At 40.6% G+C, this 72089-nt stretch overlaps 1 protein-coding gene across 4 annotated transcripts; it reads right to left on the reverse strand.

Moving 5' to 3' along the window:
* Positions 1-7415: 7415 nt before the first annotated feature.
* On the reverse strand, positions 7416-50102 carry LOC122926663 (myocardin-like). Of its 4 annotated transcripts, XM_044278110.1 has the most exons (15): positions 49534-50102; positions 25164-25453; positions 24289-24346; positions 20881-20946; positions 19022-19080; positions 17708-17783; positions 16364-16513; positions 13754-13905; positions 13386-13511; positions 12759-13012; positions 12512-12677; positions 10921-11580; positions 9944-10081; positions 9802-9859; positions 7416-8660 (listed from the first exon to the last, which is right to left on the reverse strand). In XM_044278110.1, exons 4-15 carry the CDS (start codon positions 20930-20932, stop codon positions 8191-8193), a joined length of 2361 nt encoding a protein of 786 aa, XP_044134045.1. In that variant the 5' UTR covers positions 20933-20946; positions 24289-24346; positions 25164-25453; positions 49534-50102; the 3' UTR covers positions 7416-8190. The 4 variants fall into 4 exon arrangements, with proteins under 4 accessions (XP_044134045.1, XP_044134043.1, XP_044134046.1 ...); XM_044278108.1 differs by lacking the exon at positions 25164-25453; XM_044278111.1 differs by lacking the exon at positions 24289-24346.
* Positions 50103-72089: the final 21987 nt, after the last annotated feature.

A 72089-nucleotide genomic window follows, 5' to 3' on the forward strand; every position in this document is an offset into this window, starting at 1 on the left:
CTAATACAAGCCAAAAATGCCTTAGAACATATATAAATGCACCGCACAAGGGAAAATAAGACAGAAATATTTCCTTGTAATAAACCATGTTAATGGCTGTATCACACAGCACTTGCACCCCAATAACAAGAAAGGTTTGCTGGATTTACAGAGCTATATAATGGCAACTTGGATCCGCAGGGGGGAATAGGATTGTTCCTATTACCCAGGCTGTAACCTACCCTACTGAACCCTGTTCTGCTTCAATACTGTGGAATGATTCCTCCCTATCCTTTCCCTGAACTTCTATACAGCAAAATAAAAGTTTTAAAGTCTCTCCCTAGCACCTGCTGACATCTCTCCCTGCACTAAGTACATTGGAAAATGTCTGAATCCAAGATAGCTGAGGCTAATTATAGGACTGCAACATCACAGAGCTGTCTGCTGATTGGCTGCATGCATGGCATTGTGTGTGATCCCTCGTTCCCAGAGTTCCTTGCTCCATGTTCTAACATGTGCAGCAGCCATTTTAGGAAAAAATTCGATTTCTTACCATGAAGCGAGAGGAAATTCGGATTCGGTGCAAATCAATTTTTTCATGAAATTCAGATCGAATTCCACTTCGTCCACTTCGATTCGCTCATCTCTAACCATGATCTATGGTAAAGGGGAATAAGGGGAAGTCTTCCTCCATACCTCCATGCGACTCAGAGAAGTGGCTACTGAGGAGGTGGAATAGGGGAGAAAAAATGTCCTGTACAGGGCTGCATTGTGAGCAGGTGTGTACATGAATGTGTGCTAGGTACATTATGTAATTAAAGGGGTTCTTCATTATATATCATTTTTTATTTAACCTTATTCTTGAAGTGTGTGTGATATTCACCATGTACACTATCTATATGTGTCATATATGCATCATGCGCCCATATGTGATCTTTGTGGGTGCAGCATGCATGGGCGTAACTACCATAGCGGCAGACTATGCTACTGCTAAAGGGACCCAGGGCAAGAGGCGGCCCAGTTGGGACCATCTCCTCTTGGGGTGGTGAAAACTTGGTCAGCCCTCTAAAGAAACAACTGTTAGCAAACGCGGCAGTGGGAAAAAATGGCCCAAGTGTCATTGAAAGGGGTTTAGGCTCGAAACCCTTCTGTCCTGTGTGGGGGGCCTGGTTTGATCCTTGCTATGGGGCCCTTACTTCTCTATGTACGTCACTGATGTATCCTATATGCGAGGAGGGTTATGTGCAGAATGTTTGTGGCTTGTGTGTATCATGAATGTATATATTATATGTATTATCTAGCTTTGTGTAGCTTTGCTGCTATTTGTGTGGGGCACACTTCTTGCATAACTGCCCTTTGCTGTCAGTGTCAGCCTCTTCTTGGACTAAGTGATTCTCTTTTTCTGTTCTTAAAGAGTACTGTACAAAAATGAAAAGAACCCCCCTGAAATATGAATACATTGCTAATTAAAGAGGTAGGCATCCTTGTGGTAAAGCAGCCCTTTACTGAATATATTGAGAAGAAAAAAAAAAATCATACAAATAATTGATATGATTTGCAAATCTTTAACCAATAGGAAATTAATTTGTCAGTTTTTCAACTTGGTAATTTTATTCTCAAAGTTTGCTACTTACTTTGGCCATGTTCGGAAATGGATGAAGATCTACAAATCAGTTTACGAGCTCACAAACTGTAGAATTAAGACATGTTTACATCACAATTATTGCCTCCATGTTCGTTGAGACATATGTGTTAAATTGATGCCTCCTACAGATGCCATATAGTGGCAACCGGCAAGTCCCATTGCAAAAAGATGTATAATTTGAACATACAATGCATTCAGAAAGTATTCAGACCCTTTCACTTTTTTCACATTTATGTTGCTGTCTTGTGCTAAAATAATAATAAAAAATTTTTTTTTTACCATTATTCTGCACTCAATACCCCATAATGAGTAAGTGTAAACAGTAAAATATTGCATTGACAAAAATTTTAAACCCTTTACTCAGTACTTAGTTGAAGCACCTCTGGCAGCGATAACAGCCTCCAGTCTTCTTGGGTATGATACTGCAAGGATTTTCTGCCAGTTTTCTCTGCAGATCCACTCTGAAGCTCTGTCAGGTTGAATGGGGACCATCGGTAGACAGTCATTTTAATGTCTCTCCAGAGATGTTCGATTGGGTTCAAGTCAGGGCTCTTATATCCACAGAGTTGTCCCTAAACCACTCCTGTGATATCTTGGCTGTGTGCTTAGGGTCATTATCTTTCTTTAAGAATATCTTGTACTTTGCTCTATTCAGCTTTTTCTAAACCCTGACCAGTCTCCCTGTCCTAGCCACTAAAAAACACCCCCACAGCGTGATGCTGCCACCAGCATGCTTCACTGTAGTAATGGTATTTGATATCTGGTTTGCTCCATCTATTTCATTTAGAATTGAGGCTAAAAAGTTCAATCTTGGTTTCATCAGGCACAAGAATCTTGTTTCTCACAGTCTGAGATTCTTTTAGGTGTTTTATTACAAACTCCAGATTATCTTTCATGTGTCTTTTTTACTGAGGAGAGGCTTCATTCTGACTACTGTGCCATAAAGCCCAGGTTGATGGAGTGGTACAGATATGGTTGACCTTTTGGAAGTTTCTTCCATTTGCATACAGAATCTTTGGAGCTAAGCCATAGTGACCATTGGGTTCTTCTTCTCCACTGATTATTGAGTTTAGTGGAAAGGCCAGTTCTAGGAATAGTCCTGGTTGTTCAAAGCTTCTTCCATTTAAGAATAATGGAGGCCATTGTGCTTTTGAAAACTTTTATTCCAGCAAATGTTTTACCCTTCTCCAGATCTGTGCTTGCACACAATGATGTGACTGAGTTTTGCACCAGTTCTTTCCTCCTCATGGCTTGGTTTATTACACTAAAATATAGACAGGGGTGTGTCTTTCCAAATCAAGTCCAATCAACTGAATCTATGACAGGTGAACGCCAATCAAAATGTAGAAATTTGATCAGGTTTCAAAGTTGATCAATAGAAATGAGAAGCCCTCAGAGCTAAATTTCAAGTGTCACAGCAAAGGGTCTAAATACTTATTTAAAAGCAAAGTCTTCCTTTTTTTTCTTTTTAATAAATTAGCAAAATGTCTAAAATTCTCTTTTCACTTTCTCATTATGTGGTATTGAGGGTAGATTGATGGGGAAAAACTAACAATATGTGAAAAAAGTGAAAGGGTCTGAAAACGTATTAATTAATTATATATATATTTGAACTTTTAGCAGGATAGGGTTTTCCCCTATGCTATTTCAAAGTTGTTTTCTTTTGCAGCACTGACATGTAGTCAGTATACTCTTTTGGCTTCTCTTTGTCTAATGTAACCCTATGGATATGTTTAGAGTTCATATAAAGGGCTTCCGTGACATACTCACTTCAGTTTTATTTTTAGCATATCTGGTAGAATGTCCTAGATTTTAGGTCATAGATCTAGATATACTTCTCTTTGTCCTTTGCATGGTGTATCTGCTATACGGCACCTAACATTGATTGGGTTATGGCTCTGTTCACACCTATGAAGAGGAGGAGTATGAGGGTGGTCTGTGGATGTCAAAGCTGGCTGTTGAATTGGACAAATAGCTGTTAGGATACTGGAGACAGCAGGCAACAACATACTTTGTTGGTCTTTAGTGGTATATGCAGGATGAAATAACAGTTGGCTACTTTGATTTCCTACCTAGAATTTTTAATGGTTTTCTCAGTTCAGTTTCTCAGTATTGAGATAATAAAAGCTCCAATAAAGGCATGATTACCAAGCTCGTCACATCTCCTGCCTAATGCAGTCAGTAGTTTTGCAGGGTCAAAACTGCTGACAAACTCCCTTTAAAATGTAGTCAAAGCTGGCATTTGAAATCACCAATAGCCTAGAGGTCTGAGAGAGGACAAAACGACTTTCTAAAGCTCAACTCACACATTCCTTTTATAAGATGGTTAGATAGGAGCCCCATGTGGTTAAATGGCCTTAGTTTATAAGTGTTGAATATTAACTGATAGTTTTAATAGAAATTAACTTGACACTATCATTTAGTAACAAATAAATATGCATTTAATCTTTAGCCTTTTTTCCAATACGTTAGGTTTATGTGATCTTACAGCGGGTATATGCACCAATATTCATTCATTCTCTTAAAGAGAGACACATTTCAACCATACATTTATTCATAGTTTTACAAGAATATGACAAAATTCAGACATAAATTCACAGCACTTTATTGCTTAACATTTAGTTACATCGTGCCCTAAGCATAAATTACTAATGATTAGTGGAGCAACAGCGTCCAACAGTGGTTCCCTCTGTTTTTGGTATAAAAGATAAATTATGACAATTGGCCAGTGTATTTTAGAATACAATAATAAAGATGTTTGAGGTATTTATGGGTCTTTAAAAAATCAAGCAAAATAAGAGAGAAATGGCACTTTCCTTGTCATTAGACTTTAGTGGTTATTGTAGTTTATATTTATTTTACTCCATTATACTATGAATTGTATTTTGTTACATTTCTTAAATGCAAATACAGCCCAATTGGGTATGTTTAAGAGGATCCATCAAGATTTACTGCATGATGTATGTATTATAACTATAATGGCTCCAGTAGACATGAAGCTATGGTGCTAGCAAAGCCCCCCACATTTCTGTTTGGCAACCTAAATATTTTATGAGATCCTATATCTAAATATTGTAGTTTTGTTTTGCTTTTAATCTTGAGATGTCTTAAAAGGGTTCTCTGGGATTTTGATATTGATGGCCTATCCTCATAATACACATGTATGTAATGTCTAATTTAAACATGTTTATTGCATGTTAAAGCTTACAATTGACTATATTCACTAGTCACTAAATGTTTTGCTATTCTGAAAGAAACAATGCCTCAAAGTTAATATCAAACTTTGGTTACCATTAGATTTTTTTAAATCTACATAGTTCCAAAATGTGTCCTAATTTTTCAATCTATCATAATAACAGTCAAAGCTGCAATTAATGAACTCTCTTTTACTGCTTATACACTAAAACCCAATAATAAGGCAATATGCAGTAAGCCCCATAAGCTGCCAACTGTCAGGATTTTATCATTTAACACTTGGTCTATGCAGGGGATTTGGTGCTATTGCACCACATGGAGCTTTAATTGTAAAAAAATATATAATAAGAAATCTATCAACATATAAAATTACATGTGGACATTCACTTTAAGTGGGAACCCACATTTCTTCAGCTATAAAGCTTTGTGTGATTTTGTTGATTTGTTCCCTTTTTTGGATCAGTTTTTTTTTGGAAAACATTATTTAACTTTTCTACTGTACTGTCTTATCGGCAACTCATGTCACTCATCTAGTATCAGTGCTTCCTTTATTGGCAGTTGTAGCTATTTATTTTACCAAATAGAAAATAAATATTTTTTGAATAATTATAGCAAAATTCTTCTCACCCATATCTGCTTTCCTGGTCTATAATATCTGTATTATTTGCATATGTATATTTAAAGGGGTTATCCAAGTTATGCAAAAAAATAATAATATTAAGCACTGTAAATCTGATGGTCAGGAATAAATACATAAGCTAAGCAAGTTTTAGGCAAACAACTAATATATATATATATATATATATATATATATATATATATATTTATGAATTCCCCTAGTTCTGTTCTGGCCCCTCTGTTTACATGCAGCTGCAGAGCTGGGGGGTAGGGGAGAATGTAACAACAATCTCATAAATATTTGTGGGTGTCAACAAAGACTGCCTTTTCCTCCCCTCTGCTATGCAAAGGGAGTGAATAAAATTGCTGCACTGTCTGCAGTCTGACTGCTGGGATATCCAGAAGCATGTTGTTTTGTGTGGGACTATAAGTCCCAACTGCACAGTACAAGAACATTGCCGATACACACAGGATCTCCCTACCTGTTCTTGTGCAATTTCCTCACACCCAGCAGAAGACTACAGAGGAGAGAAATCCTCCAGTCTTTGTTATATCTGTGTTTGCAGGGTGAGGAGTGAGGGAGGATCCTGTGCACAGAATTTATCTCTTCAGTGTCTGGAGAAGAGGAAACTATGAGGCTGCTCAGTACCCGAGGCAGAGCCTCCAACTGTGAGTCTGTGCTGCTGATGGTAGAAGGGGTAAACTTTTCTGAAGAATCCAGTTGGAGGGGAGACACAGGACAGACATCTCTGCCATCAGAACGGGCAGTGCAGAGGGATGCAGCTTGTTGCTCCAATCAGCACAACCTACACAGTGACGTTCCAGAACGTCATCAGAGCAGGGAGAGAAGCTAACATCGCAGGTCATATGATGCTCAGCTAACTAGTAGACTGCACTATGGATGAAGTAAGTGAATTGAAAATCCCTTTCATTTGCTTAGTTAGAAACATACAAAGAACAAAAAAAATAACTTGGGCAACCCCTTTAATAAAGTGTAAAGATCCTTAAAATACAATTATAGAAAAAATAAGGCTTAATCATTAAATAGCACAACATGCCTATGTGCTTGATTTTCCTACAAGGTTATTTTAAAGCAGCTCCCCATCTTGTATTGCGCCATCAATATCTGTACAGCACACAATGGGAAAGATATATATATATACATTTTATAGCTGGGGAGGTCGTAACTGTCTTAAAAATCTCTAAAGAAGGCTGTTCTTAGACAGATGAAAGCTCTAGGCCAGGTCTGCTCTATTGGATATGTGCTTTGCTTTTGTAAGACAAACTACTGATAAAAAAAAGGTTCAACTGAATTCACTTGCAAGCCTGACAATTTCTTTTAAAAGAAAAAATTCTGAAATTGTACATGTCGTTGGGACTCTCACGAAATTTTAGCAGCTGTCTGATAAAAAAAAAACATGCACACTCCTGTGACAATTTTTATATCTTCATACTTCATGTGCCCTAAATAGTGGAATTTAAGATACCAGACTTGTGCCAATATGTTCTTGTCACTTAGATGTGCATTATTGTTGTTGTTTGTTTCTTGAGACCTTTAATAAAATTCAGTAAAGCTATATTATATAGTTTTCTGAATTATAGAAGTTCTTTCTTCAACAAAGACTATCTGTGTTATCAAAAAATGATTCAAGTACCTTAAGAGATACATTTGCCACCTTTGACAGCAAAAGTATTTTCTAGAAACATGTCTCTCCTTTAAGGAGTCACCTCACTTCATCATTTTGCTAAAATGTTTGCAAGTTTCCATATCTAATCTTGAAACAGTTTTTCTCAATATACCATAACTAGTGATGAGCGGCATAGGCAATATTCAAATTTGCAATATTTTGCTAATTTTTGGCCGAATAAATTGGCCATAAATTAGCAAATTCGAGAATTCGTTATCGCCAGTCATTGTTTACTTGATTGCGAAAATCGTCAATGTAATATATTCACAATAAATTTGCGATTAGAATATTTAACACTATTCAAGAATACGAATTTATAGCACTATATTCTAAATATTCTCGAAGTGGCAATATTTGCGATTTAGAATTTGCGATTCGAATATCCGCGCTCAACACTAACCATAACATGCTGATATTACCATACAAACTAATACTGATGTAACCTGAGTCAAATATTTACCCATGAGAAACTGTTCCTTATAAATTTGACTTCGAAATTAAATCATCTACCATCAGTTCATTTACTATGTGACATCTACAGAATTCCACCATTCTCATCCAGATACTGAATCAATAGTGAACCGTACTATGAAATATGTATGATCTACAAGAGTATGATTTAAAAACATTTTAGAAAGTAGATCATTACATCATTTTGAGTCTATCGGGTACCCCTGGTTCCATTTAAGTTCAGCGATATGTATATAATTTTTTTCAAAAATAAATTGAAATTTTTAAAACATTTAATTATTTATTTCCTGCATAAATGAAAATGTGTAAAATAGACAGCCATGTTTTATAGATAAATGTATCAGCAACAATGAATCCTTTTGATTGCTAAACATTTCTGTTCAGCATTAGTGCAGCCAAGATAGTGTCTACAGGAAGCAGCTGTGACCAATGTCATCACATTCTCATCTATCATACGTCCTGAGATTTGACCACACATTCCACTCTCTTATACGGCTAGCAAAAGCTGCTGGCAAAAGAAAGATTATCTTTCTTTTATGAGTTGTATTTGGGGGATAATTTTGTTGGTATCCAATGTCCTTTTTAATTGTAATATTACCACTGCTCCACCATTAAATCAATCATTCTGTTAATACTTAAGTCTGGTGAGTCGAAAATGTCAGTAGAGAAAATGCTAGAACCGACTGGGCTATTAGGGCCAAAATTGGAAGTAGATCCTGATGTTAGTGCTTCTAGCCAGTCTGCTGGATCAAAGGTAGCACTAGATGAAGAGGAAGATGATGGAGACATGATGCTTTCCTGATGATCTGGTGAACATGGCAATTCCAAGTGATCTGGAGAAAAGACAGCTGAAAGACAATCCTGACCATAAAAGAAATCGTAATTTCCAGACCCAGGAAATTCTAGCATTCCAGAACTGGGCATAATTGAAGGTGGTTGAGCATCACTGCAACACTGCATCTGTTTCGCGAAATTACTGTTTTGGGCTGCAGGTGACATGTTTTGATGATTGATATCAGAATGAATGTTTTCCATTGAGATGTTATCAACATGCATTAATTCATCTGCAAAATTACAAAAAATGATTTGATTAAGACATTTTAATATCCATACAAGGATACATATTTAAAAAAGTTAACTTCTTTTTTTTGGTACAACTCAGCCTAGAAAGCTTTACCCCTTATATACATATATGTCATATTCATTTGATGTATCTTTATAAGGGCATATTTATATGTGGAGGATTCATTGCAGAAATGTTTGTGGCAAAAATCCATTCCACACATCTGAGAGGGGTTATTTCAGAAGCAGGTAGATGGGATTTTTACAAATATAATATTGCAAGTTAGGATCAATAGAATGCTGGAGATGGGTTGTTGATCCATGGATTTATGCTGATCATCATATTTTACCTTCCTCAGGATTAACATTAATTTTTAGTTACACTAAATTGTAATTACGTAATAGATGCATTATATCACACTGAAGTTTTTGCAAAAGAAATCGGTATCTGAACATGGTCTTGCTGTCATCTCTTTTTCAGGCCATGCTAAAATATATTATCTCTTTGAATGCAAATATTAATCAACTAATGTTGTACTTGAAAAGATATATATATATATATATATATATATATATATATATATAATAGTATTTTTGGCATTCTATTTTTTTTTTTGTACGTCTCTGGATTATATGCAGTTTATTTTATGGCATCTTATACACAGTTAGATTATCTTTTTATTTTTTATTTTTTCTTAAATTTTTATCTTATTTCCATCATCACTACAAAATAGAAAAATAATTTCGACATTAAGGATTCTATTTTTACTTCTAGTGTATTTAAGCAGTGTTCTATAATGTTTCATTGTATAATTGGATGGCAATTTACCAACTGTATAAGCCATTTTTTTGGATTACTGGAGGAAACCTGAGTATCTGGTGAAATTCCACATAAACATCTTCCAAAATTCGACCCCAAATATAACAAAAAAATCTGAAGTTAGATTAAGAATTTTATGTGAAGCAAGGTTAAGAAAGAGGGACTTTTGTAGACAATAAGAGCACTTTTGATTCAGGTACAATTTATTTCCACCTAAATAGGTAGAATTGAATGTTAAGAAATGTCCTCATCAGTAATGCCAAGGAGTATGCTAAATATTTTATGGATTAATTTATTTTCTATATTTAATTATAAATACCAACCTGTATGTAATAGTGGCTCATCTTCTAATATGTCTTCAATTGACTGCGAAATGGCCATCTATAGAGAAACAAAAATGACATTTAATACACACCAATGGAATATTTCCTATAGTCTTACATAAATGCACAGTGATCAATATACCTGTGCTTTCTGTATGGCCTCCTGAAGTTCTTCCTCAAAGGATCGAGGCTTCTGTACAGGACTTTCTGGACTTGCTGTGATCTGCATGGGAAGCTCAAAGTCCTGGCCAAGTACCTCACATGTGGAAGGCTGCAAAACCTGAAGCAATTACATCTTAATAGCTTCAACTTTTCCATAAAGACACAGAAAATGCCAATAACTAGTTGCATTGCTGGTGCTTAAAATGACTTATATCTGGCATAAAATACGCAACCTGTGATATCCTATGTGTTGTGTGCACAAACTAGAAGAACTAAAATAATTTTCAGTTGCAGCATTACAAGACTGGGGTCATACTATTATGATTTCTGTTTGTCTTTTATGTTTGTACATATGTTATTAATGGACTTTAGATTTTTTTTTATTTATGTTTATAGGGTTATACCTTTTTCTTATACAATCATGAACATTGTTTAATATTTGTAGGATTTATACTTTCTCAGCCTGAACCCTGACTTGATCAGTGATGGCTTTTACTCCACCACTGTTTGTATGAACATGTACTGTACTTGTTCTTTCATTTCCTGCCTCAGTGAGAGGTGGATCCTTTATTTTATCCCTCACCTTCACTGCAGTTGAGATTAGCAGATTCCAGCAGTACTTCAGAATATAAAGCAGCTGGCAGTCATACTTCCTAAAGTACTTACTGGCATTGTACCTACTGGCACAACCGATCAAGGCGATCCTCTTTCCTGTTGTGTATTACAGGTGGGGACTAATGTGATATCAACATACTGACCTAGTAGAGCACTGTTCTTTTTATTCTTCTGAGCATTAAAAGTTGACAGTGTTTACCCAAAATACAACATTACAATGTATTGAGAAAATGATGTTGACAATATGCTCTTTTTTAATAATTTTGTTTGTGCACACTATTTAATATGCTTGTATAGAGCCATGTAAATGAATTCCTATTTGACCACTAACAATTTACCTACCATATAGCTTTCACTGACTTCTGAACTCATAAGTTGCTCCTGTGCAGATAGTGCTAATTCAGGCCCGTCACTGTTGAGACTATATAGATATTGCGTGTCTTTGGTTTGTGCTTTAGCGCAAGAAAGTGTCACAGTTTCATCTACTTCTGTTTTAATAGATATCCTGGCATTAAACTTTTCATTCTTTCTTCTGTTTTTTAATCGTTTGTGCATTTCTAATTCTACTCGAAGGTCTTCTGCTTGCTTTTGTTCTTGGAGTAATTTCCATGTCAGGTTTTCAATTACTTTTTGTTTCTCGAGAAGAACCTGCTCATCATCAATTCCCTGCATTGCCATGTCATTGTCTTGATTGGGTGTCTGGGTATCCGAACTCTCTGTAACACTGCAGGTCGTTTCAGATGTCTCATGAAGACTCCCAGCATAAGATGGTGATGGGGAGTTCTGAAATGTGCAAAGTGCAACAGGGGTAGTCTCACGTGATGACTGATTTTGTAGTGAAGGCAGTTCAATGACTGGAGTTAACAAGCCTGCACTCTGAATGGGGGCTGGAATGGTCTTTGTACGGGGGATTTGGTACGGCCTAAGGCGCTCCAATAAAGCTGGCTTCGTTCCCGACACAGGTAGCCCTCTTTTGCGTAGATGTTGTCGTAATTCTGAAACCTTGCAAAATGATATGAACATGTTTAAAGCCATTGATCAGTAGTAAGTTTATGTAGTAATTAGGTGATAAGTACAGATAAATTAAATGCAGTTTATATTTTTAGGGCCTCTTTACATAGACTGATAGAGCATTCATGACCATTGCCCACTCAGTTTAGCTTCATTTAAGAGGCACATTGATCGCTAGTGCTGAATGATCATTTATTCAGATACAGTTTCATTGTACAAGGTGATCTGCTGCTGACAATGTTTTTTGTGCGGCATAAATGGCCAGGTTAGCAAACGTGCATTTGAGGTGCCAAAAATGAACCCAGACGAATTAGCCAATTTCGAGAGTACTGGACATTCCACCAAACCAGAGCTTTGGGTCTATATATACTTGTCTTCTGGATAGTATAACATATTGGGGACAAATATTTTAGCTTTAAAGGAAAAGTAGAACGCGCATCAAAAATAGTCCATCACTTTCTCCATGAATCTCTTTGGTCCAAATTTTGACTCATATTACAATTAATAATGAGAAATATACAAATTGATCTTCTACATGTGTCCAAGGAGCTGACCAATGCTTCCCTTCTGCCTCACTATCCTGTGTCTGACTGCAAGATAAGTGGCTGGAGCAGGAGCCTCCCTTCTCTGTCTAATCATATTGAACAAAGTAATGTTAAGACCCATCCCTTGACTAAGCCTTGCCCCCACAATCTCCAGCAGAATATGAAACTTTCGAGCAAGAGATTAACCCTTGTGTATGCTGCAGAATTTCCAAAAGACTGCTTGTTTTTAGAACATGCAGAATATAGTGCAGACTGCCAATGGGGGCAATATTATATCATAATTACTTTTATCATGTATTTTCTAACACATTCTAATTTTACATAGAAATGTATATAAGATATTGAAGTAAACTAGAAAATTATGTTTTCACACTTACTGTGAGATCATCCAAGTTTGCTGGCAACATTTCTGGTTTCAAAGGAGAGTTTGTTGGTGAATTGGGTACAGACGTCATAACTGTACCAGATGCAGGTGAGAGATTTATGGTGGGTGTTCCAGCTTGCGTAGTTCCTGTAAAGCTAATCACTTGATCTGCTGAGATACTAAAGATTGATAAAAAAAATTACCTTGTAAATACACATTCTGGTGCATTTAGAAATGTCCATATCTAGGTTATGAAATACCTTGTTGTCAGAGGGTGAACTGTTTGAACACAAAAAGTTTGGTTTTGTTGCTGGTTGAGGATCTGCAGCTGGAGGAAAATCTGTTGCTGTTGCAGCAAACGAGAATAGGCAGCATCCATTGCAACCGGAGACCTGTCTGCTTTCTGGTCTGGTGGAATGTACTGATGATATTTGAGTTTCTTCACTTTGGGTTTAGAATCTTTGGGTTTTTTTTGCCGTTGGCTTTTTCCCATGTCAGATGGTTTTGCTGGAACCTTAATGAACCAAAATTAAAAAAGAATAAGTGGATAACAACTGTTGAAATCTCATCCATATGTGTACTGTAATCATCTGCAGATATTCTATGTGCAAATCCGCACACAAAATCTGGAACAATTCACCTTAATTTACAAAAGTCACTTTAATTTACAAAACTTTAATAAAGCTCCGGGCTCTAGATTTATGCCAAATACTGCAATATCTTCTCTATATTATAAAAACAAAATATATCACATCCTACTTTGAGAGGCATTTTTTTTTATAACATACTGTATCGGTATAAGAAAATACTGTATATAATAGCCTTCATCCAGATAAGTTTGGTGTTTAAAAAATAAAATAAAATACTGTATCTGTATGAGAAAATACCTTAGGAATTCCAGATGAAGCCTGTGCTGAATGATGGATGACTGGCCTATTGGTTGCCAATGGGTCAGCCTCTACAATAGCCCCTGCAACTGGCTGGTTCACCTCAATTATTTGAGGAAGATCCAACTAGAAGAAAGTTACAGAGATGATATTAGTTATTATTACTATGGTTTCAGAGGAGAGCTTATCAATGAATTACATACAAAGTAATATAGTTTCAGCTGTATGATTTTCTGTTTCAGTTTATTGCATTCCAAGTTCCCAAAATGATTAAATATAGCCTTTCAACATTAGTACATAGTTTTACAGTAGAGATTTTTTACTAGGATTCAATGTGCATTTTTTTCTGTTTCAAAGTACAGTCATACCTGAAACGCATTGCTTGTGGGTGTTGGGGACAGATTAACTGAAAGACCAGGAGAAGGAGCAAAGCGAGGAGAAGAAGAGGTGGATGAAGAAGAGCTGGTGATGTCATCATCAAAGGAAAAAGTATCAGAAGATGAAGAGATCTGGACCTGGTCTTTAAAGAAAAAATATGTATTGCCTAGGTGAAATTTGGTTGAGGCCCCTTTAATTTTTTCTTGTAAATGCACATTGTACTTTTTTGGACAGATAAAACTATACAATCACACTGTCAGTTCAGTTCCTTTGCTACTAAGATGACCATATACATTGGATAAATATTACCCAATCCCAGTGATCTGGGTTGGGATTCAACTTGTTCAATCATTAGTTCCCCCAGTTAAGTATCATCAGAAGGGTTTAACTATAGCTTTTCACTTTCTTCCTATTGAAATAAACATGCACTCTGAGTGCTTTTGTTGATAAGGGAGTCCTTAGAACATAGCTGTCAGAGTAATGAGCATTTTACTGGCAGCTCTTTGCTTTTCTCATCTGATGTGTATTGTGAAGCTTAAGATACCCATAGATATTATATAGTTGTTGCACTCATTTGGCCAATAGCTATTCCAGTTGCTTCACCAATACACATGTACTCTTGGCTCAAAAGGGAATAAGCCACTGACAGACACCTCTGATATTGACATATGCCTCTAAGAACAAAATGATTAGGAATGTTGAAATTCAAGATATTTGACCATACTTTTTCCTGACATCTATCATCAAAGGAAAGTAAGGACATACCGATACATATTACATGGTCAACCATTCCTGCCAAAAAAGGTATTCCGTTTGCTCTCCGTCCTAATAGAAGTCTATGGGAAACAAAATGGATCTGTCTGGTTCCCGTTATGCAAGACGGAAAACAAAGTCCTGTCGACAGGACTTTGTTTTCCGTCTTGCATAACGGGACCCAGACGGATCCATTATGTTTTCCCATAGACTTCTATTAGGACGGAGCAAAACGGAATGTCTCTTAAAGGCTTCCGTTTTGCATTCCATCCTATGGATTCCGTTATGTTCCGTTATAACCCTGTTATAACGGAAAGCCATAACGGACACCATAACGCTAGTGTGAACCCACCCTAATATGTACTTTTATGGCCACCTTACGTCTCTTTCTGGGCTCCTTATAAAGATGGTTTGATTGACAATACAATTCTTTGTCACTTTTGCATATACTAACGGATACATGAATTCAACAAGCAATTAGGGAAGTAAACAATCTATGTAAGTTTTAACATTCACACTTATTTAGCACTTATTTGGCATGCCTGAACAGTGTTAAAACTTGTGTTTTCTACTTTAGTGTCCTTTCCATTTCTTAGTTCTACCATTTTTAGGTTTGAAGGGGTTGTTCATGATTACAAAAACATGGCTGCTTCCTTCTAAAACCAGCACCACCCCTGTTCACAGGTTATATGCAGAATTGCTGCTCTGTCCCAAGTTGCAATATGAGACACAACTCATGGACAGAGGTGGTATTGTTTTTCTAATCATGGACAACCTTCTTAAATTACTGTGGTAATGTGAAAAAGAGAAGAAACTTAGCCAAAGCATCGAATATGTTGTTCCTGGAACTATAGATATTTCGTTTTTGTTAGGTCGGCTGTTTTATTAAGCTAATTCAACTTATTTAGCTAAGGTTGTTTAGAGGTCAACTATGGAATTATGACACAATGCAAAGTAGGGAAAGTTAAAACCCAATTTCAAGAAAAAAACTAAATATGACTTAACATATAGATAAGTATGAAGAACCTAATGGTAAAAGTAGCATATGATTGTACTATTTTGTAAATGAATGATATCTAGAATTTGTGATATCCAGTTGTTATTTTCGCGATTGCGCAAATCAGCACTAATGATGCGCATATTTTTTGTGCAATGCATGCAACTTCACATTTTATCAGGTCTGACTACATACTACTGTTTGGTGCACTAAGTATTGTTGTGACATCACAGCACTATGTCTGTAGCATCTATGTATGGATAACAGAGAAACAGTAATTCCTATCACACTACCTAACACCCTGCACTGGAATCTACACTCAGCTACACTATATCGCTATCTAACCTACACTGAGTATCTTCCAATAACTATCTGTATTATATATATGAGCTAACTAACTAATATAATTGGATAAGGAATAGGATCCAAATGAAAGCAAAGAGTGCAGCAATGTCACTGCTCTCTCTCTCTCAGAACTGCAAAAAAACAGCATAAAATAGCTGCTGGGGAGCAACTTTCCTATTGGTTGCTAGGGATGTTGCTAAGTTCTGACAAATATATTTTAGCCTTCTCATTGGCCTACAAGAAGGAAGGTTACTGATGAAAAAAATCGAGAATATTCTCGATTACGAATATATAGCACTATATTCTACATCTTTGCGAATTCTCTAAGTGCCGATATTCGCAATAAAAAGTTACAATTCGAATATTCACGATCAACACTACTCCAGAATCAAGGCATGTTACTCAACTGATTATTCCTTTGAAACTTGAGCTGGTGGGAGGAGCATTCACATGGTCAAACACCTAGATATTATCCCATGTAGAAAGCCATATGAGTGTTCCTCACCTTTTACTCCATTTTTCATCCCATTTGCCAGTGGCAGAATGTTTTTCTTTACAAGTTCTAAAGGCCCAGGTCGATGTAAAATTTTTTCATTCAAATCTTCAGCCAAGCGAACTTTTTTCTCTTTAAGCTCATCAGATTCAATTGCACCATCTAGAACATAGTATATAGCATACATTAATTGTGGCTTTTTTTGATAGATCCATCAATTGATAAAATAATACAAAAACCCAATGTTCACCATATTTATTATGCAGAAATAAAATCTTAGGAGAAGCCTCAATCAATTAGAGATTAGTTGAAATACAGCATGCACGGTTAGGCAATCTGTAAACTGGATATTTGCCTGCACACAGCATGTTAAATGGTATTGCTGTCCTTAGTCACAGAGTTGTAGTAAGATATTCTATCAATAAACCATGATGCCCTTTTTGGGTACCATCATGATGGCCTCATCTTATGACTATAATGAACTAAAATTAGATTACACTGATATCAAAATGTGTCCTTATTTCAGAAAAAGGATATGGAAAACTTATAGGGAATTGGTCATCACTGCCACCACTGTGTAATATACAATGGTAATATTTTTCCAAAAATGCCACTGTCAACTGCAGAATAAGGGAATTCCCCCGGAAATGAGATAATTGCAGAGGGTCAATTGAAACAATTCCCCAAAATAAAGAATAGGGGAGTTATGCAGTCCCACATTGCTCCTTCTGGCTTGATCAATGTCCCAAGGCCTTTACATGTTTACAAGTTAGTTCTGCATATGCTCAGTGAAGCATGGTTTACTAGCCTTGGCTTCATCTGCATCCTGTGCACAGGGCTAGCTTGTAATATTGAATCTTGACTTGTGGGACATCAGTCAAGCCAGAAGTAGCATGGGATTCCACGAACTCTCATGACCCCTGGACTGCCTTATTGCTCTACATAGGTAGAATGCTATTTTCTAATGTAATTTCTCTCTTTATGCTGTGACATTTCATATGTAGAAACCTATTACAATCGTGCATGATGTTAAGGGAGCAATTTACGGGCTGAAATTGTGAACACAGGTACCACTTAAAATAATCAAGGTTTATGAAAAAAGCATAGGTGCTTCTACATACATAATACAAGCTGTATCAGCTTTCCAGGCATCCTTTAGAGGAAGAGTGATGTTAACTGACAAAATATGTATTTTCTGAAATTCTCACTTGTTTAGGGCATCACATATGGATCGTAAAACCTATGTAGAAATGTTTTAGCAACACAGCCCTGCTCTACCGTGCACGTTCCACTTCAGAGCTTGGTAAAACTGACATCACACACCCACCTCCCAAGTGTGACAAAAATAAATCCAACCTTCAGAAAAAGGCATCTTCATGGCAGCCACTTTGTGGAGTTTGTTCTGAGTCTTGCACTTCATGAAATCCTCTGGCTGTAAAGCAATACATGGTATAACTCTCTGAAATAATGAGTTTTTAACTTTAGATTTTTGCCCGATCCAACCAGTGTCCCAATATTTTCCAATATCGGGCACTGGGGCTAAAGGAGCATACACTGAATCATGGGAATTAATTGCTACATGAACAATGGACTCTACTACTGCAAGTCCTATCATTCCTATGAAGGTTTGTTCTTGTAGATTCAGACTAGGGTTCTTCTGGCCTACCAGAGGAATTTTATATGAGGTAATAGCCTCTCTCTATACAAAACCAGCATTAATTCCATCATAAGATAAATGAACAATTCTCACATACACATTCAAACTCTCCTGACTCCCTTTTGGCTCCCCCACATAAACATATATGTTTGGGTTAGTCTAAAAAGTGTGTGTATTCAGTGGAGAGATGGGAAAAAGCTGCTACCAGACACTTCTGGCAATGACATGTGGCAAATAAGAATTAGTGTATAAATCATCTAATTTGTGCTACTGTTTACTGTAATAACACTAAGGCACAAGTACAGGGGTGTACTATGGAATTCAGGTGTGTACCACTTAGACTAGGTTCACACATGCAGTTTTTGAGCCAAAGACAGTAGTGGATCCAAATTAAAGGAGCTGCACACCATTTGCAATGATGTAAGGAAAGCCGGTCACCACCGCTGCCATTGATTGGTTACAGTGATGTCAAACCGAATGTTCACATTGGGGGAGCCCAATGGAGCATCATAGGCCTGGAGGAGAAGGAGTGGGGAGCCAGCTCAGGGAATCTATTATTTTACTAATCCGGCTTATTGGGGGGCAGGGGGTTGTGGGTTCCAAATGAATGGTTTATAAACACACTCTCTTTAGTATCCACTCATATGCAGCTTCTCAAAAAAATACCCCTGTATGTGTGGAATCCAGACTTAGAAGGACGAAGTTTCTTGTGTTTTTTCTTGAAACCCTTTGCACATATAGCATATATTTCTTCTGTCTGCATTTGCAGGCATGCAGTGAATTTTTACTATGGATTTTGTCCTTTGCAATTCAATTCAAATGAAAAAATCCACAAAAAAAATCCACATGTATGTACTGTAGCATACTACAGTATAAAACACTATAAAACCAACTGATCTGACATAGAATTATGATACATATGAAATTATATGCAAGAAACAAACTGGAATTATATTAAACAGTTGCCCATATTCATGGAACAGACCACAAATAAATAAAAAATGGACACTTACTTTGTTATGTCCTAAAGTTGCATTTTGCTCTGAGCAATTTGTATGTGCTTTATTGACAGCTAGAAAGATAATTAAATGTGTTAGTCATTTCATTAGACATATTGCATATATTGCAAAAACAGTAGCTGATCAATGTGATTTTATTGATGAAAAAAAGGACATTTTCTCCTCACTAGAGAGGTCTGATTTTATTTATTGGTTGGCAGATTTGATTCAAGTACTAATTAATTTAACCCGATTCAAAAGTGCTCAGATTGCCCTGAATGATACATTAGATTCTTACACTGGTGGCCTGTGTCTGTCATTGTCCAACTATCTCGGGTGGGCGCAAGTGTTTCTCCACTCACTCTGTGTGTATTTGGGCTAGTGCTTAGTGAACTTCTCTGTGATATTGCTAGAGTTAATCTTTCCCTCCTGTCCTCTCTGTCCAGCTACCGACTACAGGCTGGTACCACTAGTGTTCAGGAAATCACACATCCGTTTTTGTCTGGCCAACTCTCTGCATATTTTCTGTATTAGGGCTGGATCTCCATTGGTCCTCATTATAGTTAATGCGGTTGGATGGCAATCATGAAGTTTCTGGCAATGCCGATCCAGCGAGACCCAGCAGGCTGTTCCCTGCCAGAACAGCCTGCCAGATCTCACGAACGCTAGTGTGAAACTAGCCGATACCGATCAGTTTATTCCACCTATTTGACTGAGCTTTAGGTATTCTAGTGTTTACTAGTCCTAGTGAATGTGTGCTTATTCTATCTGCCCATGTACAAACTCTGCCTGTTGACTGACTCTGATGCTCTGTTGCCCGCTCTGACCTTGGACTTGTTTTATGGATGCATGAGCTTTGTCTGCCCTAATCCTGGCCTGTTTTCTGACTATGAGAATTGCCTGCTCCTTTGGTACTTTGCACTGGTGGCTCTATCCCCCATGGGTTAGCTGCTAACTACACCAGGTCTATTCCTGAAGGTAGCGGCACACATTTTTACACACACATTATTGACAGAATATGCAGTCACTTGTTCTAAACAAGAGTCTAAAATGTATGCCCGACACATTCAACATATGTGCTCAGAATGGTAGTTTCAAGGACCTGCCAAATTCCTGCCCTTCTTTTGACTCACAGGTTGTCTGTCAGCCTCTGAGCCAATCAGGGCAAGCCCCACACCCTCTGAGAGTGATCCTCCATCTTCATCATCCCTGCCCTGTTTCCCGTTAATTTTCACAGTAAAACGGCACAGGTGCCATTTTGCGTGATTTATCTGAAGCAAATTGTCAAAACTTCAGATTTGTTTGTCAGCAGAATTTTTGTGAAATCCATAACAAATCTGATTCATTCAGAAATGATTCTCTCATCTCTACTGTGGAGTTCAGATATAAGAGCTACACATCCAACAATTTGAGCAGCTGCCTGATGAACTCTTTGTAAAAAGGAAAGATAGTCTGAAGATACAATGAAAGTGATGGCATTTTTTAATAAAGACCAATTGAAAGAATGATTTTTAGCTCCCAAATGAGTAGAATACAATGATTAAAAAAATTGCCTCCAAAAGGTGTTTATAGCCTTTAACGTTACATTAGTCCCATTAAATAGCGGGATTTAAAATGCCTGCAAAATAAGTTCTGGATATAGTCTGTACTGGCATGTATCAGTATTCATGTAATTTAGGGAACTTTCACACTCGCATTAAGCTTGTCCAGCAGGCTGTTCCAGCAGAGGAACAGCCTGCCATATCCCTATTAACATTTGCACACGTGTGCTGCCAGAGGTCCGCCAGAAGCCTGTCGGACAAGCTTATCGCGAGAGTCAAAGTAGCCTTAGTGGTTTTTTTCTATAAGAACTAATTAGGTCACAAGAAACTTACATGCCATTAGGTTCCTTTCAGACATTTGTTCTTGAGAGCGACGATGTTGCATCCGCAATTGAAGAACTGAAAATAAATATTAATGAACAAGATTAGCAAATAACATAGAAACAGTTAATGAAGCATTCCTGTGATTACCATGGACCCTAGTTCAATTTGTTCTTTTTAGTACTTTACCATTTAATAATACTTTTTTGTGTTGATTTGTTACAGTAAACACAAACCTTAGATGCTCTGAGCTCTGACGGGGATGCTATTAGTTGCATTATACATCAACCACACCAAATTACCTCTTAGCAAGTATAAGTGTACGGTCACAAGGTGCTGATGTGCCGTAGTTGTGACGCAGCTGCCTTGTGGTTGAGGACCATGCAGCCGTAAGAGCTGCAACGGGCTCAAATTAACTAATTAGGCTTGCACTGTTTATTGAATCTTCATTGTTAAAGTGTAACTGTTGTATAAAGGGTCTTATTAGCAAAGGTCTGAGCATTGCTAAGGAGAGTCTGTCTTCAGTTGTCAGAATTTTACTGAGCGCTGAAGAGTCTAGATGCCTGTGTGTAGCAAGTCAGATAGACAGGATGGGCAACAATAGGGTGCATGTACAGGTCCTTCTAAAAAAATTTGCATACTGTGATAAAGTTCATTATTTTCTGTAATGTACTGATAAACATTAGACTTTCATATATTTTAGATTCATTACACATCAACTGAAGTAGTTCAAGCCTTTTATTGTTTTAATATTGATGATTTTGGCATACAGCTCATGAAAACCCAAATTTCCTATCTAAAAAAATTAGCATATCATGAAAAGGTTCTCTAAACGAGCTATTAACCTAATCATCTGAATCAACTAATTAACTCTAAACACCTGCAAAAGATTCCTGAGGCTTTTAAAAACTCCCAGCCTGGTTCATTACTTTAAACCGCAATCATGGGTAAGACTGCCGACCTGACTGCTGTCCAGAAGGCCATCATTGACACCCTCAAGCAAGAGGGTAAGACACAGAAATAAATTTCTGAACGAATAGGCTGTTCCCAGAGTGCTGTATCAAGGCACCTCAGTGGGAAGTCTGTGGGAAGGAAAAAGTGTGGCAGAAAACGCTGCACAACGAGAAGAGGTGACCGGACCCTGAGAAAGATTGTGGAGAAGGACCGATTCCAGACCTTCCGGGACCTGCGGAAGCAGTGGACTGAGTCTGGAGTAGAATCATCCAGAGCCACCGTGTACAGGCGTGTGCAGGAAATGGGCTACAGGTGCCGCATTCCCCAGGTCAAGCCACTTTTGAACCAGAAACAGTGGCAGAAGCGCCTGACCTGGGCTACAATGAAGCAGCACTGGACTGTTGCTCAGTGGTCCAAAGTACTTTTTTCGGATGAAAGCAAATTTTGCATGTCATTCGGAAATCAAGGTGCCAGAGTCTGGAGGAAGAGAGGAAAAATGCCAAAATGCCTGAAGTCCAGTGTCAAGTACCCTCAGTCAGTGATGGTCTGGGGTGCCATGTCAGCTGCTGGTGTTGGTCCACTGTGTTTTATCAAGGGCAGGGTCAATGCAGCTAGCTATCAGAAGATTTTGGAGCACTTCATGCTTCCATCTGCTGAAAATCTTCATGGAGATGAAGATTTCATTTTTCAGCACGGCCTGGCACCTGCTCACAGTGCCAAAACCACTGGTAAATGGTTTACTGACCATGGTATTACTGTGCTCAATTAGCCTGCCAACTCTCCTGACCTGAACCCCATAGAGAATCTGTGGGATATTGGGAAGAGAAAGTTGAGAGACGCAAGACCCAACACTCTGGATGAGCTTAAGGCCGCTATCGAAGCATCCTGGGCCTCCATAACACCTCAGCAGTGCCACAGGCTGATTGCCTCCATGCCACGCCGCATTGAAGCAGTCATTTCTGCAAAAGGATTCCCGACCAAGTATTGAGTGCATAACAGAACATAATTATTTGAAGGTTGACTTTTTTTGTATTAAAAACACTTTTCTTTTATTGGTCGGATGAAATATGCTAATTTTTTTAGATAGGAAATTTGGGTTTTCATGAGCTGTATGCCAAAATCATCAATATTAAAACAATAAAAGGCTTGAACTACTTCAGTTGGTGTGTAATGAATCTAAAATATATGAAAGTCTAATGTTTATCAGTACATTACAGAAAATAATGAACTTTATCACAATATGCTAATTTTTTTAGAAGGACCTGTACATAAGTCAGAGACTGGGATATTGACGAGGCAGCTGGAAGCCTCTACACAGGTGTTTTCATTGCTCAGTAAAACGTTGAAAACTGAAGACAGATTCTCTTTAGCAACACTGTTAGAGCTTTGCTTAGAAGACTTTTAATACCATGTCCCTACACTATATTAAACATAAACTGAAATGACAGTTACACCTTAATGGCTGTAGTATCCTCAAAACCATGTGGTCATTATCAATGAAGAGCAGATAAACAATGCTATTAGTGTTGATCGAGCACCAAAGTGCTTGTGTGCTTTGGCCGAGCACATCGGTATGCTCGAGTGCTCTACCGAGCACCTGAGCATAATGGAAGTCAATGGGAGAACCCCAGGCACCCCCTGCTCGGAAGAGAAGAGCGTGTCTTGTTCACAAAAAAAGGTTAGAAATGAATGGAAACCCCATCAAAATGGTTTGGAAACAGCATTAAGAGGATGGCTGGATGTGTCTTGGACTCCTAGTATCTATAACATATAATAGACAACCACCAAAGGCTATGTACCAAAAGCCAGGTATGTGGAAGCCAACAGTCTATCCACGAGACAGATAACAGTCAGCATACCTTACAATGGCAGCCTTGTGCACTATAAGACATTACAAACCAGCTGCTTCACATCTGTTGGATGGCTTTGGTGGACCTGCGCACCTAGATCAATATCATTAGGGTGACAAAAAGTTTTCTGATTGCCCTAACATAATATTCAATAACCTTTCTATACAGTTTTGCCATGTAAACTCATTTGCATAAACATGGGCATATGGGAAAGACATGCAAATGACAAGAATCTGCCTTGTTTTTCAGCTGAAAAAAACATTTGCATGGAAAATTCACGATCTATATTATTCATGAACAGCACCATCTATTGGATTCATAGTCTTGTCATAAGTCTATGAAACCAATAGATGGCGCTGTTCATGAGTCATTAGTCTTGTGACAAGACTATGAAACCAATAGATGGTGCTGTTTGATGCTCGGGTCTCCCATTGACTTTTATCGTATTAAATTGTACTCGAGCACCCGCAGTATTCGGCCGAGCACTGCAATGTGCCGAGCATAGCGATGCTCGAGCCGAACAGCAGTTCGGCCGAGCATGTTCACTCAACACTAAATGCTATCCTAATTAGTTAATTTGAGCCCACTGCACTGTGACTGCTTTGTGTGGCCATACCTTAATAAGCTCAAATTTTACTTCTACTTTTCAGTTCTTTTTTTGATTGCATGTTCCCCTGAAATTTAATAGGTGGCATTGAAAGTTGGTGTGATTAAAACATACAAATCATGACTGAACAAGACTGTAGATTTATGCATTTTTCAGTCCACATAAATCCTCTTTTCTGCAAAGTTTTATCCTATTTTACTAAACAGTGCTATAACCTAAAGTAACTGTTGTTACTTGAAGTTAGAAATGTTTTGGGTGGGATTCTGCAGTGATTACATTAACATAAGTAAATTGGTCATAGTAGGTGACCGTTTATGAACACTCTTGGCCAAACTCATGGAGCTCTGTGTGCACCCAGAGTTAATTTACCTGAATAGGGCCAACATGGAGGAAACCCCAGAACCTGAGCTGGTTAAAACAATTGAACAGCACTGGCACGAGTCACTTAGGAATCAATCTAGAAGTGAGTACAACTATCAACTCTATCAAACAATGACATTATGATAACTGAGCAAAGTTAATTCTTCCCAGGAATAGCCAGCCTGTCGGAAAAAAAAAAATATCCAAATGCAAGACTACAGCATATCTCGGAAGCCAAAAAATGTCATAAGAACTTCTAAATAATTCCAACATAAACTGCTAATTAAGAATATCCATTGAGGGAATGTCAGGACAACCTCTTGCAATGCACAGGGTGAAATCTGTGACAAATACAAATATAACTTGTGTTGATTTTGCTGCAGATTTTCCCTTGAAAAACTGAGTGCACATAAAGTGTACAGTTGTCAGCTATCAGTCATTTCTCTTTCTGGATTCCCATAGAATAAGCATATTCCCTAAGCAATATAAAGATAAGGGGAAGAAAAAAACAAGTTGTACATAACTGTAAATCCATGGATCCGTAGTATAAAGGCAAACTGCACAGGTTTTCTGACCACATTGCCACCAGTGTGTTAAATTTCATGCCAGCATATTTCTTTAGTTCTGGGATGACATAGAAGACCAAGGAGACATACTAAGACTGGGTCATGTTCTATTTCCAGCAGTTTCATGCCCCCTGCAGTTGTCCCTGGCCAACGTTTGTGCTGAGCAGCTGAATGATTTTTCGTGACGGGGACTTCTATTTATTCCAGTAATTTGATCAGACACCCACTCCCTTTTCTCTCACTCCCCTCTAAAACACAGAATGGAAAACAAATAAAGCAGTGTATTACTTCACAATCCTCAAAACTCCACTCCAAATTTATGTTTCTTTCACTTTGTATCTCTATTGAAGAGAATGTTGACCATGACATCTAATTTGTGAAGGAGAAGATAATCAGATTTATAGATAGATAGATATATATTTTTTTATTTATAAATTCAGCATAACTCCTAGTTTTAGCATCTTCTATATTTAGTGTCCAGTGGGCTATCCTACTCAGGTTTTGATAGTCCTTCCCATATGAGTATAATGGTCCTCCCCATATACTATGATTTATTTGTGCAGGAAAAGGAGTGTGAGAGAGATTTTTTAAATATTGTGTAAATGTCCTCTTTTTTAGTTACTTCAGCTTATGCATGTCTCAGTGCAGTGCAGTATAAATGTAGAAAAACAGCCATTGAATTGTATACATTTTTATTGTAAAGTGAGGAGACCATAGTGATGCACTTGTCAGGGTGAAGCTGAGGCCAGCTGCAGTTCTCTGCAAAATTCGGTGGCCAAGAGCACTGCTCTGGAGGGAAAATATAGAAGGGACACAGCACCTAACCAGCCCCCTCATTCTCCGGATGAGTGGAGGGCCCAGTGGTCGGACTCCCACAGATCACGAAGCAATGGCATGAAATACTATCTCTTTATAAGATGGGGACATCCTGTTAAATTGCATTTATTTGTTCTGTGTCCCTGGTGTAGTAGTTAACATGTAACTGCTCGATTGCTCATTCCAGAAGCCTAACACTTGTAAAGGTATTTATTTTATTTTTTTACATGATAAACATTAAATCTGCCCTGGTATGTGAGGGGAATCCTAACTAATCCGGGTGCTGCAGAGAGGAAGAAAAAAAGGACTACTTAAAAAAAGAAAACCTCCAGTGAGGTAATAGAGCAGTGTTTGGTTGCAGCCAAGTCAGGATTTACACAGATCTAATGGCACAGGTGCCAGAGGTTGATTGACAAGCCCAAGTTTCAACTGTCCTTTCATATATGACATCATTAGACAACCAGGGACAGTGAGGTTGTGGAGAAGACCAGAGCAGCAATTGTTGACCGACATGTGCTCAGTGTCAATGACGCACATAAAAAAATTCATGTTCTTTAGAAACAGCCCTTGAATTCATTTTCAATATGTGGAGGTAGAAAATGAGCTGGTTAGTTAGTGTCACATGTCCTGCTGATGTCTGGACACATCTCACTGCCCTAAGGCTTATTGGGACAGCATAGATACAAGAAAACTACAAATGAGGAAAATCTGGAAGAAAACTAAAAAATGCATTCTGTATTTTATTATATGCTACTAAATACTGTAAATCCCTCTCCTCATTTGAACAGTTGTTTTGTAGGTGGGTTGGTACTAGTGTTCTGGTTAAGGGAATACTATAGTAGAGGATGTTTCAGGAAGACATTTTGTACTGCCACAAGTTGTTCCAGTATGTTACAGTATTTTATGATCGGGCCTTATGTGGGATTAACTGGCTTGCAAATGAATACTTTACATCTGCAGCTAATAAATTTATCACTGGATCTCATTTGCTAGACATTTCTCTAGACTGATACCCAATCTACTGAAAATCCATAAGAAAGGTGTCAATTAAACAAACTTCTGTCTCACTTTCTCTCACACCTTGATTCTCCTAAACTGAATCACACAAAATCAGGTAGAACTTTTTTTTTTTTACAAATTTAGATCAAACTTCTAAATGCTTGTATCGACTGGCTCATCTATAGTGGAATCCCCTCCAATAGATCTGTCTGACCCTCATACTTTCTTTCTCATCTATAGTGTCAGTTTATAGGAATATATTATAATGTTATATGGAACCTGTTAACACAATGTAACATTAAATAAAGGATGAAACAGTGTTGCGCTTGTGAAATATTGATTGGGAAAAATGAGATTAAGAATGGTGCAGCAACATGGAGTGCGTTTACAGTAGGGAGCAAAAGGACCCTAGATCGCCCAGGATAAATTATTGTTGCAAAGTTCAAGAACCAAAGGTTATCTTATTCCTGTTTGATGGCCTAATTATACTTAACCTTTATTATTAGTTTTAATATATGTTGCCCATTTTAAAATCTATAGTCTTCCAGTTGTATATAATACGGTTTTTATTGTTTGTAATTTTTAATTTTTTTTGGAAATCCTATATCATTTCTTAGTTTGTGTCTGCGGGTTTTGTAGGAATAATCTATAGGGGTATTATCCTCATACATCCTAATAAAATATCTATTGTTGCCTCTATTTGAATAGGGATCAGCTTGTTACTTTTTTGCCAATCTCCCTCTCAGAAGTATAGTGTATACAAAGTATCATTAGATCATTAGTGTAGACGAAAGAGCTTTTACATATTCATATCTATGTGGCCACGTTGCCTGCTTCCTTGTCAAGGCTCTTTCTAAAGAGTTTACAGCAGAGCACTTCTTTATATTTCCAGCTGTATCATGTTGGGCTCTTAGGAACCTAACACTTCAGGAGTAAAAAGGAATGCAATTCCTCCTTAAACGTAAAATCTTTGGCAAACACCATTATATCTGAACTGTTGTAGAGAACATAAATGTTGCAGAAGCAGAGTATTTTCTAATGAATAACTTTAGAGGAACTCCCACTGGATACATGATAGAGGTGGGATTACTGGGACGCACAATGACCCAGAGGGCAAGGGCCCTCAGTCCCTATTGGCAGGGCCCACATTTTGCTGTTTTCTTATCTCATCAATTAAAATGGACACTAAATACGCATGCTCTGAATGAAGTGAGCACTCACCATTGGAATCAGTTGTGCTACCAGGCCACTACTAATCAGATTTTCATGGCATATCTAGGGAATACAGTATGCAATAATATTCAGAAAACCCACCTTAACCATAATCTGTAATTTATTTATATATTATTAACACTGTATATTACAAATCAGCTTATTAAAACAATTATTTTTTACGACCCCATTAATCTAATTGTAATATTTTGATGTATTTATACAGGTTTTACCATAAACAGCATTGGTCAACACAACTATACACAGGATAGTGATCAATATGATCACTAGGGGACTGAATCCTGGAATATCCAAAATTCAGATTAACAGGGTCCCTTGTGTTAATTTCACAATGAGTAATTACAACTTCAATAACTGTTTAACAGGCTGCCAAGTACTGTACCATAGTGGTGAACAGTGTGGTGATCATGCATGCACACCATCAATTTGTTTGCACAGCTTACAACTGTATAAACAAAATTAGTAGTACTCATCTTACCAATCCCCTACCCCTACCTTCCTGATTCCCTACCAGTCTCTGTTCAATTGGCTCCAGAGATGTCAGTTGAGGCCTCAGTAGACACTGATTGGTGCCATGCAATTGTTGGAGTCCAATAAAGAATATCAGGAGATCATAGAAGTGCAGAGGACTGGCAGGGGACTGGTGAGGTAAGTATTATGTAATACAGTGAGTGTGACACTGTGAACTGTGTAAGTGAACAGATTTGGCTTGGAGCTACTCCTGAGGGTGTTGCAAGGTGGTCCCCTGATATTCACCCTTTATCCTCTGTATGGGGATCTAGACTTTTCTGCTGGGACCTTTAGACTGTTACTCCTAGGAGTAGAACACCGAAAAACAACAACCATAAACCAAAGCATATATGTCATGTGTGGAACCATGCCAACTAACTATACCCACTAAATAGAACCACACATGTAGTATAGAAAAATATCTTCATTACACATAATCATATCACTCAGTATTACACAAAAAATACAATATAAAATCCGGGGTGAGAGCTATAGAGAAAGAATCTCCCCCCTCCCCACAAGCACTATAAACCTATTTTACACATGCAGGTAATATATGCACACCAACAGGTAACGCACAATAAAGTGCTAATGCTATAGGGTATGATGCAGTCATCTATGGCTGGTCAGTAGAAAAAGTCCAATACTCATCTCACATAGCCAGGGCACACCCAGGGTCCCCCATGAAATATGGTCCAAACTACGTTGCTCTAATTTAGGGAAATCCCAGTAAGTGTCACTAACAGCGGGATATAGACAATCACTACCTAACACAGACAAACGATATACTGACCCTGGTATCCGTGGGGAGGGAGAAGGAGGACGACTCTCTGACGTACGTTTCGCCTTAGCTTTATCCAAGGGATTGTCCATATCACTCTGACTGCTGTTAGTGACACTTATTGGGATTTCCCTAAGTTGGAGCCATGTAGTTTGGACCATATTTTATGGGGGACCCTGAGTGTGCCCTGGCTATGTGAGATGAGTATTGGACTTTTTCTACTGACCAGCCATAGATGACTGCATCATACCCTATAGCATTAGCACTTTATTGTGCGTTACCTGTTGGTGTGCATATATTACCTGCATGTGTAAAATAGGTTTATAGTGCTTGTGGGGAGGGGGGAGATTCTTTCTCTATAGCTCTCACCCCGGATTTTATATTGTATTTTTTGTGTAATACTGAGTGATATGATTATGTGTAATGAAGATATTTTTCTATACTACATGTGTGGTTCTATTTAGTGGGTATAGTTACTTCTAGGAGTAGTCTCCAGTCATAAATTCGGAATAAACCACGGCACTCTAAGTTCTATTGTATGAACTTCTTATTTTATTTTGTTGTAATTTTCTTAATCCATCCAAAAGAAGTAATGTTTAGTCATTGGCCAATGTTTCGGTCCAACCTGGAACTTCTTTACGGCCTTAGACATTTGTGGAAGGAGGCATGCAGGATGGTCTAAATTTATGAAGCTTTAATGTACCACTGAGCACCGCCTTCACTCTAGAGGTGTGCCGTTCAACTCTTCCGTCTAATTAGTCTCCAGTCATAGGTTGATGACCCAGGTGTGCCAAGAGACTTTGGTGAGTAGCACCAGAGGGATTTGCAAAAGCATCGTCATAGGGCAAGCTGAGGTCAGGACAGAGTTTGTGCAATACAATAGTCAGTCCATAGGTCATGGTAGGTAGCAAGCACATGGTCAATATAGTGATCAGGCAGAAGTCAGGCACAGATGGCAGGAACATATAACATCACACTTTTGCAGGACTAGATAAGCTAGGAACCTTTTGCTCAGGCACCTTACAATAGAAAAAGGCACTCTATATATCTCAGGGAATATTGCCATTGGCTGGAAAAAGATTAGGCCTATGGGAGTGTGCACCCAAAGGAAGGTGGCAAGAAAGGCGATGAACAGTCTGAAGTGTGGACAAGTTATAGAGACTGTTTATGGCCACATGCATACCATTCTAAGCCTCGTGTAAAAAAATAAATAAAAATCATTGGGTTGGAGAACCCCTTTAGGCAGTTGTTACATTAAATATGTACAGTATGGCCTAAGGTAAAATGTTTGTCTTGTCAAATTTTACAAATCAATTTTTTGGGCTAATAGAGAAAAATAATCCACTGTATTATTTAAAAAAAAAGCACAGAATTATTAATATAACAGTCTTGAAGGTGTCTGTAAAGGTACACACATTTTGATAGTGTTATGGTTTTCTGCACAGGAGAAATACTAAGGGGGTCATTTACTATACTGAAACACACCTAAATTGTTAGTTGCGCCACTATCTGCAATTTTGCCTCACTCACGCCAGGTCTAAAAGTTTGGGCGTGGAGTGGGCAGGGGTGGGTCCTGCCAGCCTATCGCATTTACCACTTTCTACGTCTGTTTTAGGCATAGAAAATGGTCTAAATGTACAGTACGACAGCAAGGAAGCTGGCTTACATTTAGTACTGGAGCTGGGTGCAGGCTTCTCCATAACCTTGGTGCAACCACAGCCAGCTATGGGCCTTTATTAAAACTGGCGTCGAACACTCCGGTCTTAATAATCGTGTCCTTAAATTTTGGTAAGATGCAAAAAGCACACAGATAAGGTTTTACAAATAATGTAAAAGATGTTCAAATATAGGAGAAGCAATTATAACATTGATTTTATTTTAGTGATAATCTAAGCTATTTTAAATGAACACTATTAGAAACTAAAAGATAGATAAGCTAATTGGGATTGCAATGTAATTGTTGTAAGAGACCGAAGCTTGGTGTAGCACTTTCTGTCTTTATAAGACACTCCACACATTTAAGTATCATTCCAGGAAAATAGCTTCATTGCTCTTAAAGGAACACAAAACACAGAAAATGAAAGCCTTTTCCATGAAATTTTGTCTTAATATGCACACCTCTCTTGATCAAATTTTGTCTCATATTGCTGTCAAAGATGTAAAAACTAAATATAGAAAACTCTTCTCTATGTGCCTGATGAGATCAGCCACCAACCTTTCCTGCTCCTCACAATCTTGTGTCTGGCTATGAGACTGGCTTCAGCAGAGTCTCCCCCCTCCTGAGACAAGAATGACTTCCTTTGGTAAGACCGACAACTCAGATGTCTGTCAACCAAAATTGTAAGGGATAATTGGGAAATTAACACCTGTGTTCTCTACAAGATTCCTCCAAGTACAGTATGCTTAATGAGGTACAGAAACCCCGGCAGATAGAGGAACAGTTTCTCTCCTAATTGCTTTTATCATTTATTTTTAAGTTGAGTGCTCTTTTGATGGTATGGCCACCCGGGGCAGAGTTCATGCATTGGAATTTGCACTATAAAATATCTGCTGAAGATGTTGTTGTGTTTCTACAGCAAAATCCATGACAAAGCTGCCACAAAATCCACGTGTTCTATACAGATTTGCTGCTGATTTTGCAAGAATGTATTGTAAAGGGTAAAATCTGCGGTGAAAGTCCAAAGCATAATTTGACATTCTGCACCAATCTGAACCACAGGTCACTTTCTGCTGCAGATTTTTGTCTGCAACATCTGGATAAGATTTGCTAAATCTACTTTGCCGGTACTATTATACACTGTGGATTTTCTGCAGTAAATGTAAAACTATCTGCATTCCTAAAGGTCCTTTATTAATCAAACCTGCTTTTAACATTTAGGTTCTCAGTATACATTCTTTTAACTTCTTATTTACTTGTAACCATAAAACACAGAAAATTATATCAAATACAAATAACAACAATCACACAGGGGACAGTTACAAAGCCAAGGGGAAAGAGAAAAACTACAATTTAGAGAGCATCCCAGCAAGAACAAATATTTAGCCATTCCTTCATATTGTTCCTGCTTTTCTATAATATTTTTTTCTCATATTCCTTCACTTTCTTTAACATATATTCACCAAGAGCGTAGTCTGGAGGTACTCTTGCCATCCAGATTGTTAATCTCACCAAAAACATGACCTTTGAAATGAGTACCTCTCTAGCTTTAGTACACTTTATGCTATTAAGACCATAAAGAATTACTAAATATTAAACGCAATTTGTAACTTCACTTTACTCTCTCTATTACGACAAAAACTGATTTCACATGACCAAAGATTTAAGAAAAAAACCGTACTCCAAATCAGCATTAAACTATCATAAGAAATAATACTACAACACCTGAGAAATATAAAATATGCCAGATTTCTCCTACAAATGAAGGTCAGATATTTTAATAAACTCTTCAGGTTATGGTTACCCCAATGGGGGGGGGGGGAGGGGGTGTAAAGACAAGGGAACCCCTTATCCCCAGCATCTCTTTCAGTGTTATTCAACATTTGCTTACTAACACATTAGTTAGCCGGTCCTTATGGTTGCCACACATTGTCCACATTCCAACAACGTGAACACAATAAATAATGATTTCTTCACCAACTGTACCAGCAGAGCCAGATTATACTTCCAATGTGTAGTTGTTAGGCAAGAAAATATTCCATAAAAAAGGAAAAAGATAGACCCTACCCTCCTCTCCCGCCAGAGAGACTTACATTAAAAAAAACATCTCCATTCTAACACGCTTCCTTCTCCATATTATTAGATCACTCAAGTTTTTTCAATCAGTTTAGAAAGTTTATCATCAATCCATAAGGGGCATTCTCTCAATACATTTAAAAGTTGTGGCAAGAAAACCAACTTAATAGGCGCAATTCTATCTTCTCTAAACAGGGGTGGTTTTAAACATGTTGTATTATTAGGTCTAATCTTAGATATTAAGGCCAGTGATGGCCAGTTCGCAGTGTTCGCCGATAAACATATGCGATCTGCCATCTTTATTCCCAAGCCCGGCGATGGAGCCGCGAGCCGCTCTGAAACACATGTGGTCACCGGAAGCAGGCAGTTCCGAGAACAGCCTTCATCGGGCTGTTCTCGGAACTGCCTGCTCCCGGTGACCGCATGTGTTTCAGAGCGGCTTGCGGCGCAGGCACAGGTAAGGACTTACCCCTGCATCGCTGGGCTTGGGAATAAAGATGGCAGATCGCATGTGTTCATCGGCGAACACTGCGAACTGGCCATCACTGATTAAGGCTATCAAATGAAGCAAAACATAATTATTCAAGTTCACTGAAAAAATTAATACCCAAATATTAAAACAAATTGGAAGCAGCCAAGACACTCAAATCACCCTGCCTTTCATATCCAAACCCTTAAAGGAAATCTTAAAACCAGGATAATCGCTATTGAAGTAAAGCCATGGCCTAATAGCACTTAGTACCTTATTTCTAGGTGTGCCTTTGTTCTAGCAATAGATGTTTTTTTATCCTCTGAAAATCCAGTTTATTTTGTATGCAAATAATCCAGTTAGGTGCCCAGCGTCACTCCTGCTAGTGCCTAAGCCCACCCTCATGCTGGGAGTTATGGCTTGAATGTGATGTAGGAGGGGTGGGTGGACACATTGTGTCAAGGGGCGTGTCTGGGCTTCTTCCTGCAAGAATGACCCCCCTCTGGGCACCTTACTGGCTCATTTGCATACCAAATAAACTGGATTTTCAGAGGTTAAAAAACATCTATTGCTGGAATAAAGGCACATCTGGAAATAAGGTACTGAGTGCTGTTAGGCTATGGCTTTACTTCAATTGAGATTTTCCTTGTGACATATTTCCTTTAATATCCTGTCTAAGGTTCTATAAATATGTCAAATAATAAGGGAGAGAGAGGACAACCCTGCCGTGTACCTCTAGACAGACTAAAAGATAGAATCAGTGTCCCATAAACATTAACCTAAGCAGATGGAGAGTTATATAATAATTGGTCCAGCCAGTAAAGTTCCTCCTAGTGCCATTTCTTTCTATCACCCTCCAAAGCAAGTCCCACAGGCCACAGCAGGATTCCCTACAGGCCAGATGTATATTTGCAAATAGCACAAATGAAAGTGAATATTTTTTTTAAATAAATCCTCACTTAACCTAATCGTCCAAACATTTACCACCAGTTTCACATCTGTATAAAGCAAAGATATTCCCTCTCCAAAGCATCCTTACCCATCTTTGGAATCAGAATAATGATCGCCTCTGACATAGAATTGGTGAACCTGCCAGTTCTGGCTGATTCATTTGTGAAGGGAATGCCATCAGAACCCGGGGAAGTGTACCTCATAAAGGATTGGACAGAAACCCTTAGATCTTCCAACACAATTGGCTCATTAAATTGTATTTTCTGGGCCTCAGATAACATTATTGATAACATTACATTATTGATCAATCTCATGAATAATCTCCCTGCCTGTAAAATCGCAGCCAGAAAAAATTAAATAAAGATTCTAACCTTATCTCTTCCTGGTCACAAAGGACCACTCAGTATACATTTAAATAACAACAATCTTTCTTATATAATACTAATATATTCCTTAACACTTTACAATTACAGAGTAACAGGGTCCTGCTTAATTATGACATAGCTGGCCACAGACCCAAATTTTCAGGGATAGTTTTGCCAAATTCGGGCTGTGCTGGGCCAAAAAATTGGTTTATGATGACAGGTGTTGAGCAAATTGAAGTTCACAAACTGTACTTCAATCCGAATTTCAGGGAAAATTGTATTCGCTGCAAAGCCGAATTTTCTTGTGCTTCATGTTAGCGAATACATTTTCCCTAAAATAGTGGTAAAACAAAAGAAATTCACATTCATCTCATCCATTTGCTCGCAAAGAGACCTCAGTGGCCATTTTGACTGAAGATCCCACGCAAAATCTTGTGCACTGTGACATTAGACGTCTCGACACCATCATCATGCACCGCATGAAATTTCACTCTGGATCTTCAAGCAAGATGGCCTCAGCGGGCTCTTCAAGATCAAATGGATAAGGTGAGCATTTCATTTTTTTACAGATTAACCCCTGACAGCCCTTTATGCTCATCATAGATGAATGTGGCATCTGAGGGGTTCAATGATGGGTGGCAGCGCAATCTCTATTCCCCATCATTGCGCCTGCTACTCATCATGAAGTGAATTTCTTTGTGAAATTCGGCGAAGCAGCCGAATCGAAGTTTTGAGAACTTCGCTCATCTCTAATGATAATGATAAAAAACTGCACATACAATACACAGTATATAAAATATAACAATCTTTATTTACCAACACAACACAAGGTGGAATGCATTTCCGGTTACGCGCTTTAGCAGACATGCGCAGCTTTCCTCTGGGAATGTCGGGGATTCCATGGCATGGCACCTTATTTGATATGTGCATACCATGATAGGCCGTAATACAGGTGACTGCTATGAATGCATTTTTTTAAACTATATATATATATATATATATATATACAGTACAGACCAAAAGTTTGGACACACCTTCTCATTCAAAGAGTTTTCTTTATTTTCATGACTATGAAGGCATCAAAACTATGAATTAACACATGTGAAATTATATACATAACAAAAAAGTGTGAAACAACTGAAAATATGTCATATTCTAGGTACTTCAAAGTAGCCACATTTTGCTTTGATTACTGCTTTGCACACTCTTGGCATTCTCTTGATGAGCTTCAAGAGGTAGTCACCTGAAATGGTCTTCCAACAGTCTTGAAGGAGTTCCCAGAGATGCTTAGCACTTGTTGGCCCTTTTGCCTTCACTCTGCGGTCCAGCTCACCCCAAACCATCTCGATTGGGTTCAGGTCCGGTGACTGTGGAGGCCAGGTCATCTGGCGCAGCACCCCATCACTCTCCTTCATGGTCAAATAGCCCTTACTTTCAAAGTTTTCCCAATTTTTCGGCTGACTCACTGACCTTCATTTCTTAAAGTAATGATGGCCACTCGTTTTTCTTTACTTAGCTGCTTTTTTCTTGCCATAATACAAATTCTAACAGTCTATTCAGTAGGACTATCAGCTGTGTATCCACCTGACTTCTCCACAACGCAACTGATGATCCCAACCCCATTTATAAGGCAAGAAATCCCACTTATTAAATCTGACAGGGCACACCTGTGAAGTGAAAACCATTTCAGGTGACTAACTCTTGAAGCTCATCAAGATAATTCCAAGAGTGTGCAAAGCAGTAATCAAAGCAAAAGGTGGCTACTTTGAAGAACCTAGAATATGACATATTTTCAGTTGTTTCACACTTTTTTGTTATGTATATAATTCCACCTGTGTTAATTCATAGTTTTGATGCCTTCAGTGTGAATCTACAATTTTCATAGTCATGAAAATAAAGAAAACTCTTTGAATGGGAAGGTGTGTCCAAACTTTTGGTCTGTACTGTATGTATATATATATATATATATATATATATATAGTATATGAAATCCGGCAGCACTCACTTTAGAGGTTATCAGGTGCAAGCGTCTCGCCTTTGAGCATAGGCTTGTATATTCAAGGAAAAATCAACGCAGCACTCTTTTTGTAAAAAAACGCAGTGTCTTTATTCACACATGTGACACAAAAATAGGCAACGTTTCAATCCCCTTCAGGGATCCTTCTCAAGCCAAGTGCACTTGGCTTGAGAAGGATCCCGGAAGGGGATTGAAACGTTGCCTATTTTTGTGTCACATGTGTGAATAAAGACACTGCGTTTTTTTACAGGAAGAGTGCTGCGTTGATTTTTCCTTGAATGTATATATATATATATTGTGAACCACATTATGTAATTGGCTTACTTGGACCTGGATGCCTGTTTTCATATTATGGATAATAACCATTATGCACTTTTTTTTAGCACAGTGTGTATATTTATTAATTCATTTGTGGGTTGTCCAGGCATTCATGATTGTCCTTATTGAAGACTAGTTTGCACACATTTCTGTATGGACCTATTTAGCCCTATATAAGATTTCTATTGTATACAAGAGTTTAATGCTGTGGTGCTAAATAAAAACTGTTGTATTATATATATATATATATATATATATATATATTGGATGTCCAGTTTTTTATATAGTCTTTCTGGTTGTAGTTGTCTAGTTCTAGTGCTGGAGCTACACCCGAACAGCTGATCTTTGGGGGTGCAGGGTGCCAGGCCTGTATCGATCACCTAGCGCTGGTCCTGAAGATAGACCATCATGTAAAAAAGGCTAGGCGACCCATTTATAGCGAAGAACCTGGCTCAGCTGGTGTCAAAATAATGCTGACGATATCTGTATCTGTAATGCCTCTACTCTGCACTTGATTTTCAGGACCATCATCTACATATTACACTATATAGTTTAATGTATGATTAAGCAAGCAGAAGATTTTAAGAAAAAAGGCTATTACATTTTTTTTGTATGTTTATTGATTATTTTAAATTAGATTACTGATTTATGAAATAGTACAAACATTTTTTTACAGTTGCAAGAAAAAGTATGTGAACCCTTTGGAATGATATGGATTTCTGCACAAATTGGTCATAAAATGTGATCTGATCTTCATCGAAGTCACAACAATAGACAATCACAGTCTGCTTAAACTAATAACACACAAATAATTAAATGTTACCATGTTTTTATTGAACACACCATGTAAACATTCACAGTGCAGGTGGAAAAAGTATGTGAAGCCTTGGATTTAATAACTGGTTGAACCTCCTTTGGCAGCAATAACTTCAGTCAAACGTTTCCTGTAATTGCAGATCAGACGTGCACAACGGTCAGGAGTAATTCTTGACCATTCCTCTTTACAGAACTGTTTCAGTTCAGCAATATTCTTGGCATGTCTGGTGTGAATCGCTTTCTTAAGGTCATGCCACAGCATCTCAATTGGGTTGAGGTCAAGACTCTGACTGGGCCACTCCAGAAGGCATATTTTCTTCTGTTTAAGCGATTCTGTTGTTGATTTACTTCTATGCTTTGGTTCGTTGTCCTGTTGCAACATCCATGTTCTGTTGAGCTTCAGCTGGTGGACAGATGACCTTAAGTTCTCCTGCAAAATGTCTTGATAAACTTTGGAATTCATTTTTCCTTCGATGATAGCAATCCGTCCAGGCCCTGACGCAGCAAAGCAGCCCCAAACCATGATGCCCCCACCACCATACTTCACAGTTGGGGTGAGGTTTTGATGTTGGTGTGCTGTGTCTCTTTTTCTCCACACATAGTGTTGTGTGTTTTTTCCAAACAACTCAACTTTGGTTTTATCTGTCCACAGAATATTTTGCCAGTACTTCTGTTGAACATCCAGGTGCTCTTGTGCAAACTGTAAGCGTGCAGCAATGTTATTTTGGGACATTTTTGGACAGCAGTGGCTTCCTCTGTGGTATCCTCCCATGAAATCCATTTTTATTTAGTGTTTTACGTATCGTAGATTCACTAACAGGGATGTTAGCATATTCCAGAGACTTTTGTAAGTCTTTAGCTGACACTCAAGGATTCTTCTTCACCTCATTTAGCAGCAGTGCTAAACATTCTCCATTTATAGACAATTTGTCTTACCGTGGACTGATGAACAGCAAGGAGATACTTTTATAACCCCTTCCAGCATTATGTCAACAATTGCACACTTGCAACAATTAAGTCAACAATTCTTAATCATAGTTTTTCTTAGAGCTCTATTGTGCGAGGCATCATTCACATCAGGCAATGCTTCTTGTGAAAAGCAAACCCAGAACTGGTGTGTGTTTTTTATAGGGCAGGGCAGCTGTAACCAACACCTTCAATCTCATCTCATTGATTGGACTCCAGTTGGCTGACACCTCACTCCAATTAGCTCTTGGAGATGTCATTAGTCTAGGGGTTCACATACTTTTTCCACCTGCACTGTGAATGTTTACATGGCGTGTTCAATAAAAACATGGTAACATTTAATTCTTTGTGTGTTATTAGTTAAGCAGACTGTGATTGTCTATTGTTGTGACTTAGATGAAGATCAGATCACATTTTATGACCAATTTGTGCAGAAATCCATATCATTCTAAAGGGTTCACATACTTTTTATTGCAACTGTATATACATTTAAAAGTCCGTTCATATACTAGTGTAATAGGCCGCTACAAATTCTTCCAGTTATTTAACATGGGGAAAATTAGTTTATTGAGGATCAGCACTTATACAGTGCAGTGTTACCACCTACTGTAGTAGCATCTAAGCATTATGGGTATCATTTATTAAGACCAGCGTTTTAGCCCCTGCCCTGGTGTTGGATCCACCAAAGTTATGTAGAGGCACCGGCCTCTATATAACTTTGGCGTATTCAGCGCCAGTCTAAATGTGAGACAGCTTTCCAGCCGTCTTACATTTAGACCATTTTCTACACCTAAAACAGACATGGAAAATGGTAAATGAGATGGGCCTGTCGGCCTGTCTCCTTGCTTGCCCACTCCTAACCATTTTTTTTCGATATGGCATGAACGGGGGAAAAGTCATAGATTGCTGTGCAATTAATGTTTGCGCCACAATCTGTGCCAGAAATACTCCTAATACAGTCCTGATCAAAAGTTTAAGTCCACTTGAAAAATGGCAATAAATCATATTTAGCATGGCTGGATCTTAACAAGGTTCCAAGTAGAATTTAACATGCAACAAGAAGAAATGGGAGTGAGACAAAACATTTTTTGAGCATTCAATTTAATGAAAACAAATAAACTGAAACAGGCTGTTTTTCAGCTGATCAAACGTTTAGGACCACACCTCCAGAAAATCCCTAAACCCCTCCGAAACAGAAATCCAACTTCCAAACATGAACCCAGTAATAAGTAGCTCCGCTGTTATTGTTTATCACTTACAAAATTTGTTTCGGCATGCTTGATGCAAGCGTTTCCATGAGGCGAGTGGGAACATTTCTCCCAGTGGTGAAGACGGCCGCACGAAGGCCATCTACTGTCTGGAACTGTTGTCCATTTTTGTAAACTTCCCTTACCATTCATCCCCAAAGGTTCTCAATTGGATTTAGATCAGGGGCACATGCAGGATGGGCCAAAAGAGTGATGTTATTCTCCTGGAAGAAGTCCCTTGTCCTGCGGGGTTGTGTACTGTAGCGTTATCCTGTTGAAAGACCCAGTCGTTACCACACAGACGAGAGCCCTCAGTCATGAGGAATGCTCTCTGCAACATCTGGACATATCCAGCGGCAGTTTGACGCCCTTGCACTTCCTAAAGCTCCATTGTTCCAATGAAGGAAAAAGCACCCCAGACCACTATGGCGCTCCTCCACTGTGGCGCTTAGAAAACATCTCAGGTGGGATCTGCTCGTCATGCCAGTAACGTTGGAAACCGTCAGGAACATCAAGGTTAAATTTTTTCTCATCAGAGAATAGTCCAAACGAGCAGTTCTGTGGCGTTCAAAGAGACGAGGTCTTTGAAGACGTTTTTTGTTTTTGAAGCCTTTCAGTCTCAGATGCCATCTGATGGTTATGGGGCTGCAGTCAGCACCAGTAAGGGCCTTAATTTGGGTCGAGGATCGTCCAGTGTCTTGACGGACAGCCAATTGGATCCTCCTGCTCAGTGCTGATGAAATTTTTTGGGGTCTTCGACTTGACTTTTTTGTTCCATAACCCTCAGGATCATTTAAGAAATTCCAAATGACTGTCTTACTGCGTCCCACCTCAGCAGCGATGGCGCTCTGTGAGAGACCCTGCTTATGCAGTTCAACAACCTGACCACGTTCAAACAGGGAGAGTTTTTTTTGCTTTTGCCATCACAGCGTGTGACTACCTGACAGAAAATGAATCCACATGTTTGCACAGATTTGGCCTTTTAAAGGCAGGAGGTCCTAAAATTTGGATCAGCTGAAAAACAGCCTGTTTCAGTTTAATCGTTATTTTCAATTAATTGAATGCTCTCATTTCTTCTTGTTGCATGTTTAAGCTCTACTTGGAACCTTGTTAAGATCCAACAATGTAAAATATGATTTTTTGCCCTTTTCAAGTGGACTTAAACTTTTGATCAGGACTGTATCTCTGGTCGTAAATGACACCCTATGTCTGTCTCTTAAATTCTTTATTGCTATCTCCTTTGTGTGTTTTACTTTAAAAAACAAAACAAAAAACATTATTAACATTATGATAATATCACCTAGAGACAAGCAGCCACTGTATACAAAGAAAAAAAGAAAGCAAACACGTTGTTGCAATACCCGTAATAGTAATAATGATTCCACCATGATTTTTATTCAAGCATCAATGAATAACTAGACTTGTCAACTCTACTGGAAAAAGGAGAGACCTCCCAGACAACTGGAACAGCATGGAGGGCTGCCCTTAGTGCTATAAATGTATGTGACGCTGGGATTCTGCCTCATTAGATGCAGCCCCGGTGCCCAAAGTGCATTGGGGGTGAGACAAACAAAATAGGTGAAATGCAGAATAATACATAGGGTGTATGTCTACCCCCAGGAAATATCTGGAGGCGTGCTTTGTTGCAGAAAGCATTCACCTGCAGGCCAACTTTCAAATGTTGGCAAGTATGAAACTAACCCTGTTGGTAACTGATTGCCAAGGGTCAAAAAAGGAGTAAAAAAAACCTCACACCATATTTACTCCTATTCAGTTAGCCCATTGTTTAAGTACATAATTCCTATTCCATAAGTGAATCAATTACTTAAAAAATATAAACCGTACAGCCCATCTGGAGAAGTTTTTGGGGCTACTAAATATATATTTCTAAATGGGCCTCCACATACAGATCGAAAGTCTTGCACGTATAGGTAGTGAGGAGGAGGGCAATGAAAAAAATCATATAATTCACAGCCAGTGTGGGGATTGTTCTCGTAAGCGCAGAAATATCTATAGAGGTTTTAACTGACAGGTAATATAATAATCTATAAGTAATTATATCAGTTGTCAAATATCTGGCCTGTTGACATTGGTGACCCTAAAAGACCTTTGTTCACTTACCTAAATAAAGTTCTACAATTTCTTCTCACCGCAATCATTCAGATTCCATGATAAAACTGTATAAGCATTCACATACCGATAACCCTCATGCTTTGACTTTTATCTCTTTTGGATTACACAGAACATTTGCTTTAAAGGGTATCCAAATGTTTAGCACCAGCTGGTGATTTTAAGGCTAAGTCATTTGATTTGACACCCACAAACAACAGCAGTTACATTTTGGCATCTGTATCAAATTTACAAACAGACAGGCAGCAATGCTGACAAGGTCTGGGAATTTAAACACATTTGGACATCCTAATCTCATCGATCAAAAGGTATTTAGATCTTAGGAAAATATCATGTAGACATTACTATGGAGGACATTAACACAAAGAAGTGTTTGGAGCAAATTCATGGTATGAACATTGCTATGATCTCTATATTGCTAGAAATTGCTAGATTGGACAAGACGTTTAAATGGAGATAACTGGCAAAACATTGTTTTTGATTTTTTTTTAAGAAGTTTGAAAAAATGGTCAGAATGGCTTTAAAACAGTAAAAGAAGACATACTCACCTCACCACTCCCATTCCAGTGCTTTACAGGACCCCCTCTAGTCTCTATTTTCTGATCACTGTTGACACACAGGAAATGTGACCTCTCAGCCGATCACTAGACTGGCTGCAGTAGTGACCCACCTCAGCTGCTTATTGGCTGAGAGGGGCTAGGAAGTAGAGACTGATGAAAGGCCCGAGAAGCATCGGATCAGCAGTGATTACGGTTCAGTGAGGAGTATTCCTTGACTTTAAAGAGGACCTTTCATGCGATTTTATTAAGGGAGATATATACCTGTACTTGCTGGGTACTGCTGATGCTGCCACCCTGCTTGATTTTTTTTAAATATGCCTCCTACGCCCCGCTGTGCCCCGCCAGATTTCTCCCGCTCAGTATGCTAATACTGAGCATCGGAACAGGGAGGAGGAGATGCCAGGGTTTCTCAATAGGCATCTCCTTCTCCTTGGCTGTAGCGCTGTCCAATCACAGTGGAGAGCGTCACAGCCTGGGAGAAAAAGTGCAAAAGTAGTATGGCATTAAAAAACTGTAATCATACTGCAGTACCCAACTGCACTATATAGAAAGTATATTATTGGTATATAACACCCCTGCTTCAATCAGCTTTTTGGGGGACAACTGGTAAATCACACCTGTAGAAATTATTTGTTCCAATAGCGTTTGTCACTCTGTGTAGCTGCAGTGTCTCAGCAGAACCGCACACAACTGCTGCACAATACAAATGCACAATAATACTTTCTATGTTAGAAAGTATATTATAAGTATATTATACCTCTCAGTAAGTCACACCTATCGATAGCACACCTATACCAGTCCTTAAAATGACTTTTGTGGCCCTATTAGCTAGCGTTTGGTGTCCCTAACAGTCTGTCCCTGCTACACACAGCAACCTCTCCCTACACTGGCAAAAGAATAAATGTAAAATGGCGACCAGATTGGGTTTGTTTATAAGGTAGGGGGTATGTCCATGTGCTGAAATGTCTCAATTAACTGTCCTGTCCCACCTGATGGATGTGTCATGGGTGAAAGTTCTTCACAATGTAAAAGAATATGGCACCGGCAGACATCTCCATATGTTCGCATGTTCGGCAAACCGCGAACGAGCAAAGTTCGGTGCGAACCGCAAGCCCATCTCTAATCTCTATCACAATATGATAAGCAAAATCTTTAGCAAAAGCTGCAACCATGGAAAATCACAGCAGAAAGTAAGATTATGGCTATGGATGTAGTTTTTTACATCTAGAGAAGTCATGTATGAAACCAGCTTTAGATGAAGGACTGAAACACACTCAGGCAGAAAGATAGGAATTGTTTTATGCAGCTTGTTAGATACATTTTGCATTTAGACTGGCTGACCTGTTATGTGTGTTTGGCAGCTGAAGGCATCTGTGTTGGTCCCATGTTCTTATGTGTCCGCATTTCTGAGAAAAATAAAGTTTTAATATATGCAAATGAGCCTCTAGGAGCAATGGGGATGTTACCGTTACACCTAGAGACTCTGCTGTCTCTGCAACTGCTGTTCCCTCTCCACTTTGATTGACAGGACCAGGCAGTGTAAATGTGATCACACGGGCCCTGTCAATTAAAATGGAGAGGGCATAGCAGATGCAGAAGAAATGAAGCCTCTAGATGTAATGGCAACACCCTGGTTGCTCCTAGAGACTCATTTGCATATATTAAAACTTAACTTTTCTCAGCAGTTAGGGCACATATGAACATGGGACCAACACAGATGCCTTCAGCTGCCAAGCGCACATGTAACAGGTCAGCCAGTGTCATAGGTACAAATCTGCGGACAGATGCCCTTTAAGTTGCAGTGCCAGGCAGAATGAAAGCACATATTCACTCCACTACAGATAATGAAAGCTGAACAAATGGTACAGTTCTCCCGCTTCCCTCAACTAGTGCTGTCAGCAGTTTTGGAGGGTCCAACCATATATATATATATATATATATATATATATATATATATATATATATAGTGACAATCATATCAGTTCTCTGATGCACACTACAGAGGATAGATTTTTTTTTTTTTTAAAGGTTCCAGATTCAGTTTGTAGAATCTGTAGAGAATAACATTTCCTGGACCTTCAAAATCCTAAATATTAATCTTAATAGACAATGACAGATTGAATGGTGAAGGTGAACACAGCACTGTGAAGCACTAGGACATGGCTTGCGTGTACTGTAATTGAAGGCAATGAACTGACCTGTTCCAGTGAGGATGGTTAGTGATCAGACCCAGGATAATGTTACATTTAACCTACATTGAGCGGTAAGTGGAGGACGTTCCCCTCGTCACTATGCGCAGAATTCATGAAGCTATTTGTAAGAGTTTTGAGGTGTTAGAAAGGTGAAAACTGTGCAATAATTTGCAACTTTTCTCGCCTTCTCGTGAATTTTAAAAATTGGAGCGAAAGACTGGGTGGGTTTAACTGAAAGGGGCAAGGTCTCCATCAGCCGGACAAATGTATTAGCTTTCAAGGAGTTTTCCCCTTTCCATAGGACTGATGACGAGAATGGAGAAACATACGCACATGCCAACTGCTGCTCTATTCGACTCTGTGGAGCTTTTGGAGATTGCCAGGTGCCTGTACTAATATCACCAGAAAGAAGTGGCGGAGACGCATGCATGTCTGCCGATCCATTGAACTGGGGGGAACGCGGCCCCCATTCTCGTGACCAGCTGGGGCCCCAGCAGTCAGACACTTATTCCCTATCCTGTGATAAGGGGATAAGTTGCTGTACTGGGACAACTTCTTTGAAGCCGGAGAATTAAAGTTAAATGGACTGTGTATATGGGGAGGTGCTAAATGAAGGGAATGTCTCACATCCAATGATCAAACCTTCAAAGTGTTCTCCAGGATATGAAATATTCATTCAAAATCCAATTTTCAGTTTGTCTCAATATAGCGTTTATTTTTTAATAGGCAAGTAACATAGTATTGAAATTTCTCATTAGACAATGTGGCCATATTTCAATGGTCCTCCTGGACCTCACAATCAAAGACACGGTATAATAGAGGAGAAGCGCTTTCCAGGAGCTGCCACTGAAGACTGGACTGGAAAGCACTGAGATCTAAAGTATAACAATTTTACTATGAATATTTCATATTATTAGCATGAACAGGGAGAGTGCTTTGTTTTGACCATAAAGCTGGATGATGACAGAAATTGTGATGCGATTCTAGGCCTGCCGATACTGTAGGAGGTGTAGATTTCCCATTCTGGCTTTAAGACAAAATGCACAAGATTTAATAGAGAAATGTGCCTTTTATTAAATGTGGCAATTTTTATCCGGCAATTTTCAGTATTAGATTGCCTTATGAAATGTCAGTATTGCCAAATCCATCCAGGGGTAACAAGTAACCATGAAGTCCCATAGCAAAACCTGTCCCACCATGACCACTTTCAACAACATGTTCAGAAAAGCCCTGTACTATGACATCACTGTGTGCATTATTCCTGTACTATGACTGTGTGCCTTAGCACAAGGCTAAGGCACACAGTCATAGTACAGGAATAATGCACACAGTGATGTCATAGTACAGGGATAACAAACAGCGATGTCACAGTACAGGGAAAACATACTGTACTAGGTGAGGTAATAATAGTGGAATAAAGCACACAGTAATATCAAAGTACACGGATAATGTACAAGATGATGTTATAATAGTGGAATAATGCACACAGTGATGTCATAGTACAGGGATAACACACAGTGATGTCATAGTACAGGGATAACACACAGCGATGTCACAGTACAGGGAAAACATACTGTACTAGGTGAGGTAATAATAGTGGAATAAAGCACACAGTAATATCAAAGTACACGGATAATGTACAAGATGATGTTATAATAGTGGAATAATGTGCACAGTGAAGTCACAATATAAGGATAGCATGCAAGGTGATATAGCAATAGCGGATAATGCACACAGTGATGTCACAGTACAGGAATAAAGCCCACAGTGATGTCACCGTGCAGAGATAATGCAAACAGGGATGTCACAGTACAGGGATTACGTACAAGGTGAGGTAATAATAGTGGATTAATGTGCACAATTAAGTCACAATATAGGGATCGCATCCAAGGTGATATAGCAATAGCGAATGATACACACAGTGATGTCACAGTACAGAGATAATAAAGACTGTGATGTCACCGTGCAGGGATAATCTACTCAGTGATGATGAACACTGGAATTATAGAAACAGTGATGTCACAGACAAGAATGATGCGCATATGATGTCACAGTGCAGGAATAATGTAGTGATGTCACAGCACAAGAAAAACGTACAAAGTACTGCGGAACAGAAGGAATACTGCAAACAGCAGAAGTAACCATGAGGCTCCATAGTAAAACTTAGAATGGGGTCATATTGAGTTTTTCACGGCACCTTATATACATTTTATTACCAACTGCACCTTATGTCTCAGCTGAAATGGGCCCCTTAGTTGTCGGGGCCCCATGGCAGCTGCTGTGCCTGCTACCCTGGTAGTTCTACCCATGAATCCTCCCTATGTGTCTACAAGACAACTGCAGCTATGGGGGAAGGAACTATTCCTAAAAGAAACAGCTGTTAAAGTCTCATCTGCTAATGTACAGTGTCCAGCTTCTGTGAGGCAAGTCACGCTGTATAATAGTAGGTTATGCATATACCATGCACATATCTTCTTGTCTTGTATTTAGAATGAGGTTTATAAATATTAGAGTATTCATAAGACTCGTTTCAAATTGCATTTCAGCTGCATGCATGCACTGGGGAAGCTCCTAGCGCGCATCAGCTCCCATTATACCTGATACCAGGAGAGAAGTCTTCTATTGCCCTCCATCAGGTGGTATATGTTGAGGATAATGTTTTTTTTAACAAGGACAGCTAGCTTTGGGTGATAAATGCCCCTGAGCAGCATCAGGCCTCATGCACACGACCGTTGTTTGGGTCCGCATCCGAGCCGCAGTTTTGGCAGCTCGGATGCGGACCCATTCACTTCAATGGGGTCGCAAAAGATGTGGACAGCACTCCGTGTGCTGTCCGCATCCGTGACTCCGTTCCGCGGCCCTGTTAAAAAATATAACACGTCCTATTCTTGTCTGCGCTTTGCGGACAAGAATAGGCATTTATATTGCCGGCGCCCGTTCCGAAAATTGCGTAAGGCAACACAGGCGGCTTCAATTTTTTTGCGGATCCGAGGGTTGTGGACCGCAAAGAACAGCACGGCCGTGTCCATGAGGCCTCAGCCGCATGCATACGGGAAATCCTCTGGTGCTTGCACCCAGATGCAGGTCAATGTGCAGAAGATCTGCATGAATTTCAGGGCAGGTTTCTGTGCGTTTCCGCACTTAAACCGCTCCAAAAACCGCAATACATAATAGCATGTTTTGGTGCAGATTTGATGCACTTTTGCTGCAGATCTCATCCTTCATTCAAAAAGGGTGAAATTCGCAGCTAAAACCGTAAACATAATTGGCATGGTGTGGATTTTGACAGATAAAATCTGCAAAGTGTACATGAGATTTACACTTTGCTGGTACTGTACTGCGCTGTGGTTTTCCATGTGGGTATCTGCGCAGGACAAATGCGCATATTCCGCAACATGTGCAGGTGGCCTAAGGGTTCGGCCACACGGTCAGGTTTCCTGAAGGAGTTTTGGAAGCCAAAATCAGGAGTGGATCATAAAAAAGTAAAGGGCTCATGCACACAGACCTATTTTTTTCCTGCATCCAATCTGCATTTTGTGCGGGTCAGATGCAGACCCATTCACTTCAATGGGGCCGCAAAAGATGCAGACAGCAGAGCGTGTGCTGCCCTCATCCGGATATCTACAAAAAAATAGAATGGACAAGGATATAAATGTTCTATAGAGGCCATGACATTCCACAAAATGCGGAACGCACACGACCAGTATCCGTGTTTTGCTGATCCACAATATGTGGACCGCAAAACAGGTTACGATAGTGTGCATGAGCCCTAAAGGACAGATATAAATTCTCCTCTTCACTCCTGATTTTGGCTTCCAATACCGCATCAGGAAACCTGCCCGCATTGGCCGTACCCTTAACAGTCAATGTATATATCTCCCAAAATGTATGGCAAAAGTATAATCCAAACCTATGAAACTGTATTTCAATATATTTGTACTCAGTCCCAGACCTATGCTGCTATAAGTCATACAATTGCGCTAAATACAGTAGGTATTACTTTAGGTGTAAGTATTTGTCAGGTCCTACAAGTAATTCTTGCTATGGATGAGGACAGTGAAATTATATAGAATGTTTTCGCACATCTGAAGCTTCACTATGTATCACACTATATTTAAAAGTCATCTGTTGCTGCATATCAGACATGTACGAGCAAAGATTAAAAGCATGACTATATTTGTGCAAATGGTAAGATTTTTGTAATTTACAAAAAAAAACACCTTACCTGAACGGAATTTGCTTCTGATAAGCAGTGAGCGCTCCGAGGCCAGCAAGGTCATTTTTGGTGGTGAAATCCCAGCTGTCCCAATGGACTGAATAAAAGGTATAGAGACAGACGTAATGGCTTCCTTTTAATAATGAGCTGACCGAAGAAAAAAAAAATCCAAGGGTGAAAAATAAAAATCAATAAATATGGTGAAAGAAGAAAAATAAATAAGATAATAATATTTGTAATGTCAATAAATTAAAAACAAAAGTTGAATAAATCTTTTTTCGGCCTTATGAATCCTTCATGAAGTCTAGTTTTTCGTAGGCTTGAGTTCTTCTGTGCTGTCAGAAATTTCTTCAATTATTTGACTACTTATTTTTTTTTTCTGCAAAAGCTTCGGGAGCAATCTGTATCTTGTCAGCAGTAAATACATAGGAAGGAAAAGTTAATGAAAGGAGAAGGGAGTGAGTCCAGAGAGATTCCCAAATGATATTGGCTTAGGGAGCTTTGCTAGATGTCGTCATTAGTTCAAAGATCTCCCTTCTCACTGTCTTTGAGATGCAGAAGTCCTCTCTGTACTCCAAGGCCTCTTGCCCGCCCCCTGTGCCTGTCTGTCCCCTCCATGTGTGATAAAATGCCATCTGCTTTGACACTTGACACCCCACAATTCTGCAGCAGGCATGCAGTGCTGCATCAGCAGGGCTCTTCTTTCATACGATGCTCCTAGGCTCACACACCTCCTTCTAGCCCCCAGCGTTACAGTTACAGTTACTGACAAACCAAATTCTTTGTGACACGGAGGGATATGGGATTGAAAAAAAATCTTTTTGGCTTTTACATCATTTTCCAACTTTGGATATGACTTACAGAATACATTGAAAGGAAAAAACAAAACTGTGTCCTCCTATCATTTGGAGCTTTTATTCTATTTTGGGACATTTAGTAAACCAAAAATGTTAACTTTTTTATGGGGATTGCAAACAAAATGTATATGCATTGTGCAGCGTATTAGGACATGCGCAGCGCACTGTGTGGGTCCGCACTGTAATTGTCCACCTAGGATTTCATACCTAACTCTTCTGTGCGACAGAAAAAAAGGTCCAGTTCCATTTGATGAAGTTTGTACGGAGCTTTTGAGGGTTTGCCCACAAATCGGCAGCTTTCCTCAGCGGCTGCGAAGCGGATAAAATTTAAACTAAAAATCCTATCCATCCACACACTGCATAAAACGCCTACTTGGAAACTGACCCACATTATAAATCTGCAGCCTGTCAATATAGGTTGCAGATTAAGGCTACTTTCACACTGGCGTTTTGGCTTTCCGTTTGCGAGATCCGTTCAGGGCTCTCACAAGCGGTCCAAAACGGATCAGTTTTGCCCTAACGCATTCTGAATGGAAAAGGATCCGCTCAGAATGTATCAGTTTGCCTCCGTTCCATCTCCATTCCGCTTTGGAGGCGGACAGCAAAACGCTACTTGCATCGTTTTGGTGTCCGTCTGATGAAACTTAGCCAAACGGATCCGTTCTGACACACAATCTGGCACAATAGAAAACGGATCCGTCCTCCATTGACTTTCAATGGTGTTCAATAGGAATCCGCCTTGGCTATGATAAAGATAAGGCCTCATGCACACGACCGTATTTTGTTTCCGTGTCCGATCTGTTTTTTTTGCGGATAGGATGTGGACCCATTAATTTCAATGGGTCCGCAAAAAACGCGGACAGCACATCAGTATGTCCGTTTCGTTGCTCTGCAAAAAAGTTTGTGCATGTCCTATTTTTTTCTAGTTTGCAGACAAGGATAGGCATTATTACAATGGATCCGCAAAAAAATGGATGCCATACGGAACGTCATCCGTTTTTTTTGTGGATCCGCAAATTGCGGACCGCAAAACACTTACGGTTGTGTTCATGTAGCCGAATACAAACGGATCCGTTCTGAACGGTTGTATTATCTGAACTGATCCGTCTATGCAGATCCATGACGGATCAGCACCAAAAGAGAGTGTGAAAGTAGCCTAAAATGTACAACAACAATGATTTTTAAAAGCCTTAATAGTAATAGTTTTAGGATACGGCCACACAGTCAGGTATGCATGCAGTTTTGAAAAACAAAATCAGATTTTTTATAAAAGGAGAGAAAGTATAAAGGACACATATGACTGTAGTGTCCTGGAGCAGGGGTACTTTAAATTCTGGACATTTGCCCTATGCAAATTTATAAACTTTTTACTTAATTTCACTTTAAAGGGTTAGCTTGCAATGAATTATACTGTTCAATACTGCATATATACCCTGTTAATTTGCACAGCACCGTGGAAAGGGTTAATGGACACTGAGAGACTTTTGGGACTGGTATTTCGCCACAACTACGGTACCATAAGGTTTAAAAAAGAGCATGTATCGGAGGGAAAAACAGACATTGTTTACCACCAAAACCAGACAGCCTGACCTTTTGAATCCCAGGTGCTGCTATGTTATTATATCTGAAAACCTGTTTTTGTCTGAAAAATCTTCTGTGTCATTTGCATTAGGTGTCATTGAAGCTTTAATGTAAGTCTATAGGAGGAGGCAGTTGAAACATTGTATCTGTTTGTGCTGAGCTTTTCCACTCCATCCTTCCCACTGGAAGGGTGTTGTTCAGCTAGAATTGGTATATAAAGAGAGCTTTCAGAGCCCCTAGTGTTGTGCGGTTAGGGACGGTGCTTGGAGGGGGATATTCTGCCAGACTGCATGAGTGACCAGAAGAAGATGTTGAGAGGGGGATATTCTGCCAGACTGCATGAGTGACCAGAAGAAGATGTTGAGATGGAGATATTCTGCCAGACTGCATGAGTGACCAGAAGAAGATATTGAGATGGGGATATTCTGCCAGACTGCATAAGTGACCAGAAGAAGATGTTGAGATGGGGGTACTCTGCCAGACTGCATGAGTGACCAGAAGATGTTGAGATGGGGATATTCTGCCAGACTGCATGAGTGACCAGAAGAAGATGTTGAGATGGGGATATTCTGCCAGGCTGCATGAGTGACCAGAAGAAGATGTTGAGATGGGGATACTCAGACCCCTTTTCGTTTTCCGCCGAAACGTTCGGACTATTTTCATGGCCTCTGATATTAATGTATATTCTGGATGGAAACTATGTATAAAATGATGTGAAATTGCACATTACGTATTAAAGCATCACTTGAAAATAATTCTTTGGTGTGCCATAGTTTTCTCCATTTGACACAGAACCTCTGTATGGACGTTACAAAAGACTTGACCAACAAGGGAGAATACCTTATGAAATGTAGAAAATGGTGCAGAATGCGGACCCTTTAATGATTTTGTCTCAGATTTTGGTGCCGATTTGTAGACTAGTTCAACAAAGTAATATGTAGGTGGCTCGTATTCACAGAGTCCACATGAAAGAAAATGATTCCAGCATTCACCAGTGCAAAGCCACCACTTGATTTCGCTTGATCCATATCCATAAACAGGTATGTCACGTAGGGTTCATAATCTACATGGTTCCTTCTTGTATGATCTGCATCATGTGGATTATTACCCTTCTGTGATATACCTGTTTATACATATGGATCAAGAGAAATAAATGGTGGATTTGTATCAGTGAGTCACTAGCGCTATGGTCTGGATCCAGCATAGCCAAAGGTTACCACAATGCCTGTCGACCCTATTGGCTATAATGGGAAAGAGCTGAGATCCAGCTGCTACTCTGAAATTATACTGGGATTTGGACAGACAAAAAAACGCTGCTTGAATAGTCAATGAGGCCGACAGTAACATCCGGCTAACCCGGATCAAGAGAGCTGCCGGAACAGCCTGCCAAAGAGCATAGTGCTATTGTGAAACTAGCCTAAATGCTTGATTGAATGAATACATGAATAATGAATTGCTGTATTTGCAGTACCCCAGATCTGGGAGTATCTGCCAATGTATGTATGTGTATTTTATTGTATTGCCTGTTTGTCCCAGCTAGGGAAGGTATGGTTGGCAGGAGCAGGGCTAACCACCCTGTTCCTCCCCTCTTGTTAGGATTTGGCTGGTCCTACTTTCTGGCAGCAGGGGGAGTACCAGTTGAGAGAGAGAAGAAAGAGTAAGCACATGTCAGAGCTTCTACTCCTAATAACCAAATCCAATTCTCGTGTGAGACCAACACTCGAGAGAGATCAGCAATATCAAGACTACTGCTTCCAGAAAGCATCAGTGTGACAAGAAATAAAGTAAAATAAAGCTTTAGGCCTCTTGCACACGAATTGCGGCCCCAAATTGAGGGCCGCATTGCACGAACACCCACCGTGGGGCAACCGCAGCGGCTAGCGGAGCCATTCACTTTAATGGTCCGCGATCTGTCCGGTCCGCAAAAAGATAGAACATGTCCTATCTTTTTGTGGAATGGAAGTACGGGACCAAACCCCACGGAAGCACTCCGTAGTGCTTCCGTAGGATTCTGTTCCGTGCTTCCATTCCGCACCATTCCGCATCTCTGGATTTGCGGACCCATTGCACATGGAACGGTGCCCGTGTATTGCAGAACCGTAAATGCGGACCGCAATATGGCCACGGAGCGCACACGTTCGTGTGAAAGAGACCTTACAGGCCCTGCTGCAGACGAGAGACTATGGCTCAGACGCCCATCACCCAATCCACCCGGCCAGACTAACATCAAGCCTGATTCTTACAGTGGATACCTATATCTAAAAGTGCCTGCTAGTGTCAATCAATAGCTCTCCAACCAGACACCATACCTACTGGTGCCAGAATCTGTACATTGTATATTACATTGCAGTAAAGAGACGGTTATACGTCTGGCCTGATTCTTCAAACTACATTTCCACTGCATCGATCCCCAGGGAGCAAAGGCCGGAAGGAGTATATCGTCACACAACATCCCATCAGAGCCGCTACCACTACCATCCTCTGCATTGGGTCCTCAGGGGTCTCTACATATTTATGTAAATATATGATTTGTGGCCTTTGTGACCTAAGAGTTAGGCTGAGTTAACACTTCCGTTATTTGATCCGTGTTTTTCATCAGTTATTGTGAGCCAAAGCCAGTAGTGAAGCCTATTTAGAGATAAGGTGTAATGGAAAGATCTGCACCTGTTCTGTGTATTTGACCCACACCTGGTTTTGGTTCACAATAACTGATGGAAATAACTGATCAAATAACGGTGAGTGTGAACACAGCCTTATAGTAAAGGGTTATTTCTACCTCAAAGTTATGGCATATCATTAGAATATGCTATCACTTTATGGTCATTTGTGGTCCAATGTCTGGGAACCGTATCGATCCTGGGATGCTGTATGGATGCAGAGTACTTGAATAAGGCCCTGTTGTAGTGTCCTGAACAGCCAGGTGGCCAGCAGCACCTCTGTGCAGGAAAAGACTCTAGATTCTGAGGCCTCATGCACACAAACGTATTTTCTTTCCGTTTAGTTTTTTTTTTTGCGGACTGTATACGGAACTATTCGATTTCAATGGGTCCGCAAAAAAAACTAAGTTACTCCATGTGCATTTCATTTCCGTATGTCCGTATTTCCGTTCCGCGAAAAAATAAAACATGTCCTATTATTGTCCGCATTACGGACGAAAATAGGACTGTTCTGTTAGGGGCCAGCTGTTCCGTTCCGCAAAATACAGAATGCACACGGACGTCATCTGTATTTTTAGCGGATCTGTTTTTTGCGGTCCGCAAAATACATACGGTCGTGTGCATGAGGCCTAATCCACCGCAGAAAAAGGTAGCAAATCAGTAGCATGTTAGGAGCTGGAAACAGGTTGTTTTTCTTATCCAGCCCTTAGATGGGATAATTCAGAAGTGTATTTGGTGGCAGAAACACCACTAAAACCGCTTCTAAAAAAAGCTAGTGTATTTTTTTTTTCTCTGTTATTTTCAATACATAATCCACAAAGAATTGGCTTCTAACCGTGTGTACATGGGGGTGCTTTTCCATTGAAGTCAATGGAAAGCTATTGTTGGCATTAAGGTGCTGGATTTCACAGCAGAAAAAGGCTGTTTTCCGTGATGGAATCTGCAACGGATTTTATGTGTATGAACATTTTGTCTCCCTCAGGATTGGTTATCATGGCCCTAGTGGTCAGACTCCCACAATCATAAAATGATGACGTATGAGATCACTTTATGGAATGGGTAAACCCTTTTAACTCACTGAATGATCACTGTGCAAAAAATAAATAAATCTGTGACAATATACCACTGTTATATTGTGTTTAATCAGCAGACCCCATGTTAAGCACCGTGACAGTCAGTAACATGTGCATGCCGGTTAACAAACAAACCCTTGGACGTCTGTCCTCTGAGCACCTAACCACACACCTGTCGCTCCTTTGCTAGCTCACTGTCCAATCGGGCAGAGGCTGAACGACTGTAACTACACCAACAGTGTGAGGCTGGCTGTTAAACCCTAGCAGGGCTGGTGGTATGGAGGATTTCCAGCTGTCCTTGCACAGACAGCAGCTTTTATTTCAAGAGGAAGCACACAAGCAGGTGGCCAATTTGCTGAAGACGTGAAGAAAGAGAACAATCATTTGAAGCAGTGACCAGTACAAGCTCAGGGACCAGCTGAAGTGTACTTCTGAAGTTTAGTGTTCAGCTGTAATACAGTCACTGGTGCTAAACTGTACGGATGGGACAGTGATAAGATCTGATTCTCAAAAGTATGTTCAGATAAGTCCGGATGGGATGTACTGTCATTTGGAGCAGGTAAACCATGATGAGTCCACTGCAAAAGCCATATTTACTTATGGATTTTGACCTGGATTTGGCTGCAGATTTTCACCCTATAAGTATAAATGATCATACTGTGCACTTAAAATCCAAACTATACCTCAACTTGTGTGCCTGTACCCTTAAGGTACAGCCGCTGATCAACTGTCTTTGGCAGCCGCTAAACCGGAGCAGAGATGAAGTACTCTGGGAATGACCCACTACACAGTGGGTGGAACTTTCTGCTTCCGGCTCCATCCACTGCGTTGTTTCCCGGACCAGGAGCTTCTGAAAATAGCAGATCCATGGGGCTGCCAGGTGTTGGACCCCCACTAATCTGATATTAATGAGGACAGGTCATCAATATCTAGAGAGTGGAATATGCCTTTAGGGCTCATTAGGGTGGCCAGACGTCCAGTTTGAGGCCAGACAGTCCAGTTATCTGGCTCCCTGTCCTCCGTCCGGCACAGTGCCTGGACGGACACAGGCATGTCCACCCTTTCAGCAGCTCACGCTAAGACAGCAGCACAGCGCTGTCTGAGAGTGAGCTGCAGCAACTGACCGACGCTTCTCTCACATCCAGTCAGTCACTAGAGCCGCAGACATGGCTCCCTGTGGCTAAGGGAGAGAGAAGCATCGCGGCTGCCCCCGCTCACCTTCCATTCAGAAGGTTCTTCCCTCTCCTCCCCCAGTTTTTTTCCCCGGCCGGTTATGAGGGCGTGGCTTCATGAAGGTGGGGGCGTGGCTGACTAGGTCCGGCTTTTCTTTTCTGTGCCAGCCAGGCTCATATTGCGGCCCACAAACAGCGGGTCCATAATATACAGGCCCCGGCTGTTTTTGCACTGCATCACGGATGCGGACCCATTCGAGTGAATCTGGAAGGTCTGGTGCAGAACGGAGGCACGGAACCCCATGGAAGCACTTCAGAGTTCTTCCATGGGGTTTCTGTCTGTGCCTCCGCACCGCAAAAAATAGAGCATGTTCTATTTTTTTGCAGTGTGGACGAATCATGGACCCATTCAAATAACCCCTAGGACTCATAGTTTTTAGGAAAACTGGTTATCTCTTTTTGCTTATTTTTTATGAATTATTTTCATCTCCTCCCTCCTCAAGCTCTGGAACACAATGAGTGCAATAGTGAATGATGTCTGAGTGACATCATATAGAAAGAGTTCCCAGAGAGCGTTCATATTCTTCAAATCAAATGCTTTTTATTTTATCCATACATCAGAACATATAACAATGGACGCGTTTCGGCCCGTCCAGCCTTCGTCAGCTGAAACGCGTCCATTGTTATATGTTCTGATGTATGGATAAAATAAAAAGCATTTGATTGAAGAATACGAACGCTCGATGGGAACTCTTTTTATATATTGTGGATTCATCTCCTCCCCGTGCGGGCGTCTACTGGGTCTGAGTGCCGGCAACTTTGTGCATTTTCTGAGTGACATCATAGGTATTGGTAATTAGCATACAGTGTGTTTAAAAACACAAGCTTACAAAAATTGCCCTTTATCATGGTGTTAAGGGATAAAAGTGGCTTGGGGGACCAAATGTCCAGAAATTATGCCTTGACATGGTCAGAATGCCTGCCCTTATGTCATTCACAAGTGTTCATTGTCACAGGCCTAAAAAAAAATCTCACTTGAATTGGGAATAGCATCAATGCAATGTGGATGTGGAAAGGGTACGGTATAGATATAGTGGCATGCGACCCCAATAGTAGAGGCAGCAGGAGCAGTATAGAATGGAACATACAAGGCAGTCTATTGGTATTAGTAGCAACAGTAGTAGTGATAGTGGTGGCAAATTCTTTGCATTGATGGTGTTGGCAGTAGGGGATTAACAGTGAGGAGCGGCAGCAGCTGAAGCAGCAGCCATATGATACATGTTGGCAGAAAGGCAGCAGCATGATGGATGCAGCAGCAGCCTTATGGAAGATGATGGTCGGTAGGTCGCAACAGTGGCATGATGGCTCTGTGGCATGACGGAGGCAGTGGTTGCGATTGCCATGCAGAATATGAATGTAAGCAGGTCACAGCAGCGTCATGAAAGTGGCAGTAGCAGCACCCGCAAGGAACGTGATGTTTAGCAGGTCACAGCAGCGGCATAATGGAGGTGGCCGCAGCAGCCATACATAACGCGATGGTTGGCCGGTGTCACCTTCATCATCATGACCCTCTTTCTCTTCAAACTCCTACTTCTCGTCCTCCTCCTGCTCAAGTGGCAGCACCTCCTCCTCCCCCATGGGAGTTTCTCATTGTGGGTCCCCAACAGCTAGAGGGCCACCTGTTGCATAAGCGTCAGCATCTCTGCAAAATACATATGAGGGGGATGAGAGACAATTGCTGCATGAACGGCATGAGTTGCGACTGCCCAATCTGGAAACAACACATGATAACTGCTGAGGCGGTCTGGTATATGACCAAATTGTTTCTGCTGCTCATACAGACGCTTGAGCATGTATAATGTTAAATTCCAGTGAGTTGGACCCTCGCAGATTAAGCTGTGTAGCTGCATACTATTCTGATGCTGCAAGTCCAGAAGAGCATTCCGCACCACGTAAGAATGGCTGAAAAGACAGTCTCCTGTACATTGCCAGCACCTTGCGCAAGCCCGTGCATTATTTTAAAAGTCCATGCAGGCAGCATGTGTTATTTCCCCCAGGGTCAGGGCGGCCAGGACGTTGTGCCCATTTTCGCTGACCACCTTGGCAAGTTGCTTGATGTACTTGAGCTACTGCTCGCCGGTGTGGCTACTCTCTGCGAGGTCTATCAGCTCCAACAAGGCGTGGCAACATTTGACTTGACACGTAATTGGATGGATGGGTAGTGTGAGTGATGCTGTTCCATGCTGCTGTTGAGGACGAGACCGTGTCCATGGGGGAGGAGGTGGAGGAGGCAGAAAAGTGCCTGCTGTAAGAGCCAGCCCTATGATATGGTGGGAGAGGGTCAAAAGGACCTGGCCATGTTACTGGGGTGCTACCTTTCCACTGCCACAAAAAAAATTGACCTAGTGGGCCATGAAAGACATGTACTGTCCCTGCTTGCAACAGTTGTTTCAAGTGTCCACCATGGAGTGTAGCTTGATGCATTGCGAGAATCGCAATGAGTGATCCACGTGAGAGTACATGGCTCTACTACAATGGTACCCCAGCAACTGCAACACAAGCTACATGGTTAGGTGATGATGATGACAAAAGTACCCCACTACTTGGGGATAAGGGTTGGCTGCCACAAAGAGTACCAGGAAAAGAAGGAATGCTTGCCAGTTTTATTTTCCCAAAAGAAAAACCTCATGTGCTGCAATAGACATCTGGTACCTTTAATTGTTTGAACGGCTACAGGTTGTTTTAATCCTGCAAATCTTGCACACTGCTGTGGTTTTGTGTACCCGTGTTGTGGAGAAAAATTGACATACAGGAGTTGTTCTCACAGAGCTACAGGCCGCCGAGCTGGGTTTAGCCCTCGCATGTTTAGGGCCTAACCCACCAGCGTCAGTGACATCACCAGATCCGAAAGCAGACGTGGTCCTGGCTGTTCTTTGGGAGATATGTGGCCTCAGCTAATTATTGCTGCCGCCACTGCCCTTCAGTGATTGCATTGATTCACTGTTGCCTCCTCAGCACCCTGATCTGGCTCCCAGGTCTTGACCTCACCCTCCCTGCCACTTTTGTCAGACTGTGAGATATCATGTAGGGATCCTGCCCTCCTCTCCCCTGTTCTGCCCTGACTGCCACTGTCGCAGCCCAATGCTGTGGCTACAGGTGGCACTATTATCACCACCATCAACACAGGTATGCATGGGGTCACCAGCCTCCTCCCCAACCTCCTTGTCAGGGCAGTCCAAATGGTGAGGGCTCTCACACAGGTTGTCAACAGGGAGATTCTCTTGCCTCTCAGATAATGTTGTGAACTACCCTTTGTATTGGTATAGTAATCATGTATATACAGTATGCTGCTTAAAGGGGTTATCCCACCTTCTAATTTCATCGCAGCATCTCCTGTTCGCTCTGTACTAACGCCTATTTCCTGGGGCGTTGTCCTTTCTATTGATGGGCAGCTCGTCAGCGCTCTGTTGATCAGTTGACTCCGCCTCCTTTACTTGAGTGAGCGCTCCCGTTATAGCCGAACTTCATTCTGGGAGACGCTGCAGCGCTTTCTCTACCCTCTCACGTCCTGCATTCTGTGGCTCTGTTTCAGAAGCAGCACAAGGGAATGAAGAATCACACATGCGCAGCCGGCGGCGTGCGAGTTCATGGAAGAAATGCAGCCACACACTGGAAGATGGTTTCGCTCGCCGCGCACGTGCGGCCATTGCATTCGGCCGGCGAAAGGTGGCCGTAAATAAGGGAGGACACAGTACAACAGTGAGGTAAAAGGGGGAGGTTTTTAGTGAGAAGGGTAGGAATTGGCTTAAACATTATATTTAGGAAAATTATCATTGTCGCAGCCTGGACAAATTAAACTATGATCCTTTTGATGGGATAACCCCTTTAATTAAACTGAACCCCCTCAATGAAATTAAATTGCAACCATGTGGAAACTGAATATACATAAACAGACCATTGAGGCCTTACCCTTAATATTACGTTAACACTCCTAACTAAATTGTTACCCTAGCCTGTGTACTGGGGAACTGATCACCTGTATGCTGGTTTTAAATTGCAACTGTGTGAGGAAATAAATGAATATTAACGGACAGGGCCGGTGCAAGGATTTTTGCCGCCCTAGGCAAAGATCCATTTTGCCGCCCCCACATGTCACTCACTCACTGACAGACACACACACACACACTGACAGACAGACAGACACGCACTCAGACACTCACTGAATGACTTACACAGAAACTTACTGGCAGACATACTCACCGACACACATACACTCTCTGACAGACATACACCTACCCACTGAAACACACACACACGGAAACTCACTGACAGACACTCACTCACTGGCAGACAAACACACACATATACTCACTGACAAACATACGCATACTCACTGACAAACACACACATATATTTACTGACAAACACACACACACTTACTGACCGACAGACATCCACACTCCTTAACATACACTCACTCACTGACATACACACACAGACACTCAATGACAGACACACATACATTTACTGACAGAAAGACAGACATACATACACTCACTCACTGACATAAATACACAGGCAGACACTCACTCAGTCAAACACTTAAAGGGAACCTGTCACCAGGATTTTGTGTATAAGGCTGAGGACATGGGCTGCTAGATGGCCGCTAGCACATCTGCAATACCCAGCAGTCCGGCGCCCTAGGCGAACGCCTAGTTCGCCTATATGGTTGCGCCGGCCCTGTTAACGGATGATTAAGGGCAAAGCCTTATTCTCAAATTCTTGTTATTACTGACAGGTAGGTTTAATTAGATTTAACAATTCCAAAATAAACTTAAATTGTGGAAATGGAATTCACAGAAACTGACGATTGAGGCGTAACACTCAATTTCTCCTTATCACTCATAGGTAAATTGCTGCCCTACCCTGTGTGTGTGTATATATATATATATATATATATATATATATATATATAAACTGGTTTAATTAAATGTAACAAACCCCCCAAAAATTCCAACTGTGTGGAAATTGAATTCATGAAAATTAATCGACGATTGAGGCTTGACACTCAATTTCTCTTTAATACACACAGGTAGATTGTTGCTATACCTTGTGTATTGCTGCAGTAATCACGTATATATATAGCTTCAATAAATTGAACCTTCCCCCGCCCAAAAAAAAGTTAATTGCAACCATGTGGAAACAGAATATATATAAACAGACGATTGAGACTTGACAGATTACTGCCACTCCTTGGGTATTGCTGCAATAATGACGTACTGTGTTTTTTGCTCTATAAGATGAACCTGCCCATAAGATGCACCTAGGTTTTTGAGGAGGAAAATAAGAAAACAAATATTTTAAACCAAAAGGTCTGCTTTTGAACTAATGGTGGTCTGTGGATGACACTATTATGGGGGATCTGTGGATGACACTGTTATGGAGGGGATCTGTGGATAATGCACTGTTATGGGGGATCTGTGTATGACATTTATGGGGATCTGTGGATGGCACTGCTTTGGGGGGATCTGTGGATAGCACTGTTATGGAGGATCGGTGGATGGCACTGTTATTGGGGATGTGGATAGCACTGTTATGTGGGCGTCTGTGGATGACACTATTATGAGGATCTGTGGATGACACTGTTATGGGGGAAATCTGTGTATTACACTGTTATGGGGGATCTGTGGATGACACTGTTATAGGGGGGATCTGTGGATGACACATATAGCATCTTATGCTATAGTGTCATCCACAGATCCCCCCATAACAGAGTCCCTGTGTAAATAGTGACCCCAACACAGGGGGTGGAGGCCGGCAACTGGTGTTGAAATCGCGGCAGGGCCGGGTGCAGTCTCTACTCTATTACACCGGGCCTCACTCACACCTGTATTCATATGAAAAGTGTGGCCAATCTATATGTAAAGTGTAGGCAAGGTAGCGCAATTCACTTCTCACTATGAAACTCCCGTACTAGCAGGCAGGCTAGTTTGGCCAATCCATATGTAAAGTGTGGCCAATGCATATGTAAAGTGTAGGCAAGGTAGCCCAATCCACTACTTACTATGAAACTCCCATATTAGCAGGCACTGCAGGCTAGCCGGTCACTCACTTCCTCACGTGCATGCTTCTCCCACTTTATTAATGAAGCAGGCGAAGCCTGCGACGTGACAAAACAGTGGCATAGCTAGAAATGACTGGGCCCCACAGCAAATTTTTGAATGGGGCCCCCCTCCTCCAGTAATTTTTTCACAACCCCTTTTTTTTTTTTTTACTGGCATTACTAAAAAAAGGTTAAAGTCAGTTGTTAGCTTAACCCAGGGGTGTAACTACCATATCAGGCGACGGTTATGGGGCCCAGGGCAAGAAGGAACCCAGTCTTAGTTGGTATTATCTCCTGTTCTACTGGAGGCAAAAACTAGGTCAGGACTCTACCCTCTAAGGCTGGGTTCACAAAGGCGTCACGTTTTGGCTCAGGATGCGTCCCGGGTGCATTGCTGCAAACCCGCGCGATTAGGTACGCAATTGCAGTCAGTTTTGACTGCGATTGCGTTCCGATGTTCAATTTTTATCGCGCGGGTGCAATGTGTTTTGCACGCGCGTGATCAAAAACAGACTGTGGTACCCAGACCCGAACTTCTTCACAGAAGTTCAGGTTTGGGTTTGGTGCTGTGTAGATGTTATTATTTTCCCTTATAACATGGTTATAAGGGAAAATAATAGCATTCCGAATACAGAATGCTTAGTAGGTGATCAATTGAGGGTTAAAAAAATAAACAAATTAACTCACCTTCTCCTCTTGATCGCGTAGTTCCTGGTCTCTTCTTTACTTCTTTAATGATGAACTACTGGCTAGGACCTGTGGTGACGTCAGATCACCATCCATCACCGTTTAACTCAGCCCCATTCACTTCTATGGGGCCTGCGTGATAAACTCACAATATAGAGCATGCTGCGATTTTCACGCAATGCATAAGTGATGCGTGAAAATCACAGCTCATGTGCACAGCCCCATAGAAATGAATGGGTCCAGATTCAGTGCGGGTGCAATGCGTTCACCTCCCGCATTGCACCCGCGCGGAAATCTTGCCTGTGTGAACTCAACTCAACTTTTAGCAAATAAGACAGTGGAAAAATGCCCCAAGGGTCATTGAAAAGGGTTTAGGCAGAAACCCTTTTGTCCTGTGTGGGGGGCCTGGTTTGATCTTTGCTATGGGGCCCTTACTTCTCTATGTACGTCACTGGCTTAATCCCTTGGTGACCGTTTACGTGCTAGTGATATGATGACTAGTGATGGACGAACATCAGCTGGGACGGTTTGCGAACACGCGAACGCGATCAAATGTTCGCGAACCGCAAGTTCGCGACGGGCCCCATTCACTTTAATGGCAGGCGAACCTGAAAAACCATCAGCTCATATTTGCAGCCACCAAATACTTAGTAGAAGGGCACAAATAGTCCCAAAACATGGACAGTGAAATACTAGAGGGGGATCAATTACGAACATTCCAACAAAAAAATTGTGTCGTAATCAGGGGACATTTTTATGTGTCTTAAAGGGAAATTCTCTGATTACTAGCCTTAAAAATTAGGCATTCACCTGACATAAAAGAAATTCTGATTATGTGGCTCAAGGTACATTATGCGGTCAATGGATAACAATTTTACTGTAGGTCACTGGACTACAGGCCCCAAACATTAGGCATTCACCGGACAGAAAAATCTATTGATTATGTGGCCGAAGGTATATTACACAGTCAATGGATATCAATTTTACTGCAGACCAGTACAAATACAGGTGAAATACATATGTTTAAAAGAGTTAAAAATATAAAATTGGATTAAAAACTTGGCTAACGAAATCCCCCCCTCATAAAAAAATAAAAATTATGATAATAGTTGAAATTCAATAACATGTGGTCATCACTGGTGTTGAATTCCTCCGAGGCCCCAACAATTATTTATTCACCGTATAGAAAAGAACAAGTAAGTATGTGGCTGGAGGTAGATTACATGGTCATTGGATATCAATTTTACAGCAGGCCAGTGGACTACAGGCCCCAAAAATTATGCATTCAGCGTACATAAAAGAACAAGTAAATATGTGTCTAGATGTAGGTTACACGGTCATTTTATATCAATTTTACAGCAGGCCAGTGGACTACAGGCCCCAAAAATTATGCATTCAGTGTACATAAAAGAACAAGTAAATATGTGGCTGGATGTACATTACCCAGTCATTGGATATCAATTTTACAGCAGGCCAGTGGACTACAGGCCCCAAAAATTATGCATTCAGAGTACATAAAAGAACAAGTAAATATGTGGCTGGAGGTGGATTACACGGTCATTGGATATCAATTTTGCAGCAGGCCAGTGGACTACAAGCCCCAAAAATTATGCATTCAGCATACAGAAAAGAAGAGGTAACTATGTTGCTGGAGGTAGATGACATGGTCATTGGATGTCAATTTTACAGCAGGCCAGTGGACTACAGGCCCCAAATATTATGCATTCAGCGTACAGAAAAGAACATGTATGTGGCTGAAGGTAGATTACACGGTCATTGGATATAAATTTTACAGCAGGCCAGTGGACTACAGGCCCCAAAAATTATGCATTCAGAGTACATAAAAGAACAAGTAAGTATGTGGCTGGATGTAGATTACAGTGTCTTTAGATATCAATTTTACAGTAGGCCAGTGGGCTATAGGCCCCAAAAATTATGCATTCAGTGTACATAAAAGAACAAGTAAGTATGTGGCTGGAGGTAGATTACACGGTCATTGGATATCAATATTACAGCAGGCCAGTGGACTACAGGCCCCAAATATTATGCATTCAGCGTACAGAAAAGAATATGTATGTGGCTGGATGTAGATTACGCGGTCATTGGATATCAATTTTACAGCAGGTCATTGGACTACAGGCCCAAAAAAATTATGCATTCAGTGTACATAAAAGAACAAGTAAGTATGTGGCTGGAGGTAGATTACCCGGTCATTGGGTATCAATTGAACAGCAGGCCAGTGGACTACAGGCCCCAAATATTATGCATTCAGCGTACAGAAAAGAACATGTATGTGACTGGAGGTAGATTACGTGGTCATTGGATATCAATTTTACAGCAGGTCATTGGACTACAGGCCCAAAAAATTATGCATTCAGTGTACATAAAAGAACATGTAAGTATGTGGCTGGAGGTAGATTACACGGTCATTGGATATCAATTTTACAGCTGGCCAGTAGACTACAGGCCCCAAAAATTATGCATTCAGTGTACATAAAAGAACAAGTAAGTATGTGGCTGGAGGCAGATTACACGGTCATTGGGTGTCAATTGTACAGCAGGCCAGTGGACTACAGGACCCAAAAATTATGCATTCAGCGTACAGAAAAGTACATATAAGTATGTGGCTGGAGGTAGAGTACACAGTCATTGGATATAAATCTTATAGCAGGCCAGTTGACTAAAGGCCCCAAAAATTATGCATTCAGTGGACAGAAAAGAACAAGTAAATATGTGGCTGGATGTAGATTACACGGTCATTGGTTATCAATTTTACAACAGGCCAGTGTATTATAGGCCCCAAAAATTATGCATTCACTGTACATAAAAGAACAAGAAAGTATGTGGCTGGAGGTAGATTACACAGTCATTGAGTATCAATTTTATAGCAGGCCAGTGGACTACAGGCCCCAAATATTATGCATTAACCGTACATAAAAGAACAAGTAAGTTTGTGGCTGGAGGTAGATTACGCGGTCATTGGATATCAATTTTACAGCAGGCCAGAGGACTACAGGCCCCAAAAATTATGCATTCAGTGTACATAAAAGAACATGTAAGTATGTGGCTTAAGGTAGATTATACGGTCATTAGATATTAATTTTACAGCAGGCCAGTAGACTACAGGCCCCAAAAATTATGCATTCAGTGTACATAAAAGAACAAGTAAGTATGTGGCTGGAGGTAGATTACACGGTCATTGGATATCAATTTTACAGCAGGCCAGAGGACTACAGGCCCCAAAAATTATGCATTCAGCGTACAGAAAAGTACATATAAGTATGTGGCTGGAGGTAGATTACACAGTCGTTGGATATCAATTTTATAGAAGGCCAGTTGACTAAAGGCCCCAAAAATTATGCATTCAGTGTACTGAAAAGATCAAGTGATTATGTGGCTGGAGGTCTATTAGACGGCCAATGGATATCAATTTTACTGAAGGCCAGTACAAATATAGGTCAAATACATATTTTTAAAAGAACTAAAAATATAAAATTGGATTAAAAACATGGCTAACAAAATTCTCCCTCTTGAAAAAAAACTAATGATAATAGTTGAAACACGTGTTCGTCACAGGTGTTGAATTCCTCCAAGGCCCAAAACACTAGGCATTTACCGGACTGTATTTACCTAAGACAGGGACCGATATTTCTTCTGGGTGTTGGCGGATATTTGTGGGCTGTCCTGAGGAAATTCAATTAAACGTGGTCGACTCGTCACATGTGTTGAATTCCTCCGAGATCCATGCCTCCTTCATTTTTAAAAATTTGAGGTAGTCCACACTGTCGTGAGCTAGGCGAGTGCGCTTATCGGTCACAATCCCCCCTGCTGTGCTGAACGTCCTTTCGGACAGGAAACTGGACAAGGGGCAAGCCAAGAGTTCCATGGCAAATTGTGCCAGCTCTGGCCATAGGTCAAGCCTGCACACCCAGTAGTCCAGGGGTTCCTCACTTCTCAGAGCGTCCACGTCTGCCGTTAACCCGATCTAGTCGGACACCTGCCGGTCCCTGAGGCTGGATCCAGAGGGCAGCTGTCGATGGGTTAGCTGGATGTAAGAATGATCTCTTATCGGAAGTGACCAACACAACTTCAAACCGCCCTCTTCTTGCATGCGCTGTTGGATTGGTACCTGCAACTATTTCTCTGTGAGTGGAAATTCCTCTGCCAGCGCCCGCAAGAGCAGAACGCAGCATTTCTCGAAGCAAGGCCTGGAAATTCTGAATTCTAACAGCCCTCTGTGATGGTGGTTACATGTTTGACATTTGGTTTCTGTACCGGGGGCATAAGTACATTGCCACCCAGTACTGGTCCTTGCCCTTCATGCTTTTTATACGGGGGTCCCTCTTCAAACACTGGAGCATGAAGGCCTCCATTTGCATTAAACTGGAAGCAGTGGAGTGGCCTGGCTCCTACTCATCGTCCAGGATAATGTCGTTCTCGGTCTCCTCCCCCCAGCCACGGACAACACCATGTATCCCAGAAAAGTTTAAAGCAAGCTCTTCTTGCTCCTCCTCCGCCCGGCAACATCCTCCTCTGACTCCTCTTCAGACTCCTGTTGACTCAGATGGAGTAGCCCCCCCTGGGAATTCATCCAGCATTGAGACTTCATTATCTTCCAGCTCCTGCTCCTCGATGGCTTGATCAATGATACGACGCAATGCACGCTCCAGAAAGAAGGCGTAAGGTAAGATGTCACTGATGGCCCCCTGGCTTCGACTGACCAGTTTGGTGATCTCATCAAATGGCCGCAGAAGTCTGCATGCATCGCTCATGAGCAACTACTGGCGCGGTGAAAAAAAAACAAGCTCCCTATAATCTGTCCTGCCGCAGAGTTCGTACAGGTAGTCGTTAACTGCAAGTTTCTGCTGGAGCAGCCTGTCAAGCATATACAAGGTGGAAAGGTGGAGTTCCAGCGTGTTGGGCAGTCACAAATCAGACGTCTGACGGGCAGGTGGTGTTGCCGCTGAACGTCAGCAGGGTGACCCATCGCCGGTAAGATCTTCTAAAATGGCCTGCCGCAAGATGTCCTGGACCCCTGGGTATTTGACAACGAATCGCTGCACGACTAATTTCAGGACATGTGCCATTTTGCCCTGTATCAGCGTGCTCAGCAGATTGGCACCGTTGTCGCACACCACTTTTCCAACTGTCAAATTGACCGGGGTTAGCTACTGATCGGCCTGTGACCGCAGAGCTGAAAGCAGTGCAGGACCGGTGTGGCTCTTGGCTTCCAGGCACAACAGCCGCAGCACAGCATGGCAACGTCTCACCTGGCGCGTCGATTAGGTTCTGGGGAGCTTGGGCGAAAGAGGCAGTAGCAGTGAAAAAGGAGGGGTCAGCCGAGGAGGAGACGGAGGATGGAGTAGGAGGAGGAGAAGAAGAGGCAGGCCTGCATGCAATCCGTGATGGTAACACCAAATCTACACGGGTGCCACGGGTTGCATGCTTGACGGCCATCAGAAGGTTCACCCAGTGGGCAGTAAAAGTTATGTACCTTTCCTGTCCGTGTTTGCTAGACCATGTGTCTGTGGTCAGATTTATCTTGGCACCGACACTGTGTGCCAGAGATACATTCACCTGCCTTTTGCCAGATGAATGCAACGACGGCACGGTGGAAGGTGGAGTGGAGGACAAATTGGAGGTGAGAGGAGAAGGAAAAGAGGCAGGATGTGAAGCGCCGAGAGTGTGGCTTTGTGGGTTCTGATGGTGTTGCTCCCACTGGGCTCAGTGATGGGAGGCCAGGTGCCTTCTTAAGGCGGTCGTCCCTAGGTGAGTGTTGGGCTTACCGCAACTTATGCGTTGACAGAACAGGCTGCAGATGGCAACACTAGTGTCAGCAGCTGACACGTTAAAAAAAGCCCACACTGCGGAGCCATGTGCCGGCGTCTGCTTTTTGCCTCCTGTGCACTGCTAGTTCTGCCTGCTTCTCCTCCTTCTCTCTATCTGCTGCTCCGTCTCTCCCTCTGAACTCCCCTCTTCTTCCTCTCTTGTGGGCACCCACATGACGTCCATTGACACATCATCATCGTCACCTTCACCACCACTGACATTAGAGATCTCGGAGTAGGCAGCAACTGCTTGAGCTGATCTGGGTACTGTCATCTGACCGCTGGGTGGCAGCCGTTGCTACATCCTCTTCCACATCAGATGCCAAAAATGGCTGCGCATCGGTAAGGTCTGGGAATGGATGGGAAAATAATTCCTCTGACTCGAGTGGAGGGGCTATGGTGGTGGTGCTGGTGATGTCTTTGGAGGTTTACACAGCAGAGAGTAAGGAGGGTGCTGATACAGAGGATGAAGATAGTGCAGAAGCGGATAGCTGAGTGAGCCACTCAACCAACTCTGGTGCGTCCTTTGACGTTAACTGCACGCACATTCTCCAACTTCCCACTTAGGCTCCGGCCTGGTGCACCTGCCGACCCCTACCATCCCTGCAGAATGGCCTGCCTCTTCCTCTGCCTGTCATTTTCAAAATGGCCCTGTGACAAAGTCCCTATAGAAGAGCGGTATTTGAGGAAGCAGGTATATCGCAGGCCTTAATCAATATTTAGTGGAAGCCGGTATATCAATCCACTCTCAGTATTTTGTGGAAACAGGTATATAGAACACAATAATGAGTATTTGCTGGAAGCCAGTAAATCAAACCCCTTAATCGATATTTGGTGGAAGCTGATGTATCTCAGGCCTCAATCAATATTTGGTAGAAGCCGGTATATCAATACCCTGTATCAGTATTTTGTGGAAACAGGTATATAGATCCCAATACTGAGTATTTGCTGGAAGCCTGCAAATCTAACCCCTTAATCGATATTTGGTATGTATTGCTGGTGTATTGCGGGCCTCAATCTATATTTGGTGGAAGCTGGTGTATCACACCCCTCAATCATTATTTTGTGGAAGCAGGTATATCGCACCCCTTAGGCTACTTTCACACTGGAGTTTCTGGGTCCGCTTGTGAGATCCGTTTCAGGGCTCTCACAAGCGGCCCAAAACGGATCAGTTCAGCCCCAGTGCATTCTGAATGGATAAGGATCCGTTCAGAATGCATCAATTTGGCTGAGTTTGGTCTCCGTTGCATTTCTTAGACAGTCACTAAAACGCAGCCTGCAGCATTTTGGTGACCGTCTGACTATGCAGAGCCTAACAGATCCGTCTAGAATTACAATGTAAGTCAATGGGGACGGATCCGTTTTTAACTGATACAATATGGTGCAATTGAAAACGGATCCGTCCCCCGTTGACTTTCAATGTAAGTCAAGACGGATCTGTTTTGACTTAGACTTTTTTTTATGAATAATGCAAACGGATCCGTTATTAACGGATACAAGTGTTTGCATTATTGGTGCGGATCCGTCTGTACAGATACAAGACGGATCTGCACCAAACGCGGGTGTGAAAGTAGCCTTAATCTGTTTTTTTGGGGGCAACATGTATATCACACGAGTTGCAATTAGTTATTCGAATAGCGTTTGTCCCTCTATATAGCTGCGGGATCTCAGCAGAACCGCACACAACTCAATACAAATGCACTATATTATATTTTCTATGTTAGAAGGTACATTATAGGTATATCACACCCCTCTATCATTTTTTTTTTTATAGGGGGGCAACAGCTATATCATACCATTTTCTATTAGTTATTCGAATAGCGTTTGTCCCTCTATCTAGCTGCGGTATCTCAGCACAACCGCACACAACTGCTGCACAATACAAATACACTATAATATACTTTCTATGTTAGAAGAGCCAGCAACTAAAGAACAATGGAGCTCACACAGTACCATTATAAAAATATATAAATCTTTATTATAACATGATTAAAAAGTATATATGCCATTAAAAAGGGGAAGGAAAGTGACAGAAAAAACACCATCCTGGGGCTGCACACATACCAAAAATAATAATACACATATCTCAATAAAGTATAATTGCAGCAAGTATAAACAGTAATAAATAAATTATTTCTGGCTTCTCTGGTTCCGGGTTACTTTTTTAACCGGTTCTTATTTAATACTTACACCAGCATTTGTATATCCTTTTGCCAATATCTTCAACATTTGAGGCAGTATAGTTATTACTGTAGAGACTCATTCCTCATATGAATAATTTATTTATTACTGTTTATACGTGATGCAATTATACTCTATTGAGATATGTGTGTTACTCTTTTTGGTATGTGTGCAGCGCCAGGATGGTGTTCTTTCTGTCACTTTCCTTCCCCTTTTTAATTATGTTATAATAAAGATTTACATATTTTTATAATGGTACTGTGTGAGCTCCATTTTTCTTTAGTTGCTGGATATACTCGGGAGCTTGTACCAAGTCATTTGATTAGTTGGCCCGTTACTTTGTAAAAAAATTGTGGGTGGGTACTTACCCTCTTTTGTAATAGGGTCACTTATGGTCTATTTTTCTATTTCTATGTTAGAAGTTAT

The sequence above is a fragment of the Bufo gargarizans genome, chromosome 2, assembly GCF_014858855.1.
Source record: "Bufo gargarizans isolate SCDJY-AF-19 chromosome 2, ASM1485885v1, whole genome shotgun sequence".
NCBI classification, from domain to species: Eukaryota; Metazoa; Chordata; class Amphibia; order Anura; family Bufonidae; genus Bufo; species Bufo gargarizans.

Excerpts from the sequence above, each read along its gene's own strand:
- LOC122926663 (XM_044278107.1), bottom strand. The coding sequence starts at position 49,588 with ATGACCTTGCTGGCCTCGGAGCGCTCACTGCTTATCAGAAGCAAATTC. Across the intron at positions 19,081-20,880 it reads TGAAAGGAACCTAATGGCAT|CTGTCAATAAAGCACATACA; the intron begins GTAAGTTTCTTG and ends TTATCTTTCTAG. Across the intron at positions 13,013-13,385 it reads CTTCATCTGGAATTCCTAAG|GTTCCAGCAAAACCATCTGA; the intron begins GTATTTTCTCAT and ends TGGTTCATTAAG.